This window comes from Chionomys nivalis, chromosome X, assembly GCF_950005125.1.
Source record: "Chionomys nivalis chromosome X, mChiNiv1.1, whole genome shotgun sequence".
NCBI lineage: Eukaryota > Metazoa > Chordata > Mammalia > Rodentia > Cricetidae > Chionomys > Chionomys nivalis.
This window is the reverse complement of record NC_080112.1, coordinates 96,176,209-96,245,035: the sequence shown is the minus strand read 5'-3', so window position 1 is coordinate 96,245,035 and position 68,827 is coordinate 96,176,209. Positions and strand designations below refer to the sequence as shown.

General features: G+C 38.2%; 1 protein-coding gene across 2 annotated transcripts; it reads left to right on the top strand.

Moving 5' to 3' along the window:
- Window positions 1-18,231: 18,231 nt before the first annotated feature.
- On the top strand, window positions 18,232-36,258 carry Pwwp3b (PWWP domain containing 3B). Of its 2 annotated transcripts, none has more exons than XM_057760451.1 (5): window positions 18,232-18,268; window positions 20,747-20,866; window positions 28,380-28,508; window positions 31,366-31,549; window positions 32,380-36,258. In XM_057760451.1, exon 5 carries the CDS (start codon window positions 32,592-32,594, stop codon window positions 34,668-34,670), a length of 2,079 nt encoding a protein of 692 aa, XP_057616434.1. In that variant the 5' UTR covers window positions 18,232-18,268; window positions 20,747-20,866; window positions 28,380-28,508; window positions 31,366-31,549; window positions 32,380-32,591; the 3' UTR covers window positions 34,671-36,258. The 2 variants fall into 2 exon arrangements, with proteins under 2 accessions (XP_057616434.1, XP_057616435.1); XM_057760452.1 differs by lacking the exon at window positions 18,232-18,268 and adding an exon at window positions 18,881-18,993.
- Window positions 36,259-68,827: the final 32,569 nt, after the last annotated feature.

The following is a 68,827-nucleotide window of genomic DNA, read 5'->3' as shown; positions in this document are numbered from 1 at the left end:
GATTTCATATATCATAGTATTAGTTTTCCTTACACTTCTTTCGCAGAAGTTTCCTTGAAATTCGTAACAACTGATTCTTATATAAACAATAGTATTGATATCATCGCTTCTATCAAAAATAAGAAATAGGTATTAGGATGAGTCACATATTAAAGAAGATAAAACAAGTCTGGAAGAATCATGACACATCTAGGGATAGAGGGGCAAGTAAGTTGTAACTATCAGATCATGGGTCGTAAGGATGACAACATGTATGTCACAACCTAAACTGAAGGCCTTGGGAACAGGTTCCCTGTATATCCTCACTAGACAATGATCTACTCAAATTCAATAAAGGAAATAGCTGATGTAGCCAGGTTCTTCTGTGATGAGTCCTCCAGGGAATATCATATCGAATCGAATCCCCAAGATGAACAACACAGGATGCTCAGAGTATGGCAAAAGCTAGGACTTTGGTTTGTCAATTACTATATGCACTGTGATCTTGCACTTGGTAAGTGCTCAGTAATGTTAGTTACACTTAAAATTCAATCTGTGTTGTACAAACAACAGTGCCGCAGAGCAGTCTAACTCAGGAGCGTAATGGCTGCTAGCCACCTGTGAGTCTTGGCAGCAATGTAGAAGAACACAACTAGCAATGAAGCAGGTGCTGGAAGATTCCCTTGGGAACTCATATGTCCTCACTGGGAACCCTATTCCCATCTCCCCTGGTCACACACATTGGACAGAGATTTATTGGCCCCATTTGGCTCTGGAAGTGATACATGGATCACTTTCTTGGTTTTCAAGAGCTCAACAGCATATTTCTCCTGTTCTTGTACTTAAGTCCTTAAGGAGGGCTCATGTTTAGCCAATGTGCACTCTTATGGTCCTATTCTTTGTTTAGAGCCAGTGTTGGCTATTGGTTGAGTCCTGTGACTTATGGTTTGTTATAAAACCTGAGGAAATTTTGTTTTTGATAAATTTACCTCCAACAGTGTTCTATTTTATTATTTCAGCAGCACAGGAATGCACACACACATGCACAAATCTCAAAGAGTAATCTAGAACAGAAAGAACACTAACATATCAAAATAGGATGTCTAGAAATTTGGAGACTAGGAATGCTTACCATAACACACAAATACACAGTTTAGAGTATTCCAGAACAGGAAAAATACTGAAACAGAGGGACTAGGGATGCTTACATTAAAAGGTAAAATTTTGCAGTAATTAAGAAATCATCTGTTCACAAGGTCTTGAACACATAATGTTCTTGGCAGCCCAACTAAAGGAGATTGGGCAGTACAGTACATGCTGACTATCAGATAAAAACAGTGCAGTCAAGTAGCAAATGGTAAGGCTTGAGACAAAAAGTTTTCATCCCCAAGAATGCTGTGTAATTCGAACAGCTAAGAAGAAAGCATGAAAGAGAGTTCATGGAGATTAGAAGCAGAGTGGGGGTGGGGGATTATTTTCAGAGATGCAGAAGACGAGGTCTGCACATTTCTTAGTTTAGCCACATTTTTGGCCTCTTTCCCTCAGAAGCATTTTAAGTTATTGTTTGATTGGTCATTTAAGAATTAAATATAAGGGGCTTCTTAGACATGGGCTTATTTGTATCGTTATTAGAGCTATTACCATCAGCAAAGTTTATCCTTATTCATTTCGTATGATTATTTTTACATTGTTCCTTGGTGTTCAACACCTAGAACAAATTTTCAAGTAAAATTATCAAGTAGATCAATCCTGCTTAGGACAAGGTCTCCCTATGGTACTCAGGCTGCCCTAGAACTAGAACTCTTTGTTGACAAGGGTAGTTTCTCCCCATCTCTCTCTCTCTCTCTCTCTCTCTCTCTCTCTCTCTCTCTCTCTCTCTCTCTCTCTCTGTGTGTGTGTGTGTGTGTGTGTGTGTGTGTGTGTGTGCGTGTGTGTGTGAGTACACCCTGAGGAGTATTTTGCTATATAACTCAGTGTGATCTGGGAACTTGCTTTGAAGCCCTTGTCCTGGAACTCAACATACTTCTGCTTTAGCCTCCCAAATAATGATATTAGAAATGCACGACTATACCCAACTAGTAAATCAATCTCACTGATAACAAATAAATTTGTCCATTAATCTAGACATTTAGAGTATAATCTTTTCCTATGTACCCTGGATGAAATACATAATATCATTTATCAAATATATACAAATCTTATTGTAGCATTACTAAACCTTTTTCTGTGATTAAACTACCACACCCTGATACTGTTTGTATTTTTGTTTTAAAATTTCTTTTTAATTATTATATATAGTAAGAAACTATTTCATTTTAGTTGATTCCCCCTCTATTCTTCTCCCTGTATCCCTATGCCTCCTGTTTCCATTTGTACCATTCTACCCCTAATACTCCCTCTTCCACTTTTATTCCCATGTATTCTGATACCCTCCCCATCCCCCACTTAACACCTCTTTGTTTCCCTTTCATGTGTCTGTTCCGCTTTCCTGGCCTCTATTCACATTCACTCCTAGAGAAATACACATATGCAAGTATTACAAACTAGGATGTGTATATGTAAGAAAACATGCTGTACTTGACTTTCTGAGCCCTTGTTGGTATTGGTAGGCATATAAACAGATTACAGCACATGGAAATCAATGTAGAGGCTTCTCCAAAAAATGAAAATAGGGTTGTCATAGGTTCTAGCTCTACCAATCCTAAGCATATGCATAAAAGACTGTATATCTTGACACAGATATACTAGTACATGCATTTTTATTGGTGCTCTACTAATAACAACAAAGAAATGGCATCAGCTTGGAGGCCCATCAACTGATGAAAGGATAATGAAAACGTGGCACTGGACTGAGCTCCCAAAGTCCAGTTGAAGAGTGGGAGGAGTGAGAATATGAGCAAAGAGGTCAAGACCATGATGGGGACACCCACTGAAACAGTCTACCTGAACTAATGTGAACTCACAAACCCCAACCAGATTAGGAAGGAACAAGCATAGGACCAAACTAGTCCCTCTGAGTGTGGTTGACAGGTATATGGCTGGAGCAGACTGAGGGGCCACTGGCAGTGGCACCAGGATTTATCCCTATTGCATGTACTGGGGGACCTATTCTCTTTGGAGGGATACCTTGCTCAGCCTAGATATAGTAGGGAGGGCCTTGGACCTTCCCCAAAGCAAAGTACCTTACCCTCTCTGAGGATTGGATGGGGGTGGGGTGGGAGGGTATGTGGAGGGAATGGGAGGATGGGAGGAAGTGGGAACTTGGATTGGTATGTATAATGAAAAAAGATCATTTGTTTTCTTTTAAAAAATAAATAAATAAAAAGAAAGCATGGTAAATAGGCAGGATAGGACTGTATCTAGCCAAAATGATTTTTTTTTTGATTTTTCGAGACAGGGTTTCTCCATAGCTTTTGGTTCCTGTCCTGGAACTAGCTCTTGTAGACCAGGCTGGCCTCGAACTCACAGAGATCCGCCTGCCTCTGCCTCCCGAGTGCTGGGATTAAAGGCGTGCGCCACCACTGCCTGGCTCAAAATGAATTATTTTTAAGAACTGACCTTTTCAGAATCATTGATGGAACTGATAAAATACCTTACTAAGTGAAGTAATATTTTTGAGGGACCAGGTCTCATGTAGCCCAGGCTGGCATCAAACTTGTCATGTATCTAAGAGAGGACTTGAACATCTGATCTTTCTTTCTTATTCTCTCAAAGTGCTTGGAATTCAGGTGTGTGCCATAAAGCCCTCATGTCAATAACTTTTCGAGAAAAGTTGTGAAAATCATCCAAATCTCTGTTTTAAATGATCCTTATTATTCCAGACATGGGTTGTGTGGTTTCTGTTAGCATTCCCTCCTCCAAGGCAAGAAAACACAAATCAGGCCATTGACTTCCATTTGCTTTCTGTGCCCATTACCATGGTATAGCAATCCCCATAGTTTTTGGAGCTTTCATGGTCTTCTCATCTTACAGATATGAGACATTTGGCAGGGAGGGAGGGAAGACAAGGTCTCCTTCTGTAGGCCAGGTTGGTCTGGATCACAACAGGTAGCCCTGACTGGCCTTAAACTCACAATTCTTGTCTCTGCCCCCTGAATGGTGAGGTTGCAGATGAGAGCAACCCACTGGTTTAAGAGACACACTTTGATTACGATAAAACAGAGACTTCTTGGTAAATAGGCCAAAATAAGTTTCCTAGAAATCCTTTTAAAAAAACTTATCAACTACAGTTCTTATATGGGTAGTAGGTATGTCAATTTAGACTAAATAACTTTAATTTTTATGTGTAGCCGTTCTATTTTTTTGTTCAGCCAGAAATATTTATTGACTTCCTGGCATGCATTAAATACTGCATTTATTACAAGGGGCATCCCTCTTTTCACGGGCTTATAGTCTAAGAAAAAATAAGACAGGCATCAAATAATCACATCAATTTAAAATTGCAGTTAGTAGAATCAAGACACCAGATGGGCCACAGCCTGACAAAGGATTAGTACCTATAATACATAAGAAATTCCTACACATGAACCAAAAAAAGCACTGACAACTAAACGAATGACCAACTTAAAAAAAGAGTAAAACAAAATGTCCAATAAACAATATATGTTCCTATCTTCCTCATTTGACATTTGACCTTTGCAGAAAATTGCAAATTAAAACACTGAAATGCCATTTCACACCCACTCCTTGTACTGGGTTGCCTTGCCCAGCCTTACTACAAGGGGAGGTGCTTAGCCCTACCTCAACTTAATCATGCTTTGCTGATACCCATGGGAGACCTGCCCCTTTCTGAACATAAATGGAAGAGGAATAGATTGGGGATGGGAGGGGGGACAGGAGAGGTAGAAGAAGGGAATGGTAGGAGAGGAAGGAGGGGAAACCATGGTCAGGATGTAAAATAAATAAATAAATTTACTTACTAAAAAAGAAAGGAAACAAACAGGCTTCTAAGGAATAATAATAAAATAAGACATATAATATAAAACAAAAAACTAACACATCAGAAAAGGACAATACACACAAATAAAAGAAAAAGAGACCAAGAAAAGGCACAAGAAACAGATATAGATGGAGAGACCCACAAATGTAGCCTTTCTAAACCAGGTTATTGGTTCGCATCTGTAATCCCAGCATTTGAGAAGCTGAGTTAGGAGGATTGCTGTTACTTCTATTTTTTAATATTATACTTATTATTAATTTATTTATTAAGTATACAGTATTCTGCCTGTATGTATGCCCACAGGCCAGAAGAGAGTACCAGATCTCATTACAGATGGCTGTGAGCCACCAATCGGTTGCTGGGAATTGAACTCAGGACCTTTGGAAGAGCAAGCAGATTGCTGTTACTTCTAAACAAGCCTGTGCTACATAGAATGTTCCAGGATAGTCTGGGTTACATAGAAAGACCTATATAGATATTGATATGGTTACAGCAAACAATTCTGATTTCAGGTATTGTTTTGAATATTTGGAACTCTTAAGGTTAATGAATGAACTAAGGTACATGGTGGTTAATTAAATCACTTAAAAATGTACAAGTAAATGACAGACCTGAGAAACAAATTTATATTGGTTAGAATGTTTGTCATATTAAAAATAATAAAATACGTAACCTTCCTCTCATATGGTTCACTGGTAACATGAAAGCAAAGCCAAGCAATGGTCCTAATGGATAGTCTCCTATGTACCTAGCCTCATTAGTAAGTTTTCTATTCTCCTGAAAATTTATATTCAAAATTATATCTTACATTAAAAGTTATTAATGTAAGAAAAGGCAATTTTGGTTCTGGTTTCTGATGGACGGATAATAGCATAATATCTGGTATATCTTCAGATTTGGCAGCATGTTTCATACAGTATTCTTTCCATAGACTTTTGGGTAACGACTTGAATTTCAGACAGCTTAAAAGAGTGAGATTTTTCTGTTCTATGTGATTATTGAGAGCTAGAATAAAAAATGTGAGAGGGGATGTTTTTAAGATAAAACTTGTGTTGGAACCTCAGAATACAGATACCAAGTACAAAATGCAAAACATCCCAGGATGACCAATCAGAATTACATTTTTATCATTCCTTTCATTTGACTCTCCCTGAGTCTCAAGTAACTAATTCTTGTTCCATTTATCTTGAATATAACAACTGATTCCTTTCCAAAAGTCTGGGAAAATCTGAATCACCGATACTTTGTTTAATATGTTTCATTGTGGTTCTAAGACTTTTTAATGTCTTTTTCAGTTAACCCCAGCCCTTGTCCTGCAGATTGTGACAGGTACCCCAAAACTATGTAGGTAGATGCAAGAGAGACAGGCACAGATTCACTTATTAAAGTTATTAAGTATATGAAAATGGAGAATTGCCTTTCATGTTGGATATAAGGCATAAACCTAATGGGCCTAGTCATGACCTTTTACTGAGGAACTAGGCACTAATTGTCATAATTAAACATCAGAATGTTTTATGGATTCAGCTAACAAATCACTAAGAATTTTTAATATTATCATAAAGTATAATCATGATTATAATTACCAATCAAAGAATAATATTTCCTTGAAATGGAATAATATCTATTTGTAAAACATTATGGTACCTTTCTGTGTACATAAATTAGAAAATGTCTTTATCTATCACTGAAGCATATGTATACCAATAACTCTTTAGCTATACAAATTAATTTAGGGAAGACTGATTTTCTCCTCTTGATAGGATAGTTTCCCCCAACATATAAAAAACAGATAGTAGCTTTTTAATACTTTGAACTAATTATAAATATGGAAGACACAAAGTATGCTGAAGTATATCTTTCATCTTTCTTTTTATAAGGTGAGAAAGAGACTTTTATATTAATTCCTAGCCATCTGGAAACTGATAAAGATGATTTTAATGTAAGAAACACCTTGACAGTTTTATTATTCTAAATTTAGAGTCAAATTCAAAAGAAGAAAATAAAAGAGACTGTTAGGGGAAGGCGGCTGCTCAAATAAAATTGGAACATAGATTCCAAAGAGAACAGAACAGTTGTCTACGGTCATATCACCCTGAACGTGCCTGACCCAGAAAGCTCTTGGTTAGTAATTATGTGGGAGTAAGAAACAGTTCAGGCTATGAAATGCAATGACAATACGATACTTAAGATAAACGGGCACAAAAACAAAATCAAGCCAAAAGACAAATAAAATTTATCTTTTTGTGAAATAAAGAATCTATTTACATGATTCAGAATTAAAGGATATAAATTAAATTTGGTACATTGAAAAACTGTTCTTTTCTTTTTGTATTTTTTTTTTGAGACAGGGTTTCTCTGCATAACAGCCTTGGCTGCTTTATAGACAAGGCTGGCCTTGAACTCACAGAAATTAGCCAGCCTCTGCCTCCAGAGTGTTGAGATTTAAGGCATTCACCACCATACCCTGCAAAGCACTTGAAGACTTAAGCACATAGAAGATGTCAAATATTTCACTACTATGATGGGAATACAAAAATAAACAATAAATCTATTCTCATTATGAGAACAAATTATATATTCTAAGATTATTTTTCATTTTATTTTTACCACCTCTATTCTATTGTTTTTGAAATACATAGTACATTAATACATTGTATGTGTGTATTGAAACATACAGACACATGTAATCATAGATACACTTAAATACATATTAAAGAATAGTTTATGTATAACTTTTGAACTAACTCATTTTTATGGGTAAGGGTGTTTTGCCTGCATGTATGTCTGTACATTACATGTATGTCTAGTGCCTGTGGAGGCCAGAAGAGGGCATCAGATCTCCTGTGATTGGAGTTACAGATGGTTATGAGCCACCAGGTCGGTGCTGGGAACTGAATCCCAGTACTCTGGAGGAACAACAGGTGCTCTTAACTACTCTAGCCCCTAAATATAAATTTTAAATTATTATTAATCACTTAATACATTAGGAAATTATTCATTCACAATATTGATTTTATCATTTTAACTTAAGCTTCCGAAAAGAAGTGCTGTTAATAAGAATGCAGATAAGATTGTTTTTATGAAGCGTGATCAGTTTGAGGCTATGTTTTTATCAGTTTTTACACTCTTTGGAATTTCTTAGATACAAAAATTTTTACTTTTTATTCAAAGTCTTAAATTTATTTGAAGACCTCAGAAATTAAATTTAAACGGGTATTAAAGAAAAATAGAATCAAGACTAAAACCTGAGCCTTATAATATTAAAGTACACACAGAATGACTGACTGACTCTCTTGTATTGTTTGAAATTTTTAAGAAGCAAATTTTTGCCAAGACTTGGCAAGTTGTGGTTCAATTTATTCCTACCTTGAATAGTTGAATTCATCAGCCTTTCTGATCAGTGAGCCCAGTATACAGGACTGAGGTTGTTCTTTTTGTAATGATAAATCCCAAACCTTGCAAATCTAGAAGACAATTGAGAAGACTATGTGGACTGTAAGGCCTATGCTTCATATATTTACTTGACACCAATCTAAAGAATTTTGACACTCATTCTCAAATAATTTGACTTCTGTCAAATATATAATTTTATAAATATAGTAGTAACATTTTATCATATGCTTTTAAACACTTGTAAATTGAACTTTATAAAACAAATAAAAATTCAAAGAAAATAAACTCAGAACGTTTACTTCCTATGCTCCATGGGATCAGCTTATGTTCTCTCTGGAGCCCCACAAGCTTTAGCGGAAGCCATTTCCCACGATCATGTACAAATGTCTTTTTTCTTCTGAAAGCTTTAAATGTTTTTGGTTTGTCTTTCTGATGCTCTGTTTTTGGTAGTGATGTCCAAACATTTTCAGAAATTTTGTTTACAAATTACGTATGAACCTGACATTTTTTTCCTTACCAATATTTGTATTTATGGTATTATATATTTTGTCATATTTAAGTTTGCTTAGTTTTTAAAAAATATTTAATAAAAAGCTTGTATGGGGATCGGGAAAGTAAAACAGCTGCACTGTCCAGTCTTACAGACCAGGCAGCAATGACAAACACTTTTAATCCCAGTAGCCATACTAGTTTGTCATAGAAACCAGGCAGTAATGGTGCATGCCCTTAATCCCAGAACTAGGGAGGATTATAAAATGGGGCGAAACAGCTCTCAGACATAGTCTCATTCTGAGATTCCTGGAGGCAGGATCACCATTTCAGACTGAGGTAGAGGTAAGAGACAATGTTTGGCTGTTTTGCTTTTCTGATCTTCAGGTTGAACCCCAATTTTTCTCTCTGAGTTTTTGTTAATTGTGCTTCGGTCAACAGTGCACATTTTCACTGATAAGATTAATAGACTCTAGTGACTTAATGTACAGTATACTTACTGTAGCATAATGTATATTTGAAGCTTTCTATGGTAGAGGATCTTCAGTGTCTCACCATACACAAAATGTAATTTGTGGTTGGCAAGTTATCCGGAAAATGTGTTTGCTTAAAAAATAAATCCGAGACCTGAGATGGATTTTTTTTTTTTTTTGTGATGAAGGGCATCTATGGAAAATCTATAGTTAACATTATTTGCGGTGGTTGAAGACTGAAATCTTTCCAAGATCACAATCAGACGGGAGCCAAGAGTGGTCCAGTGGGTAAAAGGGCTTCCTGCTGACGCCTGCCTGAGCTCAGTTTCTAGATCACACAGTGGGAGGAGAAAACTGACTCCCTAAAGTTCTTCACATGTGAGCCATGAAAAGGACACACACACACACACACACACACGCACACACGCACATAATAAATGTTAAAAATGAATTGAAAATATTTTACTCATGTGATTGTGTGTGTGTGTCACAGCCCTATGTATAGTAGGGTCAGAGGACAACTTTGCAAAGTCCGTTCTCTCTTTCTGCTTTTACTTGGCTTCTAGGATTAAATTCAGGTTGTCGCGCTTGTGTCAACAAGTAGAAAATGGCCACAGAGCTGCATGGTGGAAAGGTTCTTCACAGGGCTTAATCATCAGGACGAAGGGAGAATGTTGGGAATTGTCTGGTTATTTCCCAGGCCACCTATTCTACTCTGTTGTGAACTTTTTTCTTAATGAAATGTAAAGACAAATTTAGTAGTATTTTTGTTTATCTGATGATTTCCATTAGAAAGCACGTCTCCATTTCTGGGTGATTATTGAATTTGGCTTCTTGTTTGCTCTTTTGAAAGTGTTTCATTGCGTAGCCATCGTGGGCTTCCCTAATGAAATGATTGATTACAAAATATATACCACCATACCTCAGTAAGTCTTATTAGTTTATATATTTTAATTGAAAATAAATTTTTCATACAATACAATCTCCTCATTGTTTCTTCTCCCCCAACTCTTCCCAAATCCTCCCACCACCCCACCCACCCACCCAACCTCATGCCCTTTCTTCTGCTTTCTCTTATTGCTGACACACATATTTCTTTCCAATTTCAGTATAATCAGACGTGGAAGGGATTTCAGAAGAAGTTACCTGGTTAGCTGCTGCTATTGAGTCACCTGTAATTACACTGGTACAACTGAGGCAGGGAGACAATGCATTTAAGATGGGTGTGTGCAGCATCAAGAGAAAAATAAAGAGAGAGAAACGGAGGAAGGAAAAAAGATGGAGAAGGGGAATAGAAGCAAGTATAAAGAGACGGACACACACAAAAAATTCCAAAACAAAACATAAAAAGAAACAAGCAAAAACCCAATGAGGACTAGTCTACTACCATCTTTGTTATATGAAAATAGCAGCTGCCTCTTCCCCTTTTCTCTCCCTTCAGGGGTCACTCATCTCCTGTATTTGAATGGAAAGCAAAGCTATGTCCCTGGCCCCCACACTTCAAAGTTCTTTAAAAGAAGATTTTCTTCTCTTGAGCTGTGCATTGGTTTTTACTTGTGTACTTTCCTCTCAGGGCTTGCAAAGACCTTGAGGTTTTTTTTTCCACCCTTCCATCACCGTTGAGGGCGGAGTATCCTTGGGCTGAGGGGAAGGCGGGGAAACCCCTGGAGCCTGAGGGAGGAGCTGCTCTTCTGCGGGCTTTGGAGGCTTGGGCCCACCACTTGCTGGCTGCTTGCTGGGAAAAACTGCGGAGTGGCAAAGGCGGCGGTGGCTGAGGGCTGAGCGTTCAGGCCATGGCCTTGGCTGTCTGCAAAGTAGATGCTTCCCGAGATCTGAAGAACAATTGAGTGTTAAAGGTGAGAAAAAGTCGCGGCTGCCGGTTTAAAGTCACAGAAAAGGAGTGTCGCTTTGTGCCAGTCGTTTCTAGGAGAGAAATGATAACTGAGCTTTGAATGCCAGGGTTTTGAAAAGTCCACCAGGAGAGAGGTGGTGATCAGATTTCACCTGTAGAAAATCATTCTCCATGAGGTTGCAAACAATAACTTTTGAATGGATCATTTGGTATTTCAGCCCAAAATCAGTGGTGGCTATGGTAAATGCTTAGAAAAATCTTAGCAAATTAATCTTTCTTATTTTGAAAAAAGTTTTGATGTCATAAATGAACATTTAAAGTGTTCAGGAGCTGGCTTTCATTATATTTCCCACAGATACTAGTGTTGTGGTGACATTTGTATAATAGTATACAGCAAAGTATAATTTCCAGTGCCTCAGTGAGCTGGAAATTTAGTTGTCAATTCCGTGTTGCTGTTGTTATTTTTTAAAATCAAATTTTAAATACTTGCAAATAAACACAAAGATGATCCACATCTGCTTACATATGAAGGGGATGAGTCCCGAAAGGTATTAAAATTTAAAGACGGTAAGAGTGAGAGACTGACATGGGGGTGCGAAAAACCTGGAATCCCAGTGCTTGGGAGGAGGGCCACGATGATCAGACGTTAAAAGCCAGTGTCCAATACTTAGTCCAGGCTACACTAAGCCTTTTCTCAAAGCCAAAACCTGAGAGATCATAAAGCAGTAAACATATCACTAAACTAAACAGAATCAACAATATGTCTAATAATAAAGGGTGTCTCATATTAAAGACCATTGAAGGGGAAGTTCAATGTATTTCCATGTTCCCTGAGCATGCTGTACCCATCAGCATAAATGAACTGAGATGAGAATTTAAAGTCAGAGGGGAAAAGCTACTTGGGAACTATGTATGAAGATTGAATAAATGTAATTTCAAGAAGCGCATTCAAGTGTACATGGGGTGGAATAATAAAATCAAAGTTGTAAGCAGCTCAGGCGCTGCATACTAAAGATGTGTCGTCTTTGGTTTAGACTTTATGTATTTTTACACTCAGGAATAAAGATGGAGCTGAAAAGGGAAGAAATTGTTTTGTTACAGGTGCTTGAGCAGATGCCCACATAATTCCATTGTCTTAAGCTGCTGCTGGATATTCTGCTGCTCTGAGAAGGCTGCTTACCCAATTCCTTATGTTTGCTTAAAATTCAGATAGTCAGGCTACAGTCCAGACTCTGGTTCAAACAGAAGATATTTATATAGTTTTGAGAAAGAATTTAGAAAATGTTCCAACACTATATTGAAGAGCCCTATGTGGGAGATAATCTGTGGGCAAGCAAAATCGTATCATTGAATACTATTTAGTTGTGAAAAGAATGACGTAGCCACAGGCTGGCCTGATGACTCAGAAATGCGCTTGCTGTGCAAGGCTGTATATCTGCTTTCCATCTCCAGAGCCCGTGTAAAGGTGGACAGAGAGAACTGACTATCCGGAATTCTTCTGCTCTCCATATGCAAGCCAGGGCATGCAGACCCAGTCAGTCGCTCCCCGCCTCCACATGCACACACACTCGATTAATGAAAGAAATTAAAAAATGAAATAACACGAAATGTAATGCTAAGAGAATAGGTTGAAGGTGTATTCTAAAATTAAGCAACTTCCAGAAACTTCTGCATAATATAATATGAAATCTTTTACAAAAATGAATGCTGTACATTAATAGAATGAGTGGAAGAGAAAATGACTACGTAAATGGTAATTTGAAAATGGGAATGTAAGTAAAGTTGGGAAGAAAAAAGTTATTTCAACTTAGGTATTATGTCTCTTCAGTTTTAAAAACAGCATATTTGAGCTGTATTTATTAGAAGAAAATAGCCGGGCGGTGGTGGCGCACGCCTTTAATCCCAGCACTTGGGAGGCAGAGGCAGGCGGATCTCTGTGAGTTCGAGACCAGCCTGGTCTACAAGAGCTAGTTCCAGGACAGGCTCCAAAACCACAGAGAAACCCTGTCTCGAAAAAAAAAAAAAAAGAAAATTTCAAATTTAGAGATATGGAAAAATCTTTAAAATGGTTCACAAAATAATAATGTGAAAATTATTGATATGGAAAAATAGCAAATATATTATTGAAGGGATAAACTGTATAATTTCAAAAACATTCAAATTATAAGCACATAAGTGTACTTTATACATTACATATACATAAATGTACATTAATATATGAAGAAAATTATCATATTTTGATCACTATTGTATTTGGAATCTAAACCTGAATAGAAAATAAACATTATTCTATCATCCACACCCTAAAATGAGGGTTTTTTATCCCGTTTTTGTGTTTTGTTTTGTTTTGTTTTCATAACAGACACACACACACAGAGGAAAAAGAGAGAGAGAGAGACTGGGAAAACAATTCTGGAAACTTGAGAAAGCTACTCTTTTTTTTAATATTTATTTATTTATTTATTATGTATACAATATTCTGTGTGTATGCCTGCAGGCCCGAAGAGGGCACCAGACCTCCTTACAGATGGTTGTGAGCCACCATGTGGTTGCTGGGAATTGAACTCAGGACCTTTGGAAGAGCAGTCAGTGCTCTTAACCTCTGAGCCATCTCTCCAGAGAAAGATACTCTTTACAGGGTCTTTGTGCCCAGCCTTGCAACTGATTGCAGTTCTGCTTTTGGTCAAAAGATGGCGCTTACCAGGTTTACTAAATGTTTCCCAGGCAATTGTTTTTATAAAGTAGACACACAATAAATTCTGTTTTGCTTTAGCAGGTTTTGAGCATTCACATAGGGTGTGACTGAATATACCTGTTGTATAAACCTGGAAAACTCCACACAAAGACAGTGAGTGCTATGAGGATTTATCAACAAAATACCAAAGAACAAACAAGCAGGCAAACAAACAAAAAGCCAAGGTAGTTTGCCAGAACTTGGCCGGGAGAGCGCACGAGGCAATGATTGGGTCCCTTCTTTTATGTCTCAACCTCTTAACTTTCTGAATGGAGGTGATTTCAGCATTAAACACATGCAGAGCTGTCCTAAAAAGTGATTTCAACCTATTTGAGTAAGAGGGAAAATCGGGGTGTCATGAGGTTATCAGGGATGTGATTTCTCCTCACGTCTGTGCCACGGAACATCTGGAGTCTGGCTAGGCAGTTTCTCCACATTTGCTTTTCATTTTATTGATTTGATTTTCTGTCTTCCTTTTGCCCAGCCTCAGTTGATATCAGACTTGCAGGTGACGTGGGCAAGTTGTCCTGTGAGACCACTGGGGCTGGAGTGGCCATCAAAACAGCTGGATCACAGTCCATGTACCAAGTAAGGCTCTTCTGATGTCAACAAACTTCTGACACTTAGAGACATTTGGGGGTCACAAAGGTTACTGCATTTTGTGTCTGTGGTGTTTTCAATGTAAACCTCCCCTTTGTAGTAAAGCTGCTTTCAGTTGGAAATTCACAGGTACAGATTATATATAATCCCTGTTCTGAATCCAGAAGAAAGGGAATTAAAGGTCACAGTTTTGTGAAAGTCCATCTTGTTTTAAACAGAAGCCGTGCTAGTGGCCATCCAGAGCTGTGAGGTGGACGTCTAAGTCCTTGAGAACGTCTCTAGGTTGTCATCATATACTACAGTTACTAAGGTTTCTTAAGACTTGCTTCAGAAACCTTCAAGGCCCCAAAGCTTTCTTTAGAAGGAAATTTGTGTGCTTTCTTGAATAGTATTCATACCGGTTCAACCCATTCACCTCTCTTCCAGCAACTGTCTCAAATCTCTGACTCCAAAGTTTATGCTGTGTTGTTGAAGTTCAGCCCTCTGTCCTTTGTCCGTGAGATTTTCTTCAGTTATCTTGGGTAAACAGGGCAGCAGTCCCAGCTCAGAAAACATTCCCCAGTATAACCAAAGAAGCCTAAAAGTATCCAGTCATTCAGGAACACAAACAATATCCCCCACACTGCCAAATACCCTCCTACATATATTTCTTCCTTCTTTTACAGCAGAAAAAAAATAAAGATAAAGTGTCCTGTTTGTGTTATCTTAGTACGTCTCTGGTTTTGTCTGCCCTGCCTTCTGCCTGCTTCTGTTTGTTTTTCTGACCCGTACCTCGTCTGGCCTCTTCATTGTCCTTTGCACTTGACAAAGTAAACTTTTTATCTAGCCCCCTTTCTTTGGGGCCATGTTTTAATTTAACCAAGTTATCACTCATTGAAAATATTTTTTTTTTTTTTTTTTTTTTTTTTTTTGTCAAGCTACCTCGTGAATTTTCAGGGGATCGAAAAGAAGCTACTGGGAAGTAAGTACCATTTAGCATCTCTTTCACCTAGCATAAGGCTTCTTGGGAAACACTGCAGGGGTCTGCAATTTTTTATTATCACATCACGAAATGCAGTTACTATTGGATATTGAACAACCTAGGTTAACATTAGAGATTTGTGTGACGCATTAATCTTCGTTTAATGGGCTGTCTGCAATGTGGAAATGACAACCTAAATTTGTGTGAAGAATTGGAAACTGTTTCCACAAAGGTAATAAAGATTTCAAACTCAGAACTGTCTGACTTCCTATTTGAAAGCTATAACCATAATACCTTTACTGAAGCATTGTAAATTCTGACATTGGATCCTACCCACAGAGACCCATGCCTCAACAACAAGCCATGGATGCTCTTTTCAGGATAGGTTACAGAATCATTTTGAACTTGCCTGACCCTTCTGCTTAGGATGCCTGGAAGAACTCTTCTTTTTGTAGAGTTTCGATTGCAAGCCTTTTTTGTCCCTTCCAGTTTGTTATTGCAGGAAGAGCTTTGCTAACAGTCCAGCTCAGTTTCTCTATTCTTGGTTGTTAAAATGAGTAAGAGATTCATGTTACCTGTTCACTGTGTTAATTAATGGGGTTGTTCAACATTTTACATTTTTTTTTGGTTTTAAACTTAGCATAACATTATCTTAAGAGATGTAAAGCTCAGAATTGTTATCCACGGGCAGCGTGTAAGCTACAGCTCCCCCGAGGAAGCAACAAGTCAGGGTTAAAGGAAAAGAAAATTCTAAATTTTAGTCTTAACTTCTTGGACGTTTTGGAATTAAAAAAATAAAAGCGTAACAAAGGAAGACAGCAACACAGCTTTCCCATCTGGATCTGGCTGTTAAAAGCAGAGCACAGGAACAAAGGATGGCTAATCATTAATAAAGTGGAGAGAAATGAGCACTTCACTGCATAAGATCATGACATTCGGTGCCATTACCAGAGCAGGTGAAGCTGGAAGGGAACTGACCACTAGGCTTCAGAAGCAGAGAAAGACTTGCCCCAGTGACTAAGGCCGAGGAGATGCAACCATGCAGATCATGGTCAACACAAAGATATAGTGCACCAATTATAAGAGGGAGAGTCTGTGGAGAAGTATAGGGATCACTGAGTACGACAGCAACACCACTGACTTCCTCACAGTTACAGTCAGAGAGTAAATGACCTAACCTGCAGACTAGCAAACAGGCAGGATCTAAGCCCCAAGGCAATGGATGCACTGCGGAGAAGGCTCTGGGAAGGAAGGAGTCAGATAGTCTTACTTTGGCTGTTTTTTTTTTTTCTTGTCCCTTACCTGGGTTTGCAGCAGGCACGCGTTTCTGCTTCCTTGTAATCTTGCTGACTGTTTATTTAATAGTTTCTTTGCTGTGTTTCAGTCCAACTGGCCTAAAAGAGGAAAGCAAAGTCTTAGTGTTTGTTACTTTCGCATTATTTTGATTATTAAAGTCAGTGGTTACCTTTCATGTGTTGCTCTGTTTCCATTTTGAATATTTGGGTTTTAAGGAGCTCCAATAAAGATGATTTGCCTTTCTCCATTGAATAAATTGGTATAAAACAGTTGTATGGAGGGGTTAAAGTGTAGGCTTTAGTCCAATGGTAAGTTGCAGAACACTAAAACCAAGTGGGCCTTATGACCGAGCACCAAATTGAAGTAAATAAGCTAAACAGGTTGAGAACCGAGATACTTAGATTTGTGCTGCAGGAGGCTTCTTTAAAGGAAGCAGAGCGTTCCCTTCGAATTTCATGAACTATTCATGTTCTCTTGTCCTTTGTGCGTTTATTTTTATTTTGCTGTTTGTTTCTAATCAACACGTAAGAGCTACTTAAGGCTGCCCTTGACATTGTACTGTTTTTTATGGGGGGTTTATTCGTTTTTGAGATAGGTTCTCACTCGGGCTCCCTTCAGCCGCCCCTCCCAAGCTTCCTGTCTCAGTTTCCTCAGTGCTTGATTTACAGATGGAAGGCCCCACAGCCACCTAGGAGCAACTTTAGAGCAGAGATGTTTTTGCATTGAAACCCTTGTGCCAAGTTTGTTGAGTTTTCCGCTTTAGCTTATGCTATGTTTTACTACAAGGCTTTCCTCGCTAACTTCAGTATTAGATACACGTATTTCTTTAAAGGATTTTAATTCATGTTTCATATTTAGAAATGACTAAAATGTGCCAAAGTTTCTGAAAGGATGACTAAGAAGACCTGATTAAAACACACACACACACACACACACACACACACACACGGGGTTGGACAGAGAACACACAATCAAGTGGGAAAAGGCACATATCTCAGGACCAGGAAAATTAATCTTGCAAAGGCTTTATTCTCCCCCCAAATAACGTATTATTAATTCACCCCAGTTACAAATGAGGACCTGGCAAGATCTTTTTTATACATTTTGAGCAGCTGGACCTTAATAGAGTTTGCAGAAATAATATGGTTGGAGAGGCAAAAAAAAAGGGGGGGGGGAGAAGAAAGAAAAAGAAAAACAACTATGTATGATAAAGGCATTTCTGCATTTTCTGGGGAGGGGTGTCATCCATCCTGGTGCTTTGAATGCAAAACAAGGGACACATGTTGCCATTCTGCTTTGGAGTTTGTTTTTTCTTTTTTTTTTCAATTTTTTTTTTCCCCAGACAGAAACAAGTCTGGGTTTGAGTTGGAGGCTTTCCGTCCAGCCCAGAGGGGCGCTCGGGTGCTCGCTCCCCCGCAGCCCCCAGCAGGAGAAGGGGAGGAGCCTCTGCCAGCTTGTGGGAAGCTGAGGGAAGCTCGCGCCTGTGGCGCCTGTCCTGGGGGAGGGGCTGCACTTCTCCCGGCGGTGGCAGCAGACTGGGAGCCAGGAGGTAATGGCTGTCTTAAAGCCCGTTATTTTCTGGGAATTTCTTCGCGCTTTGAGGGGAAAGGTGGGAAAAGAAAATAGAAATTAGTGCCTGGGAAGAGGTGGGGACGGAATAATGTTCGGATAGATTTGTCGTTACTCGGGTAAAATTAATCCTCTGGAATTTGGGGTTTTCGGATAATTTGAAAGTCCGTAGTGTGGGGAGAGGTGATCAGATTGCAGCTTCTAAATTAAGTCTTCAGTGAGGCATGCCGTTCATGTTCATATTCTTATGTGGCAATCTATGTTTTCGTCTCTGGTACAGTTTTGTTTTTGTTTTTGTTTTTTTTTAAATACGATTTTGTTTTAAACATTTACATTCTGCCAAAAAATTACTATCAGAAAACGCAATCATAAAATGAATGACACAGAAAGGTGCATGGGCTTGGAACAAGATTTAGATACGCTGTTGGGTGATATCACTTGTAAAAAAAAAATGCGCGTTTTCCTGACTGGGGGCGGGGGCGAGAAACTAGACTCCTTGCGTCTCTGAGTGTTTTGGGTCTACTTGGTTGGTGGCGAGGTGAGACGTAATCTAAAAAGAAGAAGAAGAAGAAATGCTTTCAGCGTTTTCAGAATTGCTTTATTCCCTGATAATTTTTATAATTAGAAAAGCCAAATGATGCTGAGATCGCATACCTATTTCACTTCAAACATACACGCGCGTGAACACACACAGTACACACAGAGGTAAGTGCTCTCATAATCCATTTCTTTTGCTGAGAGATGTTTTTTTTTAATTCTTTCTTTTTGGACCCAGTCAAGCAAGGAATCAAGTTGTATACACTACAGCCCTGCGTGCATCCTGCTTGGGAGGGCTCCTGTCAGGCCACAGGTATAGCAGTGATGAGCAGGAACCATTATTTTTTCAGCATTATCTCAGTTTAAACGTGAGATAGTGGACTGGGTTTATTTCCCTAAGCAGTTTTAAAAGTCCTGTGTATCATGCTATTTCAATGCTGTGGACCGTTATACATAGCAGGCAAATAAAAGGTTGAAGCTTTGGTGATTTGAAAAGCTGTCTGCAAAGTAGAAATCGTGGGGGGGAAAAAAGTAAATTTAGAATGACAAGCAGCATTTTAAGTTGTTTAAGGAGAAAAGAAATACAATTAACAAAATGTGTATAATCAAATAAAAAAAGGGGGTCAGCCTACTACTAATGGAATTTTTATGTACTGGAGATAGAAGTGGTCTTACTGTTTTAAAATAGCCTTCTTGTTGTTGTTGTTGTTGTTGTTGTTGTTGTTGTTGTTGTTGTTGAAGACAGACTATAGACCAGGCTCACCGGGAACTATGTGGTTTCAGGCTGGCTTTGTGGCAATCCTCATACCTCAGCCCATTGAATGAATGATGGGAATATAGGCTTAAGCAAACAGGCTGGATTTAAAATAATCTTTAATCTAGATTTAATCATTTTATAATGATATCAGAAACTAAACCTTACAATAAAATGCTTCAAAGTTGGGGGAAAATAGAATTTGAAACAATGCATTAATGACCTGCATTGGCTGCAAGGCATGATGTTTTACGTCTGTAATCTGAGCATTCAAGAGTCTAAGGCAGGAGGATGGCCTTGTGTTTCCAAGATAGCTAGGCACTGCGTAGTGATTTCCAGATCAGCCTGGACTACAGAGCAAATCAAAGAACCAAAACCCAGACTCAAAACCAAATGAAAAATTAAAAATGATTGGCTTGTGATAGTATGAGTTCGTGAGTATATCTAAAATATATAAGGTATATAGACAATTATTAATAGAGTTATCTTTCTAAAATTATTTTTGTAGCTTTCTCATATTTTATATTTTCAATAGGCATGAAATTTATTTTACAGTCCAGAACTTTGGGGACGAGGACATTTGGACCCTGTCTTTTATGCAATGCATAACAAAGCTCTGATTTTCAGTCTGGTATATTCTAGAAGCCTGAGAAAGCTGCAGGCTGGGAAGATGTAGTTCCCACCTTTCTCCAAGGACATGCTAGTGACAGTTCTGCTTCTGGACACAAGATGGCGCTTGCCAGATAGCCTAATTTTTCTCTAGACAAGCATTTTTATAAAATGAGCAAACCAAACCATGAAACCTACTTTGTGTTAGGAAAATCTAAGACAGCATGTAGTATATAGTGAAAATTCATTTGACAAGCTGTTATGTAAGGAAGACAAAGCCCCATTCAAGAGGGCTGTGATGACTCTAAACATTTCAAAATTGGAGTTCATAAGGTTTGGCCCAAAGTAGACAGAAAGCTCCGGCTGCTTCCGTTCTCTTCAGTCTCTATCTGTGACCAAGAGAGCATGCCTACAAGAGTTTCGTTAGGGGAATTCATTTACACTTTTTAAAGACCGACTTTATTGGTTTGCTTCTCTATTCCTTTTTGAAGTAGCCTCAGTTCATATCCCATCTGTAAGTGATGTGGGCAGTTTACCTGTGATCCTTTTGCATCCTAGAAAGGCGAGGAAGCTGCAGGACTGTCCAGCAGAGCAAAGGCTCTGTTGAGAAAGCGGCTGGGGTGAGACTCAAGACAGCCGGATCGCAGGGCGAGAGTACCACAGTTTACGTGGCTGAAGGTAAGAATCTTCCCGTTTCATAAAGCATTTCACGTTAAGAACATATGAAGTTGGAGATCTGGAGTACAGCTTCTTTCTGGTTTGGTAGCTGTGGCGTATCAAATTACAAGCCACTCTTCGTAAAGCTGGGAAAGAGAGAAGTACAGACGGTTCCTCCTGGTGCTGCTTTGATTTGTGTCTCATCAACCTTAGTATGCTACAGACCCCACTGGCCTTCGGGAGAAGTCGTGCTTTGCCTTTGCATGTTTTCCAAGACGTGTAGTGCCACTCAACTACCTCAATCCTGGGTAAGAGCAGAGAGCCCCGGCTTCCCAGTCAGCCCTTTTGATGCAGCCTCGGTTCATATCACATTAGCAAGTGATGTGGGCAGTTGACCTGTGATCCCTCTGAGCCCTTGAAAGGCAATGCAGCTGCAGGGGTGTCCAGCAGAAGTATCCGAAAGGCTTTGCTGGGAACACAGCTGGAGGGAGAATCAAGACAGCTTTTAGACAGTCATGTGGTAACGACAAGAAACACATAAAACTGTTTGGTTCAGTGCATTATTGCCAGTGTTCTTTTTGTTTGTTTGCTTGCTTGTTTATTTTGTGTGTACAGGCGTATGAGGTATGTCTGTGCAACACTTGTGTGCAATACCCTTAAAGACCAAAGAAGGGTGACGGATGGATCCCTGGTTGATCCCCTGGCACAAGGTTACAGAGGGTGTGTGCACCACCACGTGGCGGCTGGCTTTCAAGCTCAGGGCCTCTGAAGGAAAAGCCAGTACTCTTCATAGTGAGCCATCCCTTCAGTCGCGTGTGGTTTGATTTTTAGAGGTAAGGTCTCACTCTAGAGTACAGGCTGGCCTGATACTGGCTATATAGACCAGATCAGCCTAGAATTTGCAGCTATTTTCTTGTCTCGGCCTCCCTAGTGCTGAAATAGTAGGTATTAACAGCCATAACCATCTCTACCAGTGATTCTGGCGTGTGCGTGTCTGTCTGTCTGTATCCCACTGTATCCATAGATTACCTCAAATGCAGTTTAGCTGATATTTTCAAGCTCTGAGTTTATTTGAGAATGACTCTATTATAATTTGAGGAAAATGTATGTGCTAAAGCTCTATAATCAAATTAGGCAAATGTTCACAATGATAGCTACTTTTGGAAGACGGCCATGTCCAAGCCAAACTGTATGACTCACTAGAGACCCTTGGAAAGAATCCTGTCGATAAGTAGCCATGTCGGTCATTCCAAACCTCTGACTGTCATCCTCTTAATGATAGGTTATTGTGTTATCTGGGCCAGTATAGGAGACACAGGTCCTGAATTCTGTCTGGCTGGTATGGGTAGATAAAACAGCACAGACGAGTTAGGTAAGTTAAAAGAAGAGTCCTTAGAATAAACTTTGAAAGATCCTAGAGGGCTGGAGAGATGGCTCAGTGGTTAAGAGCATTGGCTGCTCTTCCAAGGGTCCTGAGTTCAATTCCCAGCAACCACATGGTGGCTCACAACCATCTGTGGTGAGGTCTGGTGCCCTCTTCTGGCACCAGAATATTGTATACATAATAAATAAATAAACATTTAAAAAAAAAAAAAAAGAAAGATCCTAGAGTACTCCCTCAATGGAAATGGTACCCCTGGATTCTCCCTGCTCTCCTTGCCCTTGCCCATCTCTCATTTGTCACTAGCACACATACTTATTCCTTTTATACATTGGCTACGATAAGGACTGTGTACTGGGACGTTATGAAAGGACCATTTTTAAAGGATTTAAATAATTCTCCTAATCACAATATTATGTCTTGACCTGGTGCCAAGTAATTTTGTCCTTTTTAAAGATACGTGTGTGCGCTCGCACGCATGTATGAGCACCTCTCTGTGTGGAGACCTATGGAGGCCAAAAAAAAAGTGTTAGATCTTGGAGGCAGTTGTGAGTCACCTGACGTTGTGGCTAGGAACTGAACTCAAGTTCTCTGAAAGAGCAGCAGGCACTATAAACTACTGAACCATTCCACTGACCCCCATCTCTCTTTTTTAAATGACTGTTTTCTAGTGTCTTGCATTCAAATTATTTATTCAAGCTTTTTTCTTTTATTGAATTGTCTGTGTTCATGGTGGGGGTGTCACATGCTTGTGTGTGCATTTATGTATGTGGAGGCCAGAGGTCTTCACTGGGTGTCTTCCTCAATCACTCTTCAGATGTTTTTGATATCAGGTATCTTATTGAACCTGGAGTTTCCTTGTCTTGCCTAGATGAGTGGCCAGCTCCCAGAATCCTCCTGTCTCCCTTCACAGACTGGGATGGCAGGCACAAGCCATTGTATCTGGCTTTTACATAGATACTTGGGATAAACTCGGGTCTTTACAGTATGAAATCACACTGGCTCCTCTATGTCCCATGTTTTTCCGCCTCATTTTTATTAAAGTTACAGTGACTATAGATATGTATGGGAGGTCTTACACCCTAAAATTCATGTTTCTGTAAGTTCACATGGTATTTAGTCCTATTTATTAGATCTTTAATTATTTGCATGAGCATGTTAAAGTTTCCAATATACTAATCTTGCATTTAGTTTTTTTTGTTTTTGTTTCTGTTTTTGATTTTTTTTTTTTTTGAGATGAAGTCTCTCCTTGACCCAAAACTTGCCAAATAGGTAAGTGTGGCTGCCCACCAAGCCCTGGGGAATCCATCTGTCTCTGCCATCCAGGTACTGGATTAGAAGCACAAACCACAACACCTGGCTTTTTCAATATGGGCCATAGGGAACCAATTCAGATTGTTGTGCTTGCAATGCAAACACTTCACCAACTAAGCTGTCTCCCAGCTGTGTTTCTTGTATATTTTTAAAATAAAATTATACATGGAGTTTAAGAACTTTAACCTTAAATCTTTGTTGTATAGAAACACAGTCAACTCTAGATTAATTGATTCATTAGGATTCTTTTTATAGATCATTCATGTTATCAACAAAGGCAGTTTTACTTTTCCTTTCCAGGACATATAAAATTAATTTATTTTCAAGGCCACATTATATTCCCAATGTTGACTAGAAATGCTCAACGCAGATACTTTTACTATGTTTTTGTTTTAGCAGAAGGGCATGCCACGTATCACCACTATGTATAATGGTAACGGTATGGCTTTTGTAAATACTAGTGATCTGATTGAAGAAGATTCATTTGTTTTATAATGTGCTCAGTGTTGTTATCCTGAATGTTTGTGGAATGTTGTTAGATCCTTTGTCTGCCTCAGTTACCATGATTTTCCACCATTTTCGGTCTTCTAGTATGGTCAATTGAACGGATGGATTTGGTGATGTTGAACAATCCTTCCATTCCCCAGAATGAGTTTCATTTGATCTTGATAGGTCGTTTATAACTGCCATTGTTTCAAGAAGTAGCATTTGGTGAAGATTTTTGCTTTATGTTTATAAGAGATACTAGCCTTAGTTTTCAGTACTTTTTATTGTGCTGTTGGTATCGGGTAAATACTGGTTTCATAAAAATTTCTTTGATGTTGTTCCCTATATTTTATCACCTTATTCTTACTAGTTTGCAGTATTGGTTTTTCAAGTAGAGGCTGGTGTACTACAAGATTTTGGTCCTCAATTCCTTACCCTAAATTTTCATCAGCCCCTATATACCTGAAAATTTAGGGGATCTCTCTATCTTCATGTTTTTCCCATTTTGCCCACTAGTATTGAGTACTAGGTTCCCAATGAGGCAGCAAGTGTTAGACAGGGTAGTCCCAATGTTTGGGGGTGCCTTTGGGCCTGGACCTTTAAAGTTTGAGCTTTCTCAGTAGTCTTCCCTCTCCTCGTGGCAGGTAAGCTCCAATTTGAATCTCTGAGTGAACTTTGGAAGGCAGCTATTGCTCACCAACTACCACAAACACACACACACACACACACACACAGGGGGGGGAGGGAGAGAGGGAGAACCTCAAAGCCCATCCCTAGGGAAACAGTTCCTCCAACAAGGCCATACCTCCTAATCCTTCCCAAACAGTTCTGTTCCCCAATGACTAAGCATTCATATATATGAGCCTATGGGGCCATTCTTATTCATGCTACCACAAAGTTCATCAGCTTTTGATACTTAATTTAACATCGTTCTATGATGATAGACTGAGGAATAGCTAGGACCTTATAAGATATCTAGAGAGTTGTCATTATTAAGTTTGTTAAATTGCTAATGGCATTTTCTTATGCTTCTTGTATCTTAAGAGAAAATACTTCTGGTGCTTTTTAGTAATGTATGCATGTGTTATTCTTGCTATTTATATTAAATACATCCTAGAAACAGGTGGTTCCTAAAGTATATTTATAGAGTTATTTTTGTATAACAGTTATTATTATGTTGTATTTACATTTTATTCTTTGTATTATTATAGATTCAAACTGTATTTTAAAGCATCATGTATTATACTTGAGATTTAACATATATTCTGGTTCTTATAACCACCACTACAGTCGAAAGTCAGTATTGCATCACCCTCATGATTTCCTTGTGCTGCCCCTTTAAAGCTACACCCTCTCCCATCTGGAACACCAGCAACGGTGATCTTTTCACTATTATTACCCTTCTATTATTTTGAAAATGTCATGCATAATAAGTCACATGGTGCTGTGGTGAACAGATTCTAAGTAGCTCACTCCATTGCAGAGCCCTGGCGTGCAGGCTACACCTCATTTGCAATTAGCGTAAACTTTGGCAAAGATGATAGGATGTCACTCACTGCCATGATTGTTTGAGAATGTCTTAGTCAAATGGAGGAGAAATAGAAGAGGATGGGAGAGGAGCAAGGAGGGAGGCAAGCTAAACGCAGAATCAGGTACAACATTTTCTTTTATGTTCCAGTGACTCAGCACATAATGCTTTGAGATTAATTATTTTGCTCAGCTATTCATCCCACGCACAGGTATAGAACATTTTTTATTTGCAACAAAGGATTTTCAATGTGTCTTTGTGATTACAAACATTAACTCTGGAGTCAGAGTACCTAGGTCCAAATGTCCTGTGCCAAATACACTGTGGACCTTCTTGTAAACATTCCTTAATCTCTCTAATACCTCATTTACAAAATGAGAATGCTGAAAACGCTCACCGCTTTAGTCCATTTGCACTGTTCTAACAGGGTACTTGAGACCAGAACATTTCTTCACAATGGGCATATATCTGACTCACCGTTGTACAGGCTGAAATAATGAAAAACTGAGAGACCATGTCTGCCAGGGACCTTTGTAAGGTCACAAAAGTAGCATATAAAAAGAAAGAGGGACCCAAGTTCATCGTTTTCTCTGGACCCCATTCCCACAATGAATAAACCACTGCTGCAAGGCTGTAGAATAGGTTCATTAAGGTTTTAACCAACACATAAATGTCTCTCACTTCTCAGCACTTACGCATTGAGGATGTACATTTCCAAAACATGAACTTTGAGGGATATATTCAAACTTAGAGACCTTCCAACAATATTTTGTAATATGTGTAGATGGCTTAATAGACAGCCTGGCATGTGGCAATAAATCACTGGTATCTATCCTCAACGCTAATACTAATAATATTTATGTAGAATGAAATAAGTTATCTGATTTTTAGTGAATTGCCAGTCAAATACTAATACTATTACCTAGCATGTAAAAATTGTAGGTATTATATATGATTTTTATATCATCTACTTCATAATAATAGCACTAGTATAATTTTAGCATTTATTAGTATTTATCACCCTTTATAGCCTTTTACAAAACAATAAAATAAAATTATATCCATGGAATGGGTACAATATTGACTGATTTGTGCATACTATAGGATATAGACAACAAAGTATAGTTTTAAAGTGTAATAACTACTTATATGCACTTGGGCATGTAAATTAATAGGCAGAAAAATGTTATAAAGTGTGTAATCAAATAACCCTCTTTGTTTAAATAAAATCACATATAATACATTAGCCAAGTAATCCTTCTTTAGGCTAAATAATAATATTTAGTATTCTGTAAAAGTGATTCGTTTTTGTTTAGCATTATAAAATCAACTATTTTTGTGCTACTATTCAAAGGACAGACAAGTAAATCCAGGGACATAGCTAAGACACAAGTTCAGTGTTTCATAAGTTGCTAGCAGAATGTGTAGTTCTGCTAGGGGCTTAAGATCTGCCATCTCAAGTGAGTTACATCATTCTTTTTAGTTCCGAATAGCTTTCCAATCTGTATCTGTCTATCGTGGTCAATTTATAGTGAACATGAAAAGTAGCGAAAGTGAGGCAGAAAGCCCAGGCTAGCAGCGTATGTGCTTGTGGTAGCATTGCCTTCAGAATCTTCACAGCTACGCAGTTAGACATATAAAAGATATCAGTAAAAATGGAAAAAAAAAAAACCTTTATGTGGCAGAGAGAGTGCTACGTATTCACCAAACTTTTCACTTTTTTTTTTTTTTTTTTTTTTTTTTTTTTTGGTTTTTCGAGACAGGGTTTCTCTGTAGCTTTGGAGCCTGTCCTGGAACTCCCTTTGTAGACCACGCTGGCCTCGAACTCACAGAGATCCGCCTGCCTCTGCCTCCCGAGTGCTAGGATTAAAGGCGTGCGCCACCTACCCCGGCTTTCTTCCTCAGTCAGAAGGAAACGACATTCTCCAGGCTCTACTGGAGTCTGCCTTCCATACCTGACCTGTGTTCTGGTTAGAGGACAGTAGTGATATTTGCCAGACACAGCCCTTAAAACTGTCTGCAAGACTGTCCATCTTCATCATTTTTTAGATACCAGCATGGTTTTCAGTTCACCTATAAATATGTTTTATTTATAAGTATTTTATTGAGGAATTTTGCATCAATGTTCTTCTGAGAATTTGGCATATAGTTTTCTTCTTCTGTTGTATTCTTATTCTAAGTAGAGTATGGGGGTTGTGGGTATACTGTGTACGCATGTGTATGAGTCAGGGGGTGCCACAGGGAAGAGGAAAGGGACCATTCAGAGTGGGAAGTGGGAGCAAGAAAGGGCAACGAGGGATATATAAAGAGCAAGGCACGTGGTAGGCATATATGGAAAAGTTCATAATGAAGCCCTTCATTTTGCGATGAAGACATACTAAGATGGCTCAGTGGTTAAGAGCATTGCCTGCTCTTCCAAAGGTCCTGAGTTCAATTCCCAGCAACCACATGGTGGCTCACAACCATCTGTAATGAGGTCTGGCGCCCTCTTCTGGCCTTCAGGCATACACACAGACAGAATATTGTATACATAATAAATAAATAAATATTTAAAAAAAAGAGAGAGAGAAAATAATCACCTGTAAACATAGAATGCCAGAGAAGACTAGTTAAAATATGTAAGAATATTTAAACTGGGATTTTCTTGTGAGATAAAGTGCTTTTGCTACCTCCTCAAGACATCATTCACCCTCAGGCTTTGAATGGAACTTGGACAGACCCTTGTTGCTCTTACACTGTAGAGTTCTGTAAAGGGAGACATTTCCACTTTCCAAGTCTCCACATTTCAGCAGTTTTTCTTGGCAACTGTCTCTCCTGTAATTCAGGGAGTGGCCTTCTGCTCGGCGTCACTGCGGAGGCGGAGCCTTCTTGGAGCAGTGCCTGTGAGTTCTGCTCTGCCAGCCTTGGGGGAGGAGCCGCGTTTTACCAGGCTGCAGCTGACAAGAAGCGTCAAGGTAATGTCTGACTTAAATTTATTTTCTAGTGACTTCTCAGAGCTCTGGGATCAAAAATGAGAAAATAGGAAGGATGAGCCTGGAGTGGAAGGAACACTGTGTGATTTTTAAAGAATTACTGGCATTTTGAGGACATTAATCCTCTGGAACTTTTGTGTCTCCCAAGGTTTTTTAAGTCCACAGAGGGGAAAGGGTGATCAGATTACAGCCTCTAAATTAAGGCTTGAGTGCAGCATGGCCGTTCACGCTAATTTCCTAACTTGGCAGACCCTGTTGATATTACAAGGCGTTCTGTTATTCTATGAAGTTTCAAACATTTATTCATTTACACAGAACTAAAACTGACAAAAGTATTCAACAACAGTGTATTCATGTGTCTGCTAATTGGAATACACAGAAAAGTGTGTATATGTTCCATGCGTAGGAGTATAGGAAGGGGATCAAATGTGCAGTTGAGTGAAGACATGGGCACATAATCTATGTTAGCATTCAGCATTTCTGAGTAGTCAGGCTGCTGTTCTATTTGTAATACGTTTATCCCATTTCAATACCATTAGAGTGTAGATTGCCTTACGGTTATTTGTTTGATTGTGAAAGAAAAATGTATTTCAAACAGCATACTCATTTTGTTTCAGGCACACATGCATTTATAAACATACATAAATGCTTCTAAAACCATACTTATTTTTTCCAGGAGTGAAAGTTTCCCTACATCTTTCACTGAGTAGCTTAGTTGCTGTTTTGATTATAACTAACTCTGTGTGTGTCCTCCTTGCACTTCATTGTTTCAGATCACGTGGTGAACCTTGATTGCCAAAAATTATTTTTCTGCATCACCTAAGTGTATGGACAAAATGACACATTTGGCTTATTTCTATAAGCCATTTAAAGAATATTATATTATACATACAAACTCTGTAGTATTACATAGCTGGTAAATAGAAAACAGAAGCCTCCAAAGCTTCTGAGAAATATAAAACCTGATAAATAGAGAAAATTATGGAACAGTAACTACATTTGCTATCTCAATATATGTGTGTTACTATAATGGATGCAATTAAATAGCAGAAATTCATCTCTAACAAAAATATGCATTATCTATATAGAGAATCAGGGCTGTCTTCACCATTCTGTATATTTAAAATAGCAACCCATACATATTTTGGCTTTTTTTACATCTTCAGTGAAATATTGAGATAAAATATAACAGACTTGGTACAAGGCTCATTTAATAAGTTATGTAAAATCATGTGGAAAAAACTTATTTATATAGAATCATATTGAAATCAGACTCTTAAAGGGGGTTCCTGAACCTGGTTTGAAATGGGCATTCATTCTCCGATGTAAAAATTTTCTAGAAAGAGAATATTCATGGTGGATATTAGTGTCAAGTTGTACTTGACTTTTATTTTTATATGTATGTGGTATCATTTCAATTTTAAGTGAGCTTCTGTATCATCAGAATAACTGTGCTGAAAATATTACCCTATTTCTATCCTGACTACAAACCCTTCAATGTACTTTATTTAATGTTTCTAAATGTGGTACAGGGAATGGAACCTAGGACCTTAGAGATGGCAGGCAAACACTCTGACACTGAGCCACGTCCTCAGCCCTTAAATACTTATACTTAGCATAAAGGATTCTAAAAACCCAAGAAGGCTCCTGATGGTTAGCACAGTTTCTAACTTTCTTCCATAAGAAGGATCTTGTGTTAAGGCCCTACCTATATCACCAACAGACTACATTTCTGGTTCTAGTCATAACATGGCATATGTGCCAGAAAGCCTGAATTTTCTTCAGACAATCATTGTTATAAGCAAGGAAACAAAGCAGAGAAACTATTTTTTAATTAATTAGACTATGAGACAGAGTGTGCTGTATAACTGTGATTCTATTATAAACAATTGCAAGTTTAAATAAATCCACTTGATAACTAAGGTAAAGATTCAATCAGAAAGTCTAAACTGTGATTCACAGTAGACACAAGATAATTTCTCACCTCCCTTCCCTCATGCCTCACCTCCTACTTTTCTAGAAAGAGATCATTTCAGCATGAATGGTAAGGAATATTTCATCTTGTAAGGATACAAGGGAAAACAAATATGACATTGTAGTGATATTCCATTTGTATTTCATAAATAAAGCTTGTCTCAAGATCAGAGAGTAAAACAGCCCCACGGTCAGCCTTACTAACCAGGCAGTGGTGACACACCCCTTTAATCCCAATAGACACACTAGTTGCCATAGAAACCAGGTGGTAGTGGTGCACGTCCTTAATCCCAGCCCTAGAGAGAATTATAAAACGGGAGGAGACAGCTCTCACACACAGTCTCATTCTGATATTCCTGGAGGCAGGATTGCCATTTTGGACTGAGGTAGAGGCAAGAGTCAGTAGCTGGCTGCTTTGCTTTTCTGACCTTTAGGTAAGCCTTATTTATTAAAATACAAATGACATAATAAATAAATAAATAAATAAATAAATAAATATTTAAAAAAAGGAGGGGCTGGAGAGATGGATCAGAGGTTAAGAGCACTGACTGCTCTTCCAAAGGTCCTGAGTTCAATTCCCAGCAACCACATGGTGCCTCACAACCATCTGTAATGGGGTCTGGTGCCCTCTTCTGGCCTGCAGTCATACACACAGACAGAATATTGTATACATAATAAATAAATAAATATTAAAAATATACAAATGAAGTATCACTACATGACATCTACATTAATGTTGAGATTTTATCTCATGCCTGTGTTTCACAGTGGCATGCCATTGAGCTTAGGTAGGCAGGTTGTTGTTTTTTTTTTTTTTTACCACTTCCCTTTTACTTAGTTGGTTCCCTGTCTTCTTTTTGTCCAGCCTCGACTGATATCAGAGGCTCATGAGCTGTGGGAACTCTACATGTGATTCGACTTGAGCCCAGAAAGGCAGTGTGACTACATACGTGCCCCCAAGGGTGAAAGAGCTGCCTGGAAATCAACTGGCTTGAGAGTCAAGATAGTTGGATCACATTGCAAGACTGTCACCATCCATGTGACAGAGGGTAAGACATGTCCCATTTCAGGAGATGCTTCACATTTGAAAATATGATGAGATCTTAAAAGCATACTTGACTTTGCTTCCTGCTTTCTATCTGAAGCATTACAATTTAAAAACAACTTTTGTATAAACATAAGTCAGTTGAAAGTTTGAAGCAAAGCCTTGTGCTTAGCTAAAACACTTCCTTGTAGTGTTAATGAAGTATTGGAATCATTTTAGAACTTCGTAGAATTGTAATTTTTAAGCTCATTCTAGAACTTCTGAATAAGACTTTACAAATGGAGCCTAATGCTAGGCAGTGGTCGCACATGCCTGTAATCCCAGTACTCGGGAGGCAAAGGCAGGTGAATCTCTGTGAGTTCGAGACCAGCCTGGTCTATTAGAGCTAGTTCCAGGACAGGCTCCAAAGCTACAGAGAAACCCTGTCTCGAACAAACAAACAAAAGAAAAAAATGGAGGCTAACATTCTATGAGGCCCTCCATATGATCCTCATGGTTGCTAGATTTGAAGTTTCACTACCACAGAAGTAATACTAGGAATATAAAAAACTCAAAGTATTGGATGACATGAATAGATTCCGAGGAATACAATTACAAGTACTTCTAGCTATAATAAAGCATATTCTTTAGCAAAACTGTAAGGGTTCTTGAATTGAGGTTATCATACAAGTTTATTTCCCACTGTTACCTCCCTGTCCATTAGGCTGATATTTTTTTTCTATCTGGTCTCTCAACGAACACAGTTCTTTTTATTTTATCTCTTTGGTTTGTTCTTGCTCACCTGCTACTTTGGCAAGATAGTTTTATTTATTAATAGTGTTTTCCCTATTTCAGTATCTTCCAGAGTTCTTATTCAAACAACATGTTCAAGTATCCTGGGGACATATTTGTGGAAGAAAACAGTGCACATAAACCATAAACTCTTTGTGGCTCTAAACCAAAAGAAACTTTAATAAGACTGTTGTTTTGATAGCACTTGTATTTGCAGACACAAGGCCAACCAATCTTTGTAATACTAACTACTTGTCACACTAATCTAAATCATAATGGATGCTGACTATGTCCTATGTTATTGGAAAGAACAGTTATGGCCAGCAGAAGTCTTACATAGGTCTGAAATTGCGTCAAACAGTATAAGGGAAAAGGCATTTTCTCTGGAAGTTCAGTTACTTCCACTAGGTGAGAAAATTACCGTGAACAGCAGAGACACAATAGTCCTAACTAAATCCGAGGTTGAAGCTATTTTGTCCTCACTAGCAGAACAGTCAGAGGTCAAAGTTCTACCTAGGGAAGAGACAGCCTATGAAAAATCACTGAAAATGGCGCTGGAAATGGTGACAGAGATAAATCAGAGCCACGAAAGCATGCCAGATGAAGAAGACACCACTAGAGCATCTGAAAGTGAACCGCTGGAGCTGTCTGATTCACCTCCCCCTAAAAAGTATCGGAAACTGGAAAGCAGCCTCCAAGAAGACTCAGCCTCCATTTTACTGTGCTCAGAGAGTGATGATTCCCTAGCTGATGATAAGATGCAGGTGTACACAATTCATGGGGGTATTCCAGGTGAAGAGGATTCAAAACCACCCCGAGGCTTCAGCTGGTACCCAGTTTACCCTTCGTTTATAAATGATGATGATGATGATGATGATGATGATAAAAAAGAAGAAAAGAAAAAGATTGACATCTCAACAATTATGTCTGTGAATTTATCATTCAAAGAGGAAAGTGAAGACATTAAAGAAGAAAAGATTATTGTATCAGCAGACGATCTGGTTGTAGCCAAAGAAGAGATCCAAGGCATCCACCCAGAAGCCCCAGCAGGTTCCTCTGAGTGCTCCACCTTCCCAGAGGATTATATGGACGATCCTGGAGAGGGCCCATCATATCTGATTCCATGCTTCTATGGCAGCCAGAATCTCTATGGCAGCCAGAATCAATCTTCTGTGGAATCAGAAATGGGTGCTGAGACCTCCCCTGCAGGCTGCTCAGGGGACTCTCAGGTTTCACTTCCTGTCTGTAGTAATCCAGTCAACAGTGACCTACTACTTCAGAGATCAGATTTTGAAGATCTTGAGGAAGAAGCTCAAGCTTCTGACAAGCTACCTTCTGTAAATCCTGTTAGTGCAGCTGCACTAGGCAATGATGACGAGGACGGTGATGAAGACCTCCCCCGCTTCATTCTCTGCTACGAGACGCGGGCATTTGAAGTCGGAATGATAGTGTGGTTTAAATATCAAAAATACCCATTTTGGCCAGCAGTGATAAAAAGCATTAGGCGAAAAGAGAGGAAAGCAAGTGTGCTTTTGGTTGAGGCAAACATGAATCCTCAAAAGAAAGGTGTTAGAGTCTCTTTGAGAAGATTAAAAAAATACGACTGTAAAGAGAAGCAGGCACTAGTGGAGAAAGCTAGGGAGGAGTACGGTGAAAGCATCGATTGGTGTGTGTCACTGATTTGCGACTACAGAGTTAGACTAGGTTGTGGATCTTTTACGGGCTCATTCTTTGAGTACTATGCTGCTGACATCAGTTACCCAGTCAGGAAAATAATCAAACAAGACACCTTCAGAAATATCTTTCCAAAGCTACCCAATGAAGACACAGGGGAGCAAATGGCTATGACTTCCCATGCCAAGAAAATATCTTTCCAGAAAATTCTCCCTGACCGGATGAAGGCTGCTCGGGACCGTGCTAACAAGAACCTGGTCAATTTCATTGTCAATGAAAAAGGTGCAGAGAACCATCTCCTGGGCATTTTAAAGGGCACAAAAAAATCCAGATGGCTGAAATCATTTTTGAATGCCAAGAGTTTCACACCCTGTATCGAAACATACTTTGAAGATGAAGATCAACTAGATCAGGTGGTGAAATATCTACAAGAAATCTATAAACAAATCAATCAGAAGATGCTCACTCTGATAAAAGATGACAAAATTAAGTTTATCTTGGAAGTTCTTCTACCAGAAGCTATTATTTGCTCCATTTCTGTAGTTGATGGCTTAGATTATAAGGCGGCTGAGGCAAAGTATCTGAAAGGACCGTCCCTAGGCTATAGGGAGAGAGAATTATATGATTCCAAAATCATATTCGAAAAGAGACGGAGGTCGTTAGCAAACGAAGCTCAGTAATTATGCCAAGAGTTGAAACCATAAGGGAAGCTAGAGGAAACGTTGGAAAAGTAATCATCTAGAATTTCCGACATGTAAATATTGGCGAAAATACATGCAGGGAGGGTCTTTGAATCACAAATCCTTTTATTTTTTGAAGATCTGTGCAATCTGCAGATACCACTACATCCATCTTTATTTTCTTGCACTTTTTCAGAATCAGCTTTGTCAATATATTTTTAGCAGTTTAATTTCTTAATACATTTTAGAATGCATAATTCTTAAGCGTTAAGGGAAATTACTATTTTGTTCTATGATATTTTGTGTCTTTGCTGTATAGGTAAATACAGTATGCACATTCAGTTTGATAAAATTGCACTGGTGTTAGATTTTAAGCGAGAGAATTAGAAGAGATGTCAAAAACAAATATCAGTTATATATTTTTTGCTCAATTTTTTAGATAAAATACTAAGTTTTCTCTTATGATAGCTGAATTATTTTTCCTGTCATGCTTATTTATTTTTTGGAAAATTATCTCTAAATCATAGAACCAAAGATAGACTAAATGTTGCTACATGTCATAACTAACCACAATCGCTTTTGCAAGGAAACAATCTAAAATTAAAAAGTATATGGGTTATCTGCATGTATTCTATGTGTGTGTGTGCGTGTGTGTACAACATCTCAGCATGCAGAAAATGACTTTTGGCATCTATGAACAAAATTGTTCATTCTACACTTCTCTGAAATTCCAGTTTGAGGAGTGTCTGTCTTTTGATGCTGAATCGTTTTTAAAACAGATGAGTTTCTGGTTATCTTCATAATTGTGAGTAGGTCTTATTACTATAGCTATCTGAGCACATGTAGAAGACAGTTGTAATTAGCATATCAACAGTCCTGCCCCTCTACGCGCCAGGGTTGCTGCTTCAAGGTCTACCTAGTTTGTATAAACTAGAAAAAGCAAGCACTGTGTTCAGAATCCTGTCTCCAGTTAGAAATCCATTTGTCTCAAACCAGGCAAGCTTTAGCACCTAGCTTATGTATAGAATGGTTCCAATTGGTTCCAATAACATAAATGCCAACTGGTAAATCATTCCAACCTACTAGATGGACCAGAATCTGGAAATCTGGAAAAAAATGTTACAGCAAAAGTTCTTTACTTGCTACATGTGGCAGTTGTTCTGTATATGGTTACGTATACAAAATCAGATGTTCTTGTAACTTGAAACAAGATTTTTTATAAGTCTTAGAAAAGCAAGTATATTAAAAAAAAAAAGCTTGATGTGAAAAGATGTATTGAGGGCTTAACACAAACCTGTCTACATTTTTACCTCATTGAGTGAGACGACTTTCCCTCTTGGGCTCTTCTTTTGTGTTCATTTCACATGGCTATATGTTTATGTACAATCTGCAAAGTTTTGGTATTTGATTTATAATGAAACCATGATATCTTTCACCTTAGAGGTTAATTTAGTTGTATAGCAACACGGTGGTGGTTTGTGTAAATTAATATATGTATATGCACACACAATTTGTTTAAAACTTTTGCTCATTGTCATCATTTAATTCTTGTTATGAATTGTCATTCTAAATAAATGCCCACTTTCATGATTGATTTTGTATTGTTTTAAAAGAAAACCTTCCCAATTGTTTATGCTTTCTATGTAACGAAATCATCTTTGGATCCCGTCTAAAATTTACCAATATTCTTCTTATATATACAATGTGTCAGTGCCCATATTTTTCACCTAGCTTTTAGAAGTTTTTTAGGACACAACACACCATACAATATGTAGAGTCTATATCCTAGGAAAATGCATTATATTTAAACTATATACTGTGTCCCTCTGGCTCCAACTTATTGCCCCCTTCAGTATCCCCAGGAAGTTATCTCTGTATGCTGGTTCTAATACATTTTAATTACTCTACTCATTGCTGTGAATTAGAAGATCAAGTATATGCAGTTTAAATCTTTGTTCTGAGGGTAGGTTGTGGGTGCCATATTAATGAGATCCAGATTGACAGTTTCTAATGTGACCATGTTGTGTTACATCACACTGAGAAATAGTAAACTTACAGATTGCTTATATTTGAAAATAAGAGCATCAGATTTTTTTTTTCATATTAGGGAATGCCTTGTTATTCTCTTTGAGGTAAATCTGATCCCCTTAGAAATGTCATCATCTTTTGGCATACGCTGAACTGAGACATCTGTGCCCTTTGAATAGGTTATCAAATGGTATTTGGGCTGTAGAAAAGAATGAGCTTAGTTGGCTTCCTCACCTTGCTTTCAGACTATGTGAATATTAATACAGGCTATATGTTTGTCTCAAGCTTGATCCTTAGCATATGCTTTTAGTCCAAGGGAAATGCCTGTTTTGCCATCTACCCTAACCACTGGGTAAAGGTGACCCTCATCTCTAGTTAAATAAAGCCTGCTCAATTTCAAAACCAGATTTTATTTAGGGGTCTGCCAAGCTGCATGGAGACTTGAACAGTATTCAAAGGGTTATACATATATGTATCTGTATCCAAACAAGGAAAGAATGGAATTCTGAGACATAGAATATAGATAGAAATAATAAACTTTTTGAAATATAATTTCACAAAGCACAAACTGGCCTGGAACTCAAAATGTATTTAAGGCTCCCTGTGAACTTCTGATCCTCCTGTTCTTCATGCCATTGGGAGTGAACCACCTTGCCCAGCAAAAATGAGAATACCTAAAATCATCTGAACCTTCAGCCTAACAAAAAGCAGTTAATTTGAAATTGTTGAAAGCATATGTGTAAGCATCTGGGAGTTTAGAAATGAATCAGAGAAATATTCTCCTTTAGACTAAGTAATATGTATGATTATATACAATATGAAGTTAACATCCAAAGCAAGTGAATTGACAATCCTAAATTGATATGAGCTTTTGTAAAAATAAATGTTAGCAAAGCTAATGTTCATATAAAACTAAATGCTTAGACCTAACCACATTTTTACCTCTTTTTTATGGTTTACCTGAACCTCATTTGTGATGTCACGCATATTCAGTATAATGACTATATCAATTCAATGTGCATCTTTTATTGGGAGAAGGGAATAGTTTTCCTTTCTCCCCTTCACTTTAAAGAAGCTTCCTTTAATGTAAATTAAGTTGTATTTCTTATTGAATGGGTGAATCCCCATTTTCCTTTTATTTAATATACTTTTGTTTAGAGGAGACAGAATCAGCCAAGATAAATGGACATTAAAAATACAACACATTGTGACATTTATGATGTTGATTTTCAGGAATAAAGCAGATAAAATGTCCTTATTTGAGTAGGCTCTCTGAAGCTTGATTAAGGAAGCCCAATGACAAAGTAATTCATTGAAACAACAAACATGGCATCATTTTTTTTCTCAGTTAATTCTTTGAGAATACTCAGCCAAATTGAAAAAAATACAGTAGCAACCCTGATGTTGAAAGTTGGATGAGTGAATTTGATACATGAATCATTTAACTATTGTATCTGACACTTTGATCATTGTGAAAACAATAGCATGGGTTTACACAAACCTAGATGATCTAACTCTGCTACATACCAAGGCTCCATGATGCATCTTATTATTCACAGGTCATAAGTTTCTACAGCATGCTACTTTACTGAATACAGAAGGAAACTATAATCAATGGTAAGTATTCATTCCTAAACATATAAAAGATAGAGCAAAACCAAAACATGGATGATTAAATGTTGTCTTACCAAACTTTCACAATAGCCTGGAATGGAGTATAACAAGGTTTATTTATTTGGGGATAAACCCATAGTCATCTGCTTGCACTGGGAATTGGAACCATATCCACCAAAAAAGAGAGCTGCACAAGTTTTTCTTGTGCATTTATAGTATATGAGACCATGCCCCAAATGGGCTGGTATCTTAAAGGCTATTATTGGCTGAAGAAATTCCAACAACACCTTTCCCTTTTGTCTAAATAAGACCATTCTAAGCCTAGTACAAAACTATATGCAATAAGAACAAATATCAAGTATTGTCCAGAAAAAAGAAGAGGCAAAAACATAAAAATTAGAATTACAACCAGAATGAACAGCATCAAACAAGAAACATGTGCTAAATGTTACAATAACTATCCTATCCTAAGGAGTCTAAATCTTACATTAAAAATTTCTTGGCTAAGTCATGGGAGGAAAGTAACTATGGCTATCTATTCTTCAACCCCATCGAAGATCTGAGAAGGGAAATAATATTACCTGAGTAAACAGGAAGTGCAATCAAGCAATTTCCAAAAGGTACAAGAAATGACAGAGACACTTGGCTACCTGTACAATCACCCAAAGTCTCATTTGCAAAGAATAGATAGGGAAAAAAAAACTGAACGCTGGGCAAAAAATAGCGGAGTCAAGAGACATCATGCAGCTCCACCAGAGACCGACACCAGAACTTTGCCCAATAAGCCGCAGCCTCGTGGTGATACACTGATTAATGAAGATGGGTTAATTTAAGATATGAGTTAGTCAGAAATATGCTTAAGCTATTGGCCAAACATTATTGCAAGTAATATGGTTTCTGGGTGATTATTTAGGGGCTAAGCAGCTGGGAACAAACAAGCAGCCTCACTATTACATGTATACAATATGACAAAATAACTGGCTAGTTTGTTGTCATACCAAAGAGTTCCACAATAGCCTGGCATGGAGTATAACAAGGGTAACAATCTGCAATCCTCTGCATACACTGGGAACTGGAACTGAATCCAGCAGCAAAGAGAGACATGCATGCTTTTCATCTGCATTTATAGTATACGAGATCATGCCCAAACTGGGCCAGTATCTTAAAGACTATTGGCTGAAGGAGTTCCCATAACAAATAAATGGCATGTCTGTAAATCATACCAAGAAGGAAGCTTTTGGGACTAGAAATTGCCCTGGATGAGGGAGTGAGTCAGTAGTGAGGGAATATGAAGGCCTCAAATATGATAGTGCACTTCTGTAATATTCATGCAAACTATACACTTTAGCTACACTTATGTTCACATACCCATAAGCAGACATACAAACCTACATAATTAAAAACAATAAAAATCAATTTGAAATAACTAATTTTTAGAGAAACCTATAAGCATCTTTATCACACTACTCTCCCCAAGGTCATAGATCATCTTGGAGAAGAATGTGGAAAGATTGTAAGAGACAGAGGTGATGGTTGACTATACAGAAACAGTTTTTCCAGTCACATAAGAGATGTTACATACATATAAATGCATAAGTATTGTGGGAACACACATAAGACTTTCACAAGCTCAAGTCAGACAAAATCCCATCATGGAATGAGAGTGGATAGGCATGAATTCTCACCTCTACTTAGAGAGCTTTTGGCAACTAATAGCTGCCAGGAAAGAGAAAATCAGCTCTCTGGTAGGTTAAACACACTCCAGGGCCAGCCCCATACCCAAGAGAATTTGAGTTGCACAAATTGGATTCCAGGAGTAAACAAACAAAAATCTAAACAGGAGGTTGGGTGATGGGGAGGTGATGTGTGAGAGAAGTTGGGGGAGGGATGTGACTATGACCAAAATATATTACATAAAATTGTGAAAGAAACAATAAAAATATCTAAAACCAGAAATAAAACATTCACATTTTTAAAGGTAACAATACTTTCAGTCTCATAATTTATTCATATAACCATAACAAGTTCAATTAAAAATGGAACACAGTATGAATTACAAATGAATACAAAGATCTGCAAGTTTCAGGATACCAAAGAGCTGTTAGTGTAGAATACCCAAAGAATTCTAATATCCCGCTGTAAAAAGTTTAAAAGATCAAAACTATAGAAGGTACACCAAAATTTAGTACAATACCACAACCAGTTCTACCACTAATAATCCTAATTTTACATTAATTAATGCCAAAAATCCTAATAAATCTGTTCTCAAGAAAATTCTATAAAACACGAAAAAAATAATGGTGATGAAGATTACATAATACAAAACATGTTGTAATTCTTACATGGAATTAAACCATGAATAATGAAATTAAGAAAATCAATGGTTTTCAAGAATAAAAGCATTTGTGATTAACATAAAAAAATCTGTCTTTACAAATTAAAATAAACTATTTATGAATTAATTTCACAGCCCTATTAAATAAATTTGTAGGTAAATTTGTGGCTATTAGATACAAATTTGTGGTCAGTTTTCCAAAGAATAATCAGATTATCCCTATGTATATATTATATTTCAAACATGATAACTGCTTTTTGTCACGTATCTCACATTTGTCAAGATGTAAATCATGGTTCAACTGTTCTATATAGTTACACAAATGGAACTTCCACATTCTTCATTTATTTCTGTACTATATTTTTATACTATATTCTTGAGACTTTTAGACACCTATGCAAAGAAATATGATCACATCTAATCACCATTTTTACAATGCAACAGCTCCCATATGTTCCCACTACCACTTCCAGAATGTTTATGGGTTTTGTAAATTTAAATACTTTTTACACTTATTTATTTCATGTGTGTAAGTATTTTGTTCCCATATACATTTATGTATTGTGTGTGCCATTATCATGCAGGCTTATATGTTAGAACCCCAGCTGGTAGAACTATTTGGGAAGGATGATATGTATAGCCTTGCTGTGTGTAACTGGGGGGAGGCTTTGAGGTTTCCCAGGGGACCCAAGGTCAGTTACCGACACCCTTTTGGTGCAGCTCACAGCCACCTGTAACTCCAAATGCAAAGTATCTAATACACTCCTCTGGCCTCCACAGGCACCCAAACATATATGATATACACACATACACATGAGTAAAAATAAAATTAAAAAATGTACTTCTTGTCCATCAAAGCATACACATAAACCTATATAAAGTACAAAATTCACTAAATTTTTCTATCACGTAGGATCCTTTTCTAAATGAACACTAATTAGTCATTTTTAGTTAATGAAAAAGGCATAATTGTTATTGATTGTACATTGTACATTAAATCAAAACAACTCTTATAAACAAACTTATCATCTCAAATGTGGATTTTCCTAATCTACCAACCAGTGTGAAATCAGAAACTCCTCTTAGTATTTCTATACAGAAATTATAAATGGATGTTTTCAGGACTGTTTAATTAAAAACCCATAAAATGTTCCCCTTAAACATAAGGAATCAATCATCACATGATCACACATGGTGTCATGCATTTGCTGTTTGTATCCTTTTTTATCTTTTGATTTAAAGGATTATGAGATTCAGCAGAGCTATCAAACCTTTTACAGTCTATCACCTCATAACTGAACTTCAAATGAATATACCACATAAAAAATTAGGTGATAACTCATTATATTTAATGGACAGTAGAGCTTTCCAGTCCACACTTACACAAGAGCACTTCAAACACATACATGCATAACATATGCTGGTTAAATTTTGTCAACTTGATACCAAGGAAGAAGGAATCCCAACTGAAGAAATTGCCTCCAGGTGAGTCTGTTGGACATTTTCTATAATTAATTGATTTGGAAAGGCCTCTCCCACAATGGATGGTGTTACCTCTGGGCAGGTAGTCCCGAGATATATAGGAAAGCAGGCTGAGCAAGCCATCGGTAGCAAACCCTGTAAGCAGCATTTCTCCACGGTTCCTGCCACTGCTCCAACTTGGGTTCCTGCCCTGACTTCCCACAATGATGCACTGCGACATGGAAATGTGAGCCAAATAAACCCCTTCATCCTCAAGGTGCTTTTGCTCATGATGTTTAATCACAGAAACAGAAAGCAAACTAGGACACAGGAACACATATACTCACAGGCCACATATATACACCTCATACATGCAGAATTAATCTTGTAACCCCTCAGACCATTCCCTCAAATCTCTAGACTCATTGATGTATTCTTATATTAATATTATATAAATGCTTATGTTGATCAACCATTAAAATAAAAATCTGTTGAAACACAGTTCAGGAACGGAGTGATGCAAGGGGAATTCTGAGTGCTTGTGAGAAATCCCCAAGAAAACAAGAGTCTTTTGACCTCAGTTTCTTCAAAACACCAAATTTTTCTTGAAATGTGTTTTTGTGTTTCTCCCAGGTGGGAAAGACAGGAGTGAGCTCACTTCACCTGTTGTCATATGTATGCTGCATGGGAAAACACGTTTTTGCCACATGCAGCTGTAGGAGGAGGCCGCTTGTTCATCCCGGATGCATAGAACCAAAATAACCACACAAAACTATATTAATTAAAACACTGTCCATTGCATGAGAATTTAGTCTGCCTCATTTTTATGCCTTGTTCTCCCAGGTTCACGCTGCCAACTAGATCAGCAAACAAGAAAATTCATATATTCATTAATTTAGGATAATCCTATTAACTACAACCTTCAATTATGACATCAATAAGAAGCAAGCTTTAATCTAACTCATAAATTGCTTGTTTGTTTTGTTTTTGAGTCATGGCCTAGTTCTTGCTATTCCAGAACTTAGTACATAGACCAGATTGGCCTTGAACTAACCTGCCTCTGACTGCTGAGTGCTGGGATTAATGGCATGCACTACCAAACTGGTTTATAAAATATTTTAACTTTCTCTAGATAATGAACATAGCTAAATATATAAATCAAAGTACTGAAAATACAGAGCAATTTTCTAGCTCTGTAAACATATAGATTTATTCTTGTCCTTTTATTAGGTTCTAATGAGAATACACAGAAGCCACATTCCAGGGAGAATTCAAAAGGAGCAGGCATCAAGCCCATGAGGCACTAGTGCACTTTGCTCAAACACACCCCCACAGACCAAAGCAGTGATAAAAATTAAACAGTAAACACTAGATTGATAACAAGCAGTAAAGACTGATCATACTATGATTGGGTTAGTGAAATGTGTGCCAACTACCACAGCCATTATGATGAACCCAAATTAACAAAAACTGACTATAAAGCATATTTCAGGATTTATTACTAAGTTTAACTAAAGTATAAAAAAACTACTTATAAAGTAAAAGTAAATTCAGGTAACTTCAATGTGCTTGAATATACAATGGCCAAAATCCAAACTGTGTTTCTGTGCTTTAGTCAAAACACAAACATACATGTTATATATCTGCCCTCTGTGTTCCTATTCAGGGAGATTTTTTTCCAGTTTAAATGTTTGGTTATTTTTTTTACTTTTACTTTTTGGTAAAACATAAAGCCACACACACACATAATATCCTTAGTCTACACAGAATTAGGGTCATCAAGTTTTCTACCTCCACTTGTCTCAGGAAGTTCCCAGTGCATAGTAAAATGGAAGGACTTGCTTAAGGTGACAATGAATTCTGAAATACCTCCTGAAGTACTTGTCTGAAACTGTTCAGCAGATAACAATTTTTACACTCTAAAATAATGATGAAAATTGCATATGTACAATAGGACATTGTTCAGCCTTAAAAAGGAGGATTCCTGTCAGATGCTAAAAAATGAATGATGAATTTCAAGATGAAATAAATCAGATGAATGATTCCATTCATACATGTAATCTAAAATATTCATCCATGTAAGTATAGAATGATGCTTATCAGAGACTGAGATTGGGAATGAGGTGGTTGTTTTGCTTGATTTGTTTTATACACTTTATTTATTTTTTTTGTATTTTATTTATTTATTTATTAAAGATTTCTGCCTCCTCCCCGCCACCGCCTCCCATTTCCCTCCCCCTCCCCCAATCAAGTCCCCCTCCCTCATTAGCCCTAAGAGCAATCAGGGTTCCCTGCCCTGTGGGAAGTCCAAGGACCACCCACCTCCATCCAGGTCTAGTAAGGTGAGCATCCAAACTGCCTAGGCTCCCACAAAGCCAGTACGTGCAGTAGGATCAAAAACCCACTGCCATTGTTCTTGAGTTCTCAGTAGTCCTCATTGTCCGTTATGTTCAGCAAGTCCGGTTTTATCCCATGCTTTTTCAGACCCAGGCCAGCTGGCCTTGGTGAGTTCCCGATAGAACATCCCCATTGTCTCAGTGTGTGGGTGCACCCCTCGCAGTCCTGAGTTTCTTGCTCGTGGTCTCTCTCCTTCTGCTCCTGATTTGGACCTTGAGATTTCAGTCCCGTGCTCCAAGAAGTCTCTGTCTCTGTCTTCTTTCGTCACCTGATGAAGTTTAATATTCAGGAGGATGCCTATATGTTTTTCTTTGGGTTCACCTTCTTATTTAGCTTCTCTAGGATCATGAATTATAGGCTCAATGTATGGGAAGCCAGTGCCCATGTACCACAGCATGTGTGTGGAAGTTAGAAGATATTGTATTGATTCAATTCACTTCTTCTACTATGTGGGTCATCACAATGAAACTCAGGTCACCAGGCTTTACAGCAAGCCCTTTTATTAGCCGTCCAAAGTATTATTTATTAGCAGAACAGACTTACAGTTTAGCCAGATTAAAATTTTCTGGAGATGTACTTCACAGCATGAATATACTTCACAAATAGTGAACTGTGTACTTGAGTATGCTTAAGGTGATCATTTTGCGGATTTTCTTAACCATAATTAATAGATAAGTAGCATCTATATATTACCACCAAGAGATACCATTAGGGAAAAAAAGAAAGCTGCTACATCGTGGCACATTATCGAAGCATTATTATTTGCTTAGTATCCTTTACCCCCTAGGGTACAACTAACTAACCTTGAGATATCAGTTCAAATGCCTGATAATACTAAAAGCACTACACTAACCTTGTTTTTTTTTCTTTAAAAAAGAGAAAGAAAGAAAGAAGAAAGAAAGAAAGAAAAAAAGAAAGGAAGGAAGGAAGGCAGAGAGGCGGAGAGGGAAGGAGAGAGAGGTGAAGAGAGACAGGGAGAAAGAGAGAGAGAAGAGATGGTTGCACGGTGCTTTTGAGTCCCTCCTTTAGAACTTTAGGATTCAATAACCCCTTGGTGACCTTTGCCAGCATCATTAAACACATAAACAAGCTACTAATTTGTGAAAGAAATAAAAAAACTGAGGTTGGAGAGAGCGAAGGGTTAGAGCACCTGCCGTATTTGCAGAAGACCCAGGATTTGGTTCCCAGCAGACATGATGACTAACAACCATGTGTAATTTCCATTCCAAGGGATCTGATGCTTTCCTCTGGCTTATGTGGGCACTTCATATATGTGGTGCCTAGATACATGTATAGGTAAAACACCCATACACATAAAAGTCATTATAAAAATTCCAAAAGACTGAGTGAGTACTAGACAAACCAAAAACAGAACAAGGGGACAGGGGAGGAAGAAAATGGAGAGTACCCAGGGAAAAAGAACAGTAAGGCACTTTCACTTGTTATACCTGAGAGCTGCATCAAGTTAGATTCATAATACACACATACATACACACACATATATGCACACACGTTCAGCAAACTAAAGTCTTCAATTCTGCCTGATCATAAGGTTTCAGGTTCAAGTAGTAAAATCTAAGGCTGAGTTACTGATGAACCAACTAAACGGAGGAGTACACCAACTTAGACCCAGTGAGTACAAAGACCAAGACAAGGATTCTTACAGACTTTTTCTTTTTGCCCTTTCCTTTTATATCTTTTCATTGGCTTCAAATAATTAAAAAATATTTTCAAATCACAAGTCTTCCTTAGAAATCTTGTAGAAAAGACTTGAATGATATTACAAGAAAGAATGTAACTCATTACTCTTTATAAAAATAAACAATAAAAGTCATTAAATAGGTAGGGTGTGGTGGCACAAACCTTTAATCTTAGCATTTGGAAATCAGAGGCAGGAAGATTTCTGTGAGTTCAAGGACAACATGGTCTACAGAGAGAGTTCCAAGACAGCCAGAGCTACACCAAGAAAAATACTGTCTCAAAAAACAAACAAAACAAAAGACAATTTAAAGTCAGTAAACAAACAAGTACAATACACAACAGTAACCCCAGGAAGGGAAAGCAAAGGAGAGCTGGACTACCTATACTAGCAGGATTTTTTTTTTTTAGTGGTTACAATAGAGAAAGTAAACGATAAGCAACCAAGAACATACAATAAGTTTCTACAAAGGTTAAGTGTGGAACCACAGGGTAAAACTGTGATTCCAAAGTTAGAATGCATGAAGGAGATAGGGAGCTTTTGATAAAATGGAACATAATAAGCAGATATGTATGATAAAACACTGAAAATTTCATGTCCAACATGATACCTAGAGCTAATATTAAGTATACTCAGTATTTTTCTGAAATGACAGATTATCACTAACTGTCCTTATTACAAGTGAGGAAAAGTAGGTTATTAGGAGAGACAATGGATATATTAATTTGTTTCATTAGAGTAACCATTTTACTATACATATGTACAGAGGATCCTCTGAGAGTGATGGGGTTATTGCCCTGATAAAAGTGTTGTAACCTGAAAGCATGGTAATTCAGAAGTACATTTAATGCCCCCTCTTTGCCAAACACTGAAGCTTAGCAATAAAGTCTACTGTAGCATATCAGCTGTTTCCTGCTGTGTCATGTGGGTAAGAGCTATGGTTTACTGCCACTTTCCGGCACTGAGAGGGTAAAAATTCAAAGTATGATATATAATTTCTATGAACATATATTGCTCACGTACTATCAAAAATGAACAACTATAAGTTAGGGGTCATCTGCATTCTTATATTCCTAAAAATATGGAACAAAATGTGTTTAAAAACAGTAAAATTTATGTTTTAAAAATTACTGTTTTTATAGATATTATTTATCAAGAAAATAATTCTTTATACAGGCAATGAGGCCATTCTTACTGTAATCTTAAAGCCAGAAAAAATTAAAAAATGAAAAGAAAACTACATGCCAGTACTTTATGAATATAGATGTAAAAATTCTGACAATACTGAAACTGAATAAAATGGCTAATTTACAGAATTATATATCATGACTGCTACAGTTTGGATATGTAATGTTTTTCTAAAGTTCATTACTAATGGCTTAGTCCCTGTCTTGGGATTGTTTGGAGGTAGTGGGGAACAGAACTGTGTAACTAGTGAGAGGTACTACAGTCATTGGACACTTGCCTTTGAAGGCTATGATAGGATCCAACCCTTCCTCTAACTCTTGGCAATGAGGAAAACAGGTTTGCTCCACTATGCCCTTCCTACTACAAGTTAACACTGCATGAGACATGCAAACTGCAAATCAGAAAAGGCTCTGTCACTTTAACTCTCAATATCATTACCAACTGGACTTATCTCAGGAATTCATGGTGTTTTGACAGCAAATTTTCAAAAGTCAATGCAATATACCCATTAACAGAACAAAAGAATAAAACACATGCAACAGTAATAATTATTGATGTAGAAAACCTCATTTGATAATTTCCAATGTCATTTTTAGATTAAAATCAAATACTCTACAATCTAAGAATACACATGAAAAGAAATAATCAACAAAGACCAGAGTCCATGGAAAAATATTTCCAAGGTATTCACTGACTAAGGGTCAATGTTCAAAACATAAAAAGAGTTAAAGCAACTTTGTCAGAGGACTTGTACATGCATTTCTCAAAAGAAGACACAGAAATGGCCAACTGGTTTATGAAAAGACAGTCATCATTACTCTTTATCAAATGAATAAAAACTGAAACCACAAATTTAGCATCATATGGCATATGTTAGTTTTAACCCAAAAGACAGGAGATAATATGTGCTGATGAGAATGTGAAAGGAAGAAAACCTTTAGAATGGCCACTTGGAAAAATGCTATGAGAATCCAAAACAATTGAAAATAGATTATTTTATGATCTAGCAAACCTACATCTGAGTGTATAACAAGGAAAATAAAATCACTGTCTTCAGGAGATATCTATACTCATGTATTCACTGAAGTATGATTTATCATAGGAAACAATTTTAAAAGACAGCTTGAAAGTCTCTCAAAGGAGGCTGAAAGAATGGCTCAGCTATTTAGAGTACTTGTTGCTCTGAGAAATGACCTAGATTTGATTCCTAGCACCTAAATGGGGGTTTACAACTGCCTATAATTTCAGTTATAGGGTATCTGAAACCCTCCACTGGCTTCTGCAGGCACCAAGCACCAGGGATGCACATGGTGCACATACATACATATGCATACAAGTAAAACATTCACAAAATAAAATGAATGGTCTGAAAATATTTTAAAGAAAGGAGTCTCTTAAAGGATGAATGAATAGCAAAAATGTGGTGTGTGTGTGTGTGTGCATGTTCATATTATGGCCATCAGTCATAACAAAGAATAACAATGCCATTCATCTTTTAAAAAAGAAAGAACATTCCTTTTAAAATCACATGGATAAATGTGTCAGTTATTGCACTATTGATGGAGGAAGGTCATTGGTTAAATAATAAAGAAACTGCCTAGGCCCATTTATAGGCCAGCCCTTATGTGGGTGGAGTAAACAGACAGAATGCTGGGAGAAAGAAGCTGAGTCAGGAGTCTCCATGATTCTCCCACTCCAGACAGATGCAGGTTAAGATTCTCCCTGGTAAGCCAGCTCGTGGGACTACACAGAATATTAGAAATGGGTTAGATCAATATGTAAGAGCTAGCCAATAAGAGGCCGGAACTAATGGGCCAGGCAGTGTTTAAAAGAATACAGTTTCCGTGTAATTATTTTGGGGCATAAGTAAGCCATGCGGGCGGCCGGGTGCCGGGGACGCAGCCCCGCTGCTCTTATTACAACAGAGTGGCACCCAACGTGCTAATGAACTCCACGTAAAACCTGAGAGGGATTGAAAAGGACACAGAGAGAATTTAAGACAGCTTTTTGCTGTTTGTGGGTTGCGTGCCACAAAGAAATTGTCCTGACTCAGCAGCAGGAAAAAACTGGCTGTTTTAAAATGCCGGCTTTCTGGGCTGTGCCGCCATTGCGATCTCTGTCTGGCTCTTGCGGGAGACAGAGCTTTTGAATGGAGCATTTGGAGTAAAGTGCTATGGCTTGCTTGATGGCAATGTGGACTGCTGTGTGCCTGGAACTGTGTGTGACTCAGGGGCACCAGATGGCTCTGAGGCAGGAGCGGCTCAACTCCACCGTGTTGAACTGTGCTGGTCTCAGGCAGAAACTACCGTAATTACCGTAATAACAGCTCAGGTAAGGTTTAGACTGGGCAGGACACAGTTGGTACCGTATTACCTGTACATGGTGCAACTTAAGTTTTTAAGAAGTGCTTAACATTTTAAGAAATGCTCCTGGATAGTAAAAAAAAAAAAAAATTACAGATTCACAATAAAACAGATTCAGACATAAAAGACCACAGTGTTGGTGCCTGTACGTAGGCTTGAGAGAGAGAAAAACAAATATAGAGAATAAAGTTAATGGTTTAAAAAAAAGGGTAAAGTCTTTAAAGAGACAGAGTACAGATAGTTATAGATTAAAAGAAATAAAGAAAAATAAGCCACGTAAAAATGGAAAATTCACAGAGAGTCTGGACTTTTTGTATTATTGTGCTTTCTTTAAAATTTTTGACTGTAAAGGAGCTAACTGCAGAGAGACATTTCATTATATGGGCTGCCAAGCTAAACCAGAATGGATATAAGGGTATTATGATTTCAGAATATGGGTCTAAGGATATGATGCTTTGGAGAGGGTCTTCTTTTGTTTTCACAGAGGATAAGACTCTGTGGATTGCGTCTATCCCAATATGGTATGATAGACCACGCCCTCCTGAAAGGTTGCTGTGAACACCCTCACAAAATTACTTCACTCAACTGCCGACTGAGATGACCCTGACACACAGGTTACACCATGAAAGATCTGAATACAGCGCCCCCATTCAGCAGGAAGCAGTTTGGAGAGAAAAAACTGCGCCCATGTTCCCAAATATGGTTTATAAATGTTCTTTTACATTTAAAGGGGGATATGATATAGATATGAATAATTTGCATTGGTATAGATTTTAAGGTCAATTTTGTTATATGTATATGTATTTCTAATCTTGATTAAGGTATTGTGATTGTATAGTTCATTTAAAAATGTAATGAATATAGGTTGTTAATGGATAATCATCAATAATTGTCAAGCTTTTAGTCATGTTAGTTAGATTTTCTAGATATGCATAGATATATTTCAGATAGGCATTCTTCATATCTTTCAAAGGCTACAGAATATGGCATTTAAGTGTTTTAATAATTTAGGGCTTTTCATGACAATGAGACACGTCTGCTCCTGGCAGCACCAATCTACTTCAAGAGGATGATGGGCATCGAAGAGGCTCCTTATGGAGTTTGATAGCCATTTGGGCAAGAAACTGCTCTTGCATGGACTGATGCATAAACTGGACACAAAGAACCCGCAGAGAGAGGACTGCTGAACTTGCCTAAAGGTGAGATGGTCTTTCAGGGTTCCTGACTCATGAAAGAGTCTGCAAGACATTCTGCAGGACACAGCAAAAAGTGACTGAACTGTCTTTGGAATTTCTTGCTTGATGAAAATGTCTGCTGGATACTATGGGCCTGTAGGCCAAAGATGGATGCCCCAACGGTACAAAAGAACTTTGGGTGACTGTCCAGGCAGCGAAATGTCTCTGTCATTTCTAGAGTTTTGGATTTCTTGTTTACTTAGGTAGTATTATATCCTTCTGGAGTCTTTGATGGAGTTGAAGAATGGTTAGTTATAGTTACAGTTTTCCTTAGTTATGATAAAAGATAAAATAGATATAAATATTGTAACTGTAATTCTTGCTTGATAACTGTTTTGCTATATGTAATTTTACTATGTTAAAGTGAAAGCCTTTTTTTGTTTAAACAGAAAAAGGGGAAATGATGGAGGAAGGTCATTGGTTAAATAATAAAGAAACTGCCTAGGCCCATTTATAGGCCAGCCCTTATGTGGGTGGAGTAAACAGACAGAATGCTGGGAGAAAGAAGCTGAGTCAGGAGTCTCCATGATTCTCCCACTCCAGACAGACGCAGGTTAAGATTCTCCCTGGTAAGCCAGCTCGTGGGACTACACAGAATATTAGAAATGGGTTAGATCAATATGTAAGAGCTAGCCAATAAGAGGCCGGAACTAATGGGCCAGGCAGTGTTTAAAAGAATACAGTTTCCGTGTAATTATTTCGGGGCATAAGTAAGCCATGCGGGCGGCCGGGTGCCGGGGACGAAGCCCCGCCGCTCATATTACAACACACTATGTAAAAATAAACCAGGCATGGGAAAATAGGTGCTACATGATCTTAGCTGGAAATGCAGTGAGAATTTTTTTAAGTTGAACAAATAGCAAAAGAGAATGGTAGTTGCCAAGGCTGATGGCAAGGTATGCACCTCACTCATAATCGGTTTCTAGCCATAAAATAAAAGACATTAAGCATATAATGTGTGATCCTATAGAAGCTAAATAAGAAAGTGAACCCAAAGAAAATCATATAGTCATCCGCATGGAGAGGGGGAAGTAGACAAGATTCCAGGGCAAAAACTGGGAACTTGCGGGTGAGGTGGCATGGGGCAAAGGGGAAATGGGATGAGAAATATGAGAAGAGGAGGATGGGAGGAGCTCGGAGGATTGGGATGGTTGGGATATAGGAAGGATGGATACGGGAGCAGCGAAGTATATATCCTATCTAAGGGAGCCATCTTAGGGTTGGCAAGAGACTTGACTCTTGAGGGGTTCGCAGGTGTCCAGGAATATGTCCCCAGCTGGTACCTTGGGCAACTAAGGAGAGGGAACCTGAAATGACCCTATCCTATACTGATGAATATCTTGCATATCACCTTAGAACCTTCATCTGGCGATGGATCGAGGTAGAGACAGAGTCTCAATTTGGAGCAACGGTCTGAGCTCTTAAGGTCCAAATGAGGAGCAGAAGGAGGGAGAACATGAGCAAAAAATCAGGACCACGAGGGATGCACCCTCCCACTGTGACAGTGGAACTGATTTATTGGGAGCCCACCAAGGCCAGCTGGTCTGGGACTGAATAAGCATGGGTTGATTCCGGACTCTCTGAGCATGGCGGTCAATGAAGACTGATGAGAAGCCAAGGACAATGGCACTAGGTTTCGATCCTAATACATGAACTGGCTTTGTGGGAGCTTAGCCTGTTTGGACGCTCACCTTTCTGGACGTAGATAGAAGGACCTTGGTCTTCCCGCAGGGCAGGGAATTTGGACTGCTCTTCAGTATCGAGAGGGAGGGGGAATGGAGTGGGGGGAGGAGAAGAGGAGTGGGGATAGGGGGAGGGAAGTGGGGGGAGGGCAATATTTGGGAGGAGGGGAGGGAAATGGGAAATGGGGAGCAGGTGGAAATTTTAATTAAAAAAGAATAAAAATAAATAAGTAAAAAAAAAAAGATCTTCTTCAAAAGTAACAAAGTTTCAGATATGCAGATATGGAAGTGCACTGTATAACATAGTAACTTACAGTCATACCATGTATTCTGTACTTGAAAACTGCTAAATGTCTAGATATTAATGTTCTTTTCAGAGAAATTAATAAATATTAGATGTTATAAATAGGTGACTATCCATTTAATTATTTATAATATATATCACTATATATAATTATTTATACATATATGATGTAGGAGGTTTTTCTGTCTATGTGTTGCTTTCATTGGTTGAATAAAGAAACTGCCTTGACCTTTTGATAGGGCAGCACTTGGGCAGAGTAGACAGAACTGAATCCTGGGAAGAAGGAAGACACAGAGCCACAATGGAGCTGCCAGGTCAAACATGCTGAATCTTTCCTGGTAAGCCACAATCTCATGGTGACTTACAGATTATTAGAAATGGGCTGAATCAAGATGTAAGAATTAGCAAATTAGAGGCTAGAACTAATGGCCCAGGCAGTGTTTAAATGAATACAGTTTCTGTGTGATTATTTTGGGTGTAAGCTAGTGGGGTGGCTGGGATGACAAGCAGCCTGCTCCCTCCTGTTACAAACGAGCAGGGCAGGTGGGACGAAACAAAAGGACCAGCTCTCTCTATAACACATATATATCATTATACATTGGAAATATGTACAATTTCTATTTCCCCACTGGACCTTAATAAAGCTAAGGTGAAACAGTAACAGAGACCAAAGAGGAGCTCAGAGGAGCTCAGTGTAAGAAAGACTCTTCTATTTTATTGCTGACTTGAAAATGGAGAAAGGGTAAGCTATGTAACATAAGAATTCAGGAACTGAGAAGAAACTGATGATATGAGATTCCCCTCTGTATGCTGTGAATATAATTGGTTAATAAAGAAACTGTCTTAGGCCTGCACAGGAAATAGAGGTTGGTGAGGAAATCTAAACTGAATGCTGGAAGAAAGGAGGTGGAATCAGGAAGAAACCATGGAGTCACTGCTGCAGCAGACATCTGAAACTTTGCTGGTAGGCCACGACCTTGTGGTGATGCACAGATTAATGGAGATGGGTTAAATTAAGATATAAGAGTTAGCAAAAAATATGCTTAAGCTATTGGCCAAATAGTATTGCAACTAATATAGTTTCTGTATGATTATGTCAAATCTAATCAGCCAGGAACCAACAAGTAGCCTCCCCCCCAAAATTGGCACCAACATGGTTGATTAAAATCCACTTAAAACCTGAGAGGGTTTATAGATATTTGCATTGGTATGGATCTTGGTTTGTTGATACCAATTTAAGGTCAATTTTGTTACATGTATATTTTTGCTCTTTATTAAGGCATTTTGTTTGTACAGCTCATCTATCCATAATAGTCAAGCTTGCAGTCATGTTAGTTAGATTTTCTAGATGTACAGAGATGTATTTCAGGTGTATAGGCATTCTTCAAACCTTTCAAAGACTACAGAATATGGCATTTAAAATGTTTTAAGAACTTAGGACTTTTCGTGACACTGAGATACATCTGCTCCCAGCAGCACAAATATACTTCAAGAGAAAGATGGGCATCGAAGAGGCTCCTTATTGAGTTTGCTAACCATTTGGGAAAGAAACTGCTCTTGTCTGGAAGATGGATGACTCAACAGTACAGAAGAACTTTGGGTGACTGTTTGGGCAGCAAGATGTCTCTGTCAAATCTAGAGTTTTAGAATATTCTTACAATACATTTCCTGTTTACTTAGGTAATATTATATCCTTCTAGAGTCTTTGATGGAGTTGATAAAAATTGATAGTTATAGTTTTCCTTAGTTATGATAAAAGATAATGTAGATATAAATGATATAACTATAATTTTTGCTTGATACCTATTTTGTGATATGTAATTTTACTATGTTAAAATTAAAACCTTCATTTCATTTAAACAGAAAAGGGGAGATGATATGGGATTCACCTCTGTATGCTGTGAATATCATTGGTTAATAAAGAAACTTTCTTGGGCCTGCACAGGGAATAGAGGTAGGCAGGGAAAACTAAACTGAATGCTGGGAGAAAGGAGGTGAAGTCAAGGAGAAGGCATGGAGCCACTGACAGAGTAGATGTGCTAAAACTTTGCTGGTAGGCCACAACCTCATGGTGATGTGCAGATTAATGGATATGGGTTAAATTAAGATATGAGTTAGCAAAAAATATGCTTAACCTATTGGCCAAAAAGTATTGCAACTAATATAGTTTCTGTGTGATTATTTCTGGTCTAAGCAGCCAGGAACCAACAAGCGGCCTCCCCCAACAAACTGATTTTCTATAAACTCTACAAAAGAGAGTAAAATACTACAATACCTTAATTTAGTACATTAGGATGTGTGTCATACTTTTGAGATACAGAACTGTAACATGGTTAACTCGATTTGCCTTAAAAAGTAATATGGGAGTGGAAAATAATCTCCTCACTGTGATAATTTAAGGAAAACCCATATATAACATCACAACATCACCCACAGTGATGAAAGTCTGAAATCTAAGATCAGAAATCAGACAGGAGTGGGCAAGATAGCCCACTAGGTAAAAATGTTTTATGTGAAAGCCTTATGAACTGAGTTCTCTCCAAAGATTTCACTGTGGAAAAAGATCAAGGATCTTTGTGAAAGTTATCTCTGGTCTATACAGGCACAACAGGGCACACACATGCCCCTACTCCACATTCACACAACAACAAATCAGCAAATGAAATAACCCAATTTCACTGCCTTCACTGATTCTACAAAATATTTTAGAGGAATGCTTACCCAGAGACATTAGGAAAGAAAAATAAGAGAAAAATAAGTAGGTTTTCCTAATTAATCCACAGATATTTGCATAATATGGCTCCATAATGGACCCCCTAAAATAAACTTTAATGATTAGGCATTACATCATTGGTAAAGCTAAAACTAAAATTGTGTTCCTGTGCCCTTCCATATTAGATACAATATGTTGTTCTGAGACAATTACTGAGAAAAGCAGTGGAAGGAACCATTTGCTTTTGCTCTCAGTTTAAGAGTACAATCTATCTTGGCAGATAAGTTATGGCAATAGGAGCTTGAGGCAACTAGTCACATTGTGCTTACAGTGAAGAAGAAAAGGGAGATGAATTCTGATGCTTGGCTCACACTGTCCTTTTTATTCAATCTGGACTCCACACCCACGAGATAGTGCTATCCATAGTCAGGGTGTAGCTTCAGATATGGGTTAAATTGCTTATAGCAATGCCCAGAGGTTTCTTCCCTAAGTGATTCTTCATCTGTCCAAGTCGACCAGCAATATTAAGCATCACATGTCCTTTCACCAAATAGCATGCAATTGCTGCTATAGGCCTTGTCAAAGCTTTCTATTGTGCTCTGAGACACAGAGCTATTATCTTAAGATCTGCAAAATAATTTTCTAAAACATACGCAGTAGACATTTGTGAAATAAACTAAATAAAGGAGTACTATCCAAACCAAATCTCTGAAGTTATTATTCTTTATTTGCCTTCATGATACAAAGGCTCATGAGAAAGTTATCATTTGAATCCTATGATTTCTGAATCCTTGAAATCATTGTATCAATTCTAGTAAAATGCTTTCCAGAATGTAGTATCTGAATTAAGTTCATGGAATCCAAAATTTTGGAGCACTTTGATATTAGGGCAAACAAGTAAAAATGATGCATGATTTTATGCTCCTGGGGTTTTAACTAAATTTGGCACAAGAGCAAAATTGGTTCTTGCTAATTTCCTAGGGATTTATAAAGGAAAAGGAGAGCTCATTCATATTTGGAGCATCTCTACATTGATGCCATTTCATGTGATCTATTATTTTTAGACTCTCTGGTACATTATATTGAACAATGCAGGTAAACATTAAATGATAAGAAATAAAACAGAGTAAACACATGGCACAATAGTAGAACTAGAGACAGCATAGCTGTGTTTGTAAGTGGACATCTGACTGACAAGTATGTGGGACACCTAGCTTAAGAAAGAGCATAGAGGCCAAACAGTTTGTTGACAATTCATGACTTTATTGTCTGAAAAAGGACCCAAAAAGGAAGCTAAAACATTGAAATATGTGGAAGGAAGCTATCTCCAATAAAATCCAGTGACATAATGTAACTACACTCTTGATTAAATCATGTGTGTTAAAAGAACAAGGGCCTAGAGGAACACTGGAATGGAAAGTATTGGAGATCAACTAGTTTTCATACTCCTTGCTTGTGGAAGGAAAGTCTGATTTGAGAGTAATATGCTTTATCTCTCCCCTAGCCTTCCCATTCTTCTGTAGAATGATTGGTGATCTTTTTAAACTTATGAAGAAATTAATTATGACTTTATCAGACATTTTTAAAGATATGGTTGTGCATAGTGAAGATTCATTCTGACTTTCTCTAGGCCATAAATTAATATAGACCCTTCTCGTGCTGGAAGTTGGTGATGGCATTGACTTTCTAACAGATTTGGAAGCTGTCTTATTAAATCTGTCTTGTTTAAGAGGAAAGTATTTAAAAGTATTTTGGCTATAGATTACCAGGGATAAAATCAATTGATCTTACTGTCACTCACATCTTAGTTTTCAACTAGTTCTTATCAAAAGAATACAAATAAATACTTAACTATTTAACATATTTTATTGATCTCACAAAGAAGAAAAAAGTTAAAACTAAATATTAATATAAAATAAAATTTTATGGAAAATGTAGGAAATAATTTTGTGGGCTATTCCATTTCTGAAACTTTTGGGAATATTTCAGATTTTGAAAATTAAAAATTACTTTAAACAGTTTATGGTGGGGAGCCCTAGGATTCAAGAAGCTGAAGCAGGAGGATGATGTGTTTAAGATCAGTTTGGGTTGCATAGCAAAACATTGTCTCAAAAAATGCAACAAATAATAACACTGTAAACCTTAATTGAGGCTCCCTCCTACCAGGTGACTCTAGTTTGTTGAAAGTTGACAAAACTAACTAGTACAAGCACAAAGAGATATTATACAAAATAATGTTTTAAAATTCTCTTTTAAAATTAGAACTTGAAATGGTTATCTGCATAGAATTATATTAATTAAAAATAATAATTTGATTATCTACACTGAGAATCCAGCTGACAAATGCATGATTAAACTCTGTAGTATAGTAAATGTGAGGGTATTTATTTTCAAACAAATGAGACTTTGGCATGGCAAGTCTGTAAGAAGCTGAGTTCTCCCACTGTATTATTACACAGTCATGAGGTGGGACTGTTCAGTGAATAATGAATAATATTTTATACATCTTTACCACCACAATTTTCGGGCATCTGCTGGCAGTCTTGGTCATTGGCTTCCAGGCATTAACACAGAAATTCAGTTTTAGTAAAAGCGTGATGGAGGAAGGTCATTGGTTAAAACATAAAGAAACTGCTTGGCCCTCATAGGTTAGAACATAGGTGGGTGGAGTAAACAGAACAGAATGCTGGGAGGAAGAGGAAGTGAGCTCAAACGCCATGCTCCCCTCTCCCAGGCAGATGCAGGGCAGCTCCTCTCAGAGGCAGACACGATGAAGCAAGCCGCCAGGTCAGACATGCTGAATCTTTCCCGGTAAGATTGGTGCTACACAGATTATTAGAGATGGGTTGATCGGGATATGAGAATTAGCCAGTAAGGGCTAGAGCTAATGGGCCAAGCAGTGTTTAAAAGAATACAGTTTCTGTGTAATTATTTTGGGGCATAAGCTAGCTGGCGGCCAGGAGCCAGGTAAAGCTAGCCGTGTGGGAGCTGGGTGGCGGGAAGCGGCCCGCAGTTCCTTCAACAAAAGCGGAGTTTGTTTGTGTGTCTGTAAAAGTAGTGGTGGCGCACGCCTTTAATCCCAGCACTCGGGAGGCAGAGGCAGGCTGATCTCTGTGGGTTTGAGGCCAGCCTGGTCTATAAGAGCTAGTTCCAGGACAGGCTCCAAAGCTACACAGAGAAACCCTGTCTCAAAAAACAAAAACAAACAAACAAAAAACAAAAAGAAAGAAAAGAAACGAAAAAAGTAGTGGTACAAACATATGGAAATGGGAAGGTCAGTTCTGGTTCTAGGAAATACAAAATCAGACAGATTCTCACCTCTGACACTGACTGTGAAAGATGAGCAAAATTCACAGGACAGCTGCATAAGGCCTGAGATGGAACTTGTGGGCAAATTGAGAAATTTTATATCTTATACCAGGTGTATGATTTCAAAATACTTTTTCTCTGTCACTTGTTTTTTTTTTTAAATTCTTTAATAGTGCCTTTGAAGGAAGACAGATTTAATTTTGATAATGTGAAGTTTATCTATTTCTTCTGTTATGACTGGCGCTTTTATTATCACATCTAAAAATGGTCACAAAGATGGTTTCCAATACTTCCATCTATGAGTTATATAATTTTATGGTTAGCATTTAATTGCTTTTAATAAACTTTTTGTATGTGATATGAAGTTTACTAATAAGAAAAAGAGAAATATCAGCTCTCTCAGAATAGTGAGCATTGCCTACTCCTTTAGACAGAACCTGAGGATTTTCTTTTCCAACTCTAAATTCTAAACTCCTTTTTTTAACATTTAAGCATCTCATGAAAGCCCCACATTTTAGAATTTTATTGTTGTCACTTCAGGTTGTTGTATTATATCAGACATCACCTGAAAATTGTTTCTATACCACTCATTGTGTCTAAGCTGCTATACTATATGATTGCTATAGCTACTTCTTAGAAAATGTATTCATGTATTTCACTTCATTGATTTTTCTTTGCAGCTGAGTGTAGTTCAGTTGATAGAATACTTGCCTAGTGTATACAAAGCCCTGAGAAAAAAGATGCAAGGGTACACACTTGTAATCCCAGCACTATGGAGGTAGAGAGAAGAGGATCAGAAGTTCAAGGCCATCCTTGGCTAAAATAGTGATTTTAAAGACAGCCTGAGAAACACTCTTCTGTAAGCAGGCTACAATTCATATATTTACAAAGGTTATGTATGGACTAAGTGACTCGGGGAATGATTGGGTCACCCTAGGAAGGGAAAATAGAATAGTTATGGATTGGGGAAGGACTGGAATGGGAGGAGGGCATGAACAGGGAAGTAGAAGAGGGTATACAGGAAGGAACAGCTAAAACTATGGACCATTTGAGGGGAATGTATGGAAACCTAATACAGAAAAAGTTTCCTAAAATGAATACATATATGATGGTGATCTAACTGGAAACACCAAATAACAGGGGAGACGGAGTCCCAACTGTGTACCTCTTGCCCAAACCGTACACCTCTTGTCACCAAATGAAGACTCTAGTTCTGGGAATAGTTTACCTCTAATTGAGTTTTCAGCTAATATATGTTCATGGGAACCCCCTTGTCTATTGTCAAGGCTTTTGGTTGCTCTTCACAAATTGATGATAAGCCCCTACTACAGAAAACAACACATACACAGCTCACTTAACATAGAGAACTCAAGCTGGTGCTTTCCAAGAGTCTTTACCTCTTCTGAGTAGTGCTCAGGATACTGTAGGGTACTCTGCACAATGACAAAGCAGAAAGGTATACACCAACCCAGCCTCAAAACCTTCAATCTACAATAGTGACCAGCATGCAAGATGTGCTATTGCAATAGAGGTACAATGCTTGTGGGACTAACCAACCAATATTTGATTGGATTTAGTGCCTACTCCATGAGATGGAACCCACCCCTGACAACTTCTCAGATGACCAAGAACCTTAGAGTAGATAGGCCATGAACCCAGGGGAAAACCAAATATTCCCCCTTTTCCTACCATCATCCTGTTACACTCATAGATCTTGTTCAGTCATCATCAGAGAAATCTTTTTATCTGTAGTAGATGGCAATAAATGCAGAAGACCCAGAGCTGGACAATGTGCAGAGCGTGAGAAACCTTGGAACCCTCGTTCCTAAATGGGATGTCTTCATCACTTCCTTCTCCTCACACCTCAGGAAATTCTATAGAAGATGGGGTATTGTAAGACCCAGAGGGGATGGAGGGCACCTTGTAAACAAGGTCTTCACAGCAGAACTGATGCACATATGAACTCACAGAGACTGTGGCAGTTTGCACAGGATCTGAAACCCAGATGTGGTCCCACTGCTAAGAGTGGAAGTAGATACAAGCCCATAACTAACCCAATTGATAATCACTCACAAAAGCAAAGTTAGTTTTCTCTAACAAGGTCTCACTGGGTATACAAACTACTCTTTTGGCCAAACCCTGTGCCCAGAAGTAGATGACCAACACAAAATGAACTCAATGTACTTTGTAATGTTTGTTGTCGTTGTTTGTTACCATATAAGTTTGTTTCCCTGCATGGAACTCAAGTCCAAGTGGATCAAAGACCTCAACATATAACCAGATATACTGAAGCCGATAGAAGAGAAAGTGAGGAATAGTACTCCTAGTAATGAGGGATACAGAGTCTCAACTGGCCATCTCTTACACTTAGGATAGGTTTCCAGTGGTATATTCAATTGAGTTATTGGCCAAGCCCCTCCCATAAAAATCCCCTAAACAACCCAGTCTGTTACTAAGACAAAGGGTTGCTCTCCAAAAAACTGAAAGGAGTACACCATTGCTGAGGACAACCCCTCAGAACTCATGTAAAAGTCAAGTTGGTACCTACATGGAGTCCTCATTCCTATGTTGCAGTCTCTTTGGTGCAGGAAGATACTTTGCAAGCTACTTAAACAGAATCATGGACACCACACAGCCACAAAACCTTTTATCTACAATCTGTCCTGTCTACAAAATATGCTAGGGCACTGGTAGCACAGAACATGTGGGAGTAGCCAGCCAATGTCTGATTTGATCTAACGCCCACTCCACGTTTAGGAACTCACACGTGATACGGCTTGGATAACAAGATAGCCCAGAGCTTTAGCGTATAACCAAACACTACTGGAATTTTTTTTAAAAAAGCAATAAAATGACTCCTAATGCTATTCTGGTATGCTCATAGATTAGTGCCTTATTCGGTCACCATCAGCCAGGCTCTCTCTGGCAGCAAATGGGAGCAGATACAAAGACCCATAACCAAACATTACTCAGAGAGAGAGAGCCTAAATTGCAGATATCCACCAAATCTCTCCCCTCAGAGCTCAGAGAATCCTGCAGAAGAGGAGGCAGAAAGATTTTAAAAGCCAGAAGGGATGGAGGACACCAGAAGGAAAAGGCCCTCTGAATCAACAAAGCAAGGCACATATGAACTCACAGAGACTGAAGCAGTAAGCACAAGGCCTACATGGGCCAGCACCAGGTCCTCCATGTATATTATATCTATCAGCTTAGTGTTTTTATGAGACTAGTGACTGTGAGAACGAGAAGGTCACTGACTCTTTTGCTTGTTCTTGGGATTCTTCTCCTCCTGTTGGGTCACCAATTCCAACTTCTATATGATATTTTTGCTTCATTCTGGTATATTTTATTTTGTCATAATGGTTGTTATCTCTTAGAAGCCTGTTCCTTTCTAATGAGAGACAGAAAGGGAGTGGATACAGAAGGGAGGGGAGGTGGGGAGGAACTGGGAGAAGTAGAGGGAAGGGAAACTATAATCAGGATATATTATATGAGAACAAAATCTATTTTCAATAAAAAAACACTCATACATATTGAAAAATGAAAATACTTAAAAAAACAATTTTTGCTAGTAGTTTTCAGGAACTTTGATGTCTATGTTAATAGGGTCTTTGGCTCATAATTTTCTGTTCTCTTGTACTTTTCTGGTTTTAACATCAGAATAAAGTTTTATTTCCATGTTTTCAGTTTTCCACTTTTCTCCTATTAGTGTGTTTATAAAAAGTATAATATTTCTTATTATGCAATTCTTAGTCAATTTATTAGGTTGTGCTTTAAAACAATACATTATGTAACTTAGAAAATATATCTTGTTTGGAAAGCATGTGTAGTCTGCTGCTGTTGAATGGGTTTGTACTGTAGATCTTTGTTAGGTCTGCTTTATCTAAAACATAGCTCAGGTCCAATGCTTCCTCATTGTTTGATGCCTGAATATCCTATCTGTTCTAGAAAGTAAAGTATTAAAGTTCCTGCTTGTTGCTACAATGCTTCTCTTCCATCTCTTTTAGAAATGTATATGTTTGCTTTATATATTTATGTGCTTTGATGTTGTTTGTGTATATATTTACAGTTATTACATGTTATTGAAGAATTGAGCTCTTACCATTATAAAAAAATAACCTCCTTTGTGTCTTACTAGCCTTTTGGGATGGAGTCTTAACTTTTAACTTCTGTTTCAATGAAATATTTGTCTTTTCTTCTGATTGAAGTGATCAACTTTTTGAAGCTAAGTCTTCTAAGCCAATAGAACATAAGGGCACAAGATCAAGAACAAACATTTTGTTAGTGAAGCTAAGTCCTCTAAACCAATAGAACATAAGGGCACAAGATCAAGAACAAACATTTTGTTAGTGAAGCTAAGTCCTCTAAACCAATAGAACATAAGGGCACAAGATCAAGAAACAAACATTTTGTTAGTGAGACAAAACAAAACAAAATGTTCCAAGGCTATATTTAATCATCTGCTTTCAGGTTGTGGAGAACACGAACCAACTAATTCTGTGGGTGTTGGGCTCATTCCTTCACTTTTTTTTCTGTGATGATTCCTTCACTTCTGTGATAAATATCATAACAGTGGTTCAAATCATGTCCCTCATAGGTTCATGTGTTTGAACACCTCGTCCCTAACTCATGGTGCTGGTTGGGAATGTCACGGTGCCTTCAGAAGTTTTAGCTTTGACTGGAGGAAGCAATCATTGGAGGTGGGCTTTGAAGGTTTGTGGCCTTGCTTCACTTCCTATTCACTCTCTTTTCCTAACTACTGATGCACTGTGACAACTTCCATGCTTCTCCCACTATGCCTTCTCCACCATGATGAATGTCATCACTCTTGGAGTGGCATTTCATTTGTATTTTTATAAATAAAGCATGCTTACTTCCTTGATAAATCCCTGAGATACAGTAATATCATTTTATCTCAATTTTCATCAGGCATAATCAGATACAACCAGTAGTATGAAAATTTCAAAGTCTATGTCTTCTTTTCCCTTGTCACCCCTGCCCCTGCATTCTTAGACAAAATAATTGAAATTATATTTATCTTACCAAGTGTCAGTAGGTCATATGATATGCCCATGTCACAACCCTTGGAACCTGCATATGAGAACTTACTTTAAAATAATAGTCTTTGCAGATGTAATTAAGTTAAACATCTTAAGGTGAGATCATCGTTCATTAACCTAATACACATTAAGCCCAACAACATGAGTCTGTTTTAGAGAACGCCGCATGAAAACTGGAGTCCTATAGTTTCAAGTTAAGGAACACCACCGGCCACCTTTGAAACTGGATTTTCCTCTTAGTAATTCCAGTGGGAGAACAGTTCTAATACCTCTGCTTTAGAAAAATGATTGGAAATCCACAAACAGACTCTGCTACACAACTGTCACCCTCATGCAGAGGGCCCAGGTTGGCCCCATGCAGGCTCTCTAGCTGTGGTCAGTTTGTAGGGCCCTTAGAAGCGGGACCAGAATCTGTCCCTGGCACATTAACTGGCTTTTGGGAACCTATTCTCTATGGTGGGATACCTTGCTCAGCCATGATACACAGGGGAGGAGCTTGGTCTTACTTCAGCTTGTTCACTCCCCATGGGAAGCTTTACCCTTTCTGTGGACTGAATGAAGGTGGGTAGAAAGGAAGTGAGGAGGAAACAGGAAGAGAGAAGGGAGGGGAAACTGTGGTTGGTATTTAAAACGTAATAAAATAAAAAGAATGATGGGAGAGAAAAAATAAATAAATCAAGCAAGCAAGCTTGCCTGAAGATCAGAAGAGTAAAACAGGCACACTAGCCGGCCTTACAGCCTAGGCAGCAATGACACACAATTTTAATCTCAGTAGCCACACTAGTTTGCCATAGAAATCAGGCAGTAGTGGTGCATGACTTTATTTTTTTTTCTTTCTTCTTATTTATTTATTTATTTCTTAAAGATTTCTGCCTCTTCCCGGCCACCGCCTCCCATTTCCCTCCCCCAATCAAGTCTTCCTCCCTCCTCAGCCCAAACAGCAATCAGGGTTCCCTGCCCTGTGGGAGGTCCAAGGACCACCCACCTCCATCCAGGTCTAGTAAGGTGAGCGTCCAAACTACCTGGGCTCCCACAAAGTCATTACGTGCAGTAGGATCAAAAACCCATTGCCATTGTTCATGAGTTCTCAGTAGTCCTCATTATCCGCTATGTTCAGCGAGTCCGGTTTTGTCCCATGCTTTTTCGGACCCCAGCCAGCTGGCCTTGGTGAGATCCCGATAGAATATCCCCATTGTCTCAGAACTAGAGAGGATTATAAGACAGGAGGTGACAGCTCTCAGTCACAGTTTCATTCTGAGGATTCCTGGAGGCAGGATCACCATTTCAGACTGAGGTCGAAGTAAGAGCCAGTGGCTGGCTGCTTTGCTTTTCTGGTCTTCAGGTTGAACCCCAATATCTCTCTCTGAGTTTTTTAAATTGTGATTCACACTCTGGAACTGTAAACCCCAGTGAATAAATCCTTTCTCTCTTAAGTTGTTTCTGTCAGCGTTATTTTATCACAGCATCAGAAAAGAAATAGCTACACCGTGTCTACAGATGATAGGTTTGAGCAGAAGCGTTGTGTGTGAAGAAGACAAATACAAACCCAAAGCTTCTATTTCAATAAGAAGCAGCAGTACATCTGTCATATAATAGCACATAATAGAAGTAGTCTGATATAATCAAATACCATCAGGTAGGAAATTGAATTATGTTGAATGCTCAGTGTTGGTCTCTGCTGCTGGGAGATTTGGCACACAGCAGTGACAAGAGCCAGGTCATTCTTGAGAGTACCCTTATTCATGCTACCATAGCCTTGGCCATTGACATATTTGGCTAATATCCACAAAAGGGTTTTCCTACTCATATCATCATTAAAATATACTTTTCTAAAGCCACTCCATATTCATATAAACACAAATGCCTCCATTTTTGCCATTCAGGGAGATATATCCATACACACATCTTAAAACTTGCTTATCATACTCCACTCCTTCCAAATGTTTCAACATCCAACCAAACCACTGGCTACATGACATGAATTAGCACTAAGTCACCTCTTAAGCTACTTCCAATCAAAATGAATAATAATCACAAATTTGTTCGCCATGAAAGTTTATATCCCCACATTCATTTGGGATATGCTAGACAGGGGCTGTAATGCTATAGTTGGCAACACTTGAATAGTGACTGAATATTATGAAGTATTGTTTATCAATCTGAATTTTATCTTACTTCAAATGATTGTAGAGAACTGTATTTGAAACCACAGATGCGGGCTGAGAAAGAGGAAGTCATTTAGTACCTCGTTATCATAGACATTTGAATCTCTTCTTAATGTAACTTGCCTGTGCATGTAATACTAGCTTACAAATATCTATCTATCTATCTATCTATCTATCTATCTATCTATCTATCTATCTATTCCATCATAATGCAGGGCCCAATTTTATAGCTTTTATAAAGGACAGCTGCTCAGGTTACATGATAATTTTAGTCAGTCAGTCCAAGTCAATTTTTAGGCCAAGTGTTGTTTTGTTTTTTAAAGAGATAGAGCAGAAAAAACATAAGAGATGGAGGATGAGGAGGAGAGCTGTAATATGACTGTTGGACATATGAACTCACAGCAGCCCACAATTTACCTATACAAGACCACATAAGATGAAGCTAGTTCAAATTCCATCACAGAATTGCTGAGAAGGTCTCCCAACATTCTACCCCATCCCTACTGAAGAGGGTTGATGGCTTCTGATGTAGGGAGAATCATTTTCCTTTGGGGAAAAGCCTTTTATAGGTTGGCTGTGCCATGGTTAAAGACTCCACTCCCATGTGCACATGGCCAACACTAATCTGAATCTGTGGGCTATTACAAAAATAGGAACAAAATGTTGGGAGGGATATGTATTGCTGGCGCTGAGGAGGGTTAGAGTGGGGTGGATATGACCAAGATGCATTGTGTGCATGAATGAAATTTTTAGTATCAAAAGGTGATGTATTAGAGTAACTTATAGGCTATGGTGCAGGTAGTTCAACAGTGGCTGCCTCATGACAGAAAGGACAAATATCCAGAAGTTTTTCAGTCCCTGAGACTGGACGCTCCAATGCTGGAGTCCCAGGGAAGTCCTAGAGAGCAGCCAAATTTCAGTCTACATTGGAATCCCAAACGAATGCCTCAGCAACTGGACGGATGGATGAACTTGCCATCAAATGTAAGGGCAAACAGGCAAAATTCCAATGAAACCTTAAAAGAATACCTTTTAAAATGAAACAGTTATCCAAGGAGAATGGCAAGGCTTTGCTTCACAATCTTAAGACCCTGTGGTGTAACTTACCTGTCATGGCCTGCCAGAGGCTGTAATTTGGCTCTGGCATTTGAATAACCACTGGGTAAGCTGGACCATGTGGACCAATTGGCAGAGTAACTTACAAAGCAGCTTGAAGCTGTTTCAGAGAATTTCCTTTATCCTGAGGTCACCCAAAACTAGCAGAATTTCAGATCAATGAGTCAATTGAACCACAATTACAGTCTAAATGAGGAGCATGTTGCCCCTACCTCTTTTTTTATTTTTGGATGCAGAAAGAGCCATATGATTTATCCTTCACCAGAGAAAGGGCATCTTAACATTTTCTCTTTTTTTGTCTTTGACTTCACTGGTTCATAAGTTTAATGGGCATAATTTAGTGTAAGGGCCACAAGATGTACCTGCTAGAGTCTTCAGATTCTGGTTAGGCTTGATGGGGCAGCTGCCATTGATTATGGCCAACACTTTACAGAGGAAATAGCAATAAATGGTTAGATTCGGAGTCTTTATGAAAGGTAAAGCTAATGGGATCTGTATAGGAGGGTTGAGGAGATCACTCACTGCTTACATAACATGCACTAGGCCCTAGGTTCAATTCCTACCAGCACCATATAAAGCCAACTATAGAAGTGTACATCTGTAATCCCAGCACTCGGTCAGGAAATGGAGTTAGGATGAGTTCGAAATCATTTGGGGAATGATATGGGAACAAGGATAGAAGAGAAGGCAGGGGTATTGCTGAAACCTTGGGTAGGAGCACCCTTTTGCCTTTGCCTCTAGAAATATAGAGGTGTGACAGTTGTCACTGTTTGTGGCTTCCTGGTACTATTCTTTGTCATAGAGCTTTTGCTTATAGGTCTTCCTCCATCTGTTTTAGGTCCTTTTCTGCTAAATCCAGGGAAAGGGTATTGTAACTGCTCTCATGGAATATTTCATCTGTAGACCACAAGAAAGGCCGTCCTGTCTCACTGCCATGTACTCATGAGCAGCCGCTGAATGATGCCCTGCGTCAACACCAGTGATGCACTAGCAAGTCTTGCAAAGAACATGATAGATACCTACCACCAAATTGGCATTCAAAGCAAGCTACAAGTGTGGGAAAAACTGAAGCCTAGGGACAGGGGCTTGGCTATGCATTTTTTTCATGAATTAGTGTGCAAAAGCACATGTGCATTTGTGCCTGTAACCATGCACATAGGCATGTATAGACATCTGAGACCAAAGCGCCTAAGACACAGACATAAAATACTGAATATCCTGCACGTGAGTCTGCTAACATTTCTTTTCTTTTTAAAAATGCTGCCTGGCCTCTAACTACCAAAAGATAACCTTCTCTAAGTAGATGGTATCTGCTAATGGATGTGTAGCTCCCTTTTTTGTTGTTTTGTTTGTTTGATTGGTTGGATTTTTATTCTTATTTATTTATTATTACCGTTTATTTGTTGCTATCAATTTTATTGTTTATTATTAGTTATTGTTTTATATCTTATTGCTGTTTTATTATTATTTATCAGTATTTTCACAGTT

What these genes read in the sequence shown, in the direction of transcription:
- Pwwp3b (XM_057760451.1), top strand. Translation starts at nt 32,592, where the DNA reads ATGGATGCTGACTATGTCCTATGTTATTGGAAAGAACAGTTATGGCCA.